The 60,948-nt window shown below is 34.7% G+C and overlaps 3 protein-coding genes, 1 long non-coding RNA gene and 1 pseudogene across 4 annotated transcripts; 2 read left to right on the top strand and 3 right to left on the bottom strand.

The window, feature by feature from the left end:
• The first annotated feature begins 1,006 nt into the window (after positions 1-1,006).
• Positions 1,007-7,759, top strand: LOC145072569 (beta-glucosidase 11-like). Its single transcript, XM_079019017.1, has 13 exons — positions 1,007-1,252; positions 1,356-1,419; positions 4,944-5,005; positions 5,212-5,287; positions 5,377-5,448; positions 5,558-5,645; positions 5,721-5,976; positions 6,095-6,210; positions 6,344-6,564; positions 6,722-6,750; positions 6,871-6,958; positions 7,052-7,142; positions 7,364-7,759. The coding sequence occupies exons 1-13, from the start codon at positions 1,088-1,090 to the stop codon at positions 7,578-7,580; spliced, it is 1,545 nt and encodes a 514-aa protein (XP_078875143.1). The 5' UTR covers positions 1,007-1,087; the 3' UTR covers positions 7,581-7,759.
• Positions 6,426-8,595, bottom strand: LOC145072571 (uncharacterized). Its single transcript, XR_013691072.1, has 2 exons — positions 7,983-8,595; positions 6,426-6,643 (listed from the first exon to the last, which is right to left on the bottom strand). It is a non-coding gene; the product is annotated as an uncharacterized LOC145072571 (long non-coding RNA).
• A 12,518-nt stretch (positions 8,596-21,113) lies between these two features.
• Positions 21,114-22,860, top strand: LOC145076781 (scarecrow-like transcription factor 11 (SCL11)). Its single transcript, XM_079022571.1, has 5 exons — positions 21,114-21,260; positions 21,454-21,548; positions 22,149-22,230; positions 22,309-22,382; positions 22,475-22,860. Exons 1-5 carry the CDS (start codon positions 21,219-21,221, stop codon positions 22,707-22,709), a joined length of 528 nt encoding a protein of 175 aa, XP_078878697.1. The 5' UTR covers positions 21,114-21,218; the 3' UTR covers positions 22,710-22,860.
• A 534-nt stretch (positions 22,861-23,394) lies between these two features.
• LOC145072727 (scarecrow-like protein 14 pseudogene) lies at positions 23,395-25,526 on the bottom strand (annotated as a pseudogene).
• A 7,319-nt stretch (positions 25,527-32,845) lies between these two features.
• On the bottom strand, positions 32,846-34,312 carry LOC145075472 (scarecrow-like protein 14). The gene has a single exon (XM_079021710.1). The coding sequence runs from the start codon at positions 34,310-34,312 to the stop codon at positions 32,846-32,848; it is 1,467 nt and encodes a 488-aa protein (XP_078877836.1).
• Between the last annotated feature and the right edge of the window lie 26,636 nt (positions 34,313-60,948).

The following is a 60,948-nucleotide window of genomic DNA, read 5'->3' as shown; positions in this document are numbered from 1 at the left end:
AGGGTGTGTGTGTGTGTTTGTTTGTGTGTGTGTGTGTGTTTGTGGGGTGGGTGAGTTGGGGGTGTTAAGGTGGGAGTAGGTAGAGGTGGGAGTGGGTGTGTGTTTATATTTAAAAAAAATGAAAATAGGAAAATGTGGAAAACATTAATTATTGGTTTTCCAAAAATTTCTAACTTCTTTGTAATTTTAAAAAACGAAAAATTTTCATTTCCATGAAAAATTTAGAAAAAATACGAACTAAATGCGTTTTCAAAATTATCATTTTTCTTGAAATTTTTTTCCGAAAAAGATAAATTTTTCTACAACTAAACACAACCTAAAGTTTTTGTTGGGCAAGAAGATCATATCTAAAATTGCAAACATGATGGTTGGCAAAACGGATGGATGATGGTTTCTTGTGAAAAGGGGATGAGGGGCTCACATAGGGTGACTGAGATGAAAAGTAGTTGTTGATGACAAAGAAATAAAAAGTCGAAAATCTACCGACCGCGCATTGCATGTCAAAATGAATTTGTTATCATAACATGTCACTTTAATGTTAATTTATTTACAAAAAATGCCCAAATCATATAGTTTCTTACTTTATCAAGTAATTAACCAATCAAAGTTATTAACCAATCAAAGTTGTAGGAAATCAGATTTGCTATTGCCAGTAGAAATGTTGGTTTTGAACAATTATGATCACTTTAATCGTAAATTATGTAAAAATAAATAAATAAATAAATAATAATAATAATAACCAAATGTTTAGAGCGTGGTATCTTGCCGTATTAAGTAATTAACATATTATAAAATAGTAAGTTTTCATCACTTTTAACATTTACTTCTGAATGACCTTTAACTCGGTGACTAAAAGGGTAACAGTTGACTATACATCCAAAAAAAATGTAACGAATCTTTTGGACCATAACAAAAAAAAAGGTCGACATAGGACAAGGACAAAACTTATAATCAGTTTTCCATGATAGGGAAGATCTTTTGGAGGGAAAGATTCTTTTTCACTTTCCATTTCTAACCATATATAGCCTACCTCCACAATCAATTGCGTGGTTTGTCCTCATATGCGAAGATTGTCGATTAGACAACAATGTTGAATTCCGTCCGTCTTTTTGTTCTTTCTCTTCTTCTACTGGTGATCGAGAACTACGTATATGATGATGCAAGATTTTTTGTATATGGTGTGGTTGATGAATATGGAAGAGATGATTTTCCCGATGAATTTGTCTTTGGTTCCGGAACTTCAGCTTATCAGGTATTTGCTTTTGATTTCTTCGTTTCAAGTGTGTGTGTGTGTGTGTGTGTGTTTGCAGTCGATTTGGAGCTAAATGTATATATGTGTTGCATGTGATCATAAGTTTGAAGGAGCAGTACTAGAAGATGGAAGGAGTTTCAGCATTTGGGACACATTTGCTCATTCAGGTAACACAAGTAGGAATTTAGATCGGAATTATGCAAGATTTTCCGTTCAACTGTTCCATTGGATATTGTCTATGAAATTTAAAACTAGGAAAAAATAATCGTTAGATGGTTACTTGAAACACCCGTCGACATATATGGCCGAACTTTCTATAAAAGGTACATGATGGAGACCAGACAGTATAGGGCAATAATTGAGGACATGAGGTTAGGTCCATATGTAGGCAAGAATTGATGATCTGTCTCCCACAAATTGTGGTCGAAACTCTATTTTTTTTTTTTTTTTTTTTTTGATAATTTCGTTTATACCCCCTCTTGTTTTTTACATAGTTATTCATTCCTTTTGTTTTTCAAATTCTTTCTTCTTTTATATGTTTATGAGTTTATCATCTCAATTCATGGTTTAATTTATCATAAATATGAAGCAAATGTTAATTATATATTGTTTTTAAAGATTACATTATTAAAACAATTGTATCGATATTTTTTAAATGATAACACTACCAAATATGATTGGTTTATTACCTTTATAACAAACAATTAAAAACATTTTTGTTTTGGTTTTGTACAACTCCACTTTCCAAGTCCAATATAAATCAGGGTAAATGGCATAAAAAACATTTTTTTTACACAGAAATTTGATTTTGACACCGTGTTTTTTTTGTGTCAATTTTGACACTGTGTTTTCCAATTTGTTACAATTCTGACCACTTGACCGGTTAACCAGGTTGCATGATGACGTGTCAGTTTTGATGACGTGACATGCTGACATAATATGCTGACGTGTCAAAATTGAATTTTTTTCTCACAAAAAACACTAAGTTTTTATTTTTTATTTTCGATTTTGACACTAAGTTTAATTTTTTCTTTCAACTTTGACACTATGTTTTTTTGTTCCAAATCGAACATCATTTTTTCCAATTTCGTTCAATGTTGACAATTTTCTATTTGAAACCGTATAAATATTTTTTTTAATACATTTAAACCGTATAAATATGTTTTTTTTCATTTAAAAACCATAGTTTGTATAAATACATTTTTTTACACTCAAACCATATTTTTATGTATAAATATGTATTAGTTATTTAAAAATTGTATTTTATATTAAATATGCAACTTTAAAATGTGTTTGGAGATTTGGAGGCGTGTAGTTGATCAAAACTCGGATATCAAGTTTGCAACCCATCAAATTTTTACATCTTATTAGAAGCTTATGGTTAGTTTGATTCTCATGATATAACTAATGCTTTGAATGTAAGAAAAAAAAACACCTTGTATTTAAATAAAAATATGGTTTTTAAACGAAAAAAATATGTTTATACGATTTAAAATGTAATAAAAAAATATATTTATACGGTTTCAAATGGAAAATAGACAAAATTGAACAAAATTTGATAAATGATGTTCGATTGGAACAAAAAAACATAGTGTCAAAATTGAAATAAAAAATTAAACTTAGTGTCAAAATCGAAAAAAAGTGAAAACTTAGTGTTTTTTGTGGAAAAAAAATCAATTTTGACACGTCAGCATATCATGTCAGCATGCCACCTCATCAAAACTGACACGTCATCATGCCACGTCAGCATGTAACCTGGTTAACCAGTCAAGTGGTCATAATTGTAACAAATTGAAAAACACAGTGTCAAATTGACACAAAAAAAAAACACGGTGTCAAAATCAAATTTCTGTATAAAAAGAGTGTTTTTTGTGCTATTTACCCTATAAATCAAGTCCCATATAAATGAGGTAAATAAAATGAATATCTTAAAATTTATTTGTTTTGGTATGTAGTTTGACTTAAAAAAGATAGATGAATCAAATCAAAATATAATGAAATATATAAAGAAAACTGGATACATGATTATTAGACGTTTAAGTTAATAATGTAACTTTCAAAAGTTACCAAAATGATCAATGTCCTAAATATTGCATTTCGGATTTTCAGTAAGCAGGGACATAATTGTCAATCTATACAGATTTTCAGTGGAGGAATCAATAATTACCGTGACAATATCAGCTCCCTTTTTTTGTTTTAAATGTTAGTTAGACATGTGAGATGTGACATTTGGGAGTACCTTTTATAGGGATATGATATTTTGGACATTTTGCATATTTTAGACATTCCTCTGGTTCTTAATTCCACACATAGTACATTCGAACTCGACATGTCATACATTGTTTTCAACATTCCGGACCACAAACATTTCATAGTTTTAAATTACACCCATTTCATAGTTTTAAACTCGACATGTCACACCCATTTCATAGTTTTAAACTCGACATGTCACACCCATTTCATAGTTTTAAACTACACCCATTGGTTAAGGTTTTAACAAATTTAATTACTTGAAGGCTTTCAAGTTAAGATTAGAAACAAATCAGAACCTTTTTGTCTCTCTCTATTGTCTTGGAACTAGAGTTGTTATGTAGATAATCGACAATGATGCCAAGTATTTTGTAAGTGTTTTTGCTAGTTTGCCTTCAAATATAGTGATGTTGTTCGTTGTCAATCATGTTTTGCAAAATGAAAATAATCAAGCAATTACATATCGATTTCTGACTCCGAATGGAAATCGACTGGTTGTGTGGAAATCGGTCCGACAATAAATTGGTCCACTGCTGGAAGTTATCAAGTAGGTAAATTATTTCATGTTAGGCCTGAGACTTCAGACCAATGTTGTAAAAATCAGCCTAAGCCCCCAATAAATTGGCGCTGCTTGAGCGCATGACGACAATTTACCGACTACAATTATTAATCGGTCAAGGTCAAATCGGGTAAAATCAGTCTAGACGGTCACAAAGTGATGCAGTGAATATTGATCTTGTGTAAGTGGAGGTGTGACAAACGATGCGAGTATTGATCTTGTGTAAGCATTTATAGAGAAATGGATTGTGTGAGAAACATTCCGAAATGAATCGTGTGAGAAACTTTCCAAAAGTACTATTCAACAATTACGTTATTAGGTATCATGAAATTTACTTGAGCATAATGCAATCTAAATGACAAATTTGAATTTAGTCAATAACTATATGTCCTTGACTAAATTCATGTTTAGCTTGTTCAATCTCAAATATTGGAGAGAACAATAAAATCCAAAATACCTCTCTATGTTTATACAAGTAGTTCCATCATCGAGATGAACATTAATTACTAATGCGTGTTGTTGATGGTATTATGAAATTCTTGACATGGTTGTAACAACATGAGCCTAAAACTGTTTGCAGCCCAAGTTTTTAGTAGCAGGTTTTAACGCTACACTTCGGAACCTTTGAGGTTTCATGGCATTGCCCTAGACCCCTTAAGGGGTGCAACCCCCTTGATCCCTACCATTGGTTGTGTCCAAGATCAAACTAGCTCATATGAGTGAAGACTCACACCTCATGACTCGTATTCGAGCATAACTTTAAATCCTTTAAGTAGTAGTGGAAATCCTAATTACTTAAATTGCTTGATGACACTAAAATCACCGTTACTAAATGCTATAACTCTTAAGTTTCAATGTAATTTTTTGTGTGATACTATGAAGGGGTTCCCTGGAACAATGGAGAAAATGCAGACATAACATGTGATGGGTACCATAAATACAAGGTAAACACCATCTAGATTTGTCACAACAAACAACTCATTTTTTTCGATAACTAGCATATAAGAACTCCATTCTAATCGGTTTAATACATGTTTAAGGATATATGGCTTCATACAACATTACAAGTCAAAATAGTAGACTCCTAATTAATATAGAAATTAGTTTACTTTGAGCCACTACAACTCATTGTAGTTGAATATTAATGCAGGAAGACATTGAACTTATAGCAGACATGGGTTTGGAAGCATATAGATTTTCTATCTCTTGGTCGAGACTCATCCCTAGTATGTTCACTTAATAGTCTAATGAAAATTTTATGGATCTTCACTTGTCTTCCTTATAAACAATTTTACTTTATTTTTATTTTTTGAAGATGGAAGAGGATCGATCAATGTAAAGGGCTTACAATTCTACAACGATTTCATCAACAGGCTTATTGCTCATGGTAATTAGATATAAAAATGCCAATTTCTTGTCATCAAAATACAAGTTCAATTTTCTAACTAAACAAACAATGCCTAAAAAAGATTGAATTACTTGTTCCGAGTGTACAGGAATACAACCACATGTTACTTTAAATCATTTCGACATACCACAGATACTTGCAGATGAATATGGAGGATGGACTAGTAGAAAATCAGTGTACATTTCTAACATGGAACTAGTTGTGTTTGTCATATAATATTTGCATGAATGATATGTTTATAAATATTACAGGAAAGACTTTGTTGCATATGCTGATGTTTGCTTCAGAGAATTTGGTGATAGGGTTTTGCACTGGACAACTTTTAATGAAGCCAATATATTTACTTTAGGTGGTTATGATTATGGGTTCACACCTCCTGGACGTTGTTCTTCCCCATTTGGGTTTAACTGTAGCAAAGGTAACTCTACTTCTGAGCCATACCTTGTAGCTCACAATTTGTTGCTATCACATGCGTCAGCAGCAAGACTTTATCGCCAAAAATACAAGGTAATAAAGATTTGCAATATTGAAGCTCTCATGTCATCATAATGCTATCTTTTTATACTATTTTCTTCAAAAAACACTCACTACAATGACACTTGACGGATATTGGTGATATATGTAGGCCATGCAACATGGTTTTATTGGATTAAATCTGTTGGGCTTTTGGTTTGAACCTTATACAAACAAAACGGAAGATGTTAAAGCTACCCAAAGAGCCCGTGATTTCTATTTGGGTTGGTGAGTGAACACAAATGCTAACCTTTTTACCAATATTGATATTATTAGAAACACCAAGAGTCATATATTGCTTTTTGTAATTGCATTAAACTCAACTTTCATTTGATCTTTGTTTTTATGGTTCCTATTTCAGGTTTTTAAATCCCTTGGTGAATGGGGACTACCCAGAAATAATGAAGAAGAATGCAGGAAACCGAATTCCAACTTTTACAAGATTTGAATCACAGAGAATGAAGGGTTCATTTGACTTCTTAGGCATGAACCACTATACCACATTATATGTGAAGGACAACTCCATTAGTCTTGAAATGGATACCAGGGATTTCGATGCAGACATGGGAGTAACATATACATGTATGAATATTGACTTAACTCTAAATCTTGAATCTTCATGCTAGATAGAGTTGCCTTTAACTTCCTCACATGTTTTCCTCTTGAAAAAATTCGACACTTAAAACATCAATCACTATATAAACTAATACTGACATGATGTTAATTTACATTTCTGCAGTCGGCACTGGAAATGAATTTCCAGCTCAGGTTTAAACATTTTGATCATTTGTTGTTTCTCTTTTCTTATTATTATTATTAAACATTAATTATTCCTTTCCAATTGGACTGAGTTTCATGTTTTATTTTTTATATTTTTAATCTGATCAGTTCCCGGTGGTTCCATTGGGTCTCCAAAGTCTCCTTAACTATATGAAGGAAGAATATGGAAATCCTCCTATCTACATCCATGAAAATGGTAAATTACTTATGAAATTCCTATTGCATCTTACTTATATGTTTATCTTTGTGTCACCTACATCCTAAAATATGATTTTTTTTTTCTTTATAGGCCAAGCACAACCACGAAATGCAACATTGATGGACACCCCAAGGGTAGAGTACTTGCATGCCTATATTGGTGCTTTGTTGGATGCACTAAGGTATATATGATGCTAGTTTCTACTCCATTCTCATAAATCAAAATCTTTTTAGAGAGCTTTATAGATCATTAGTTAATCCTCATATATATATATATATATATATATATATATATATATATATATATATATATATATATATATATATATATATATATATATATATATATATATATATATATATATATCATTTTTCTTAATTTTTGTATGTGACATGGTAACAGGAATGGATCAAACACAAGAGGATATTTTGTTTGGTCTTTCCTCGATCTCTATGAGGTGATTGGAGGCTATGCTTCTGCTTATGGTCTGTACTATGTTGACATGGCTGACAAGGAGTTGACACGATATCCTAAGCTATCTGCACATTGGTATGCTAATTTTTTAAAAGGAAACAACTTGAGTGCCATAATTCCAAACATTATGGTAAAAGACTCTTAATTTCTATTCTTCACTTAGCTTTTTGCATTCCATAGCGATGTTATATATGGTCATTTGTCATTTTAATAACCACTTACTTATAATTGGTACCAAGTTGACAATACTTGGCTAGATTTCTGCCACTTAAATACCACATTCTTTTTTGTGTTCGAATATTTATCAAGCAAATTCTTGGTTGATTTCCTGTTTTTAAATACCACATTCTTTTTTATGTTTGAATATTTATCAAGCGAATTCTTGGTTGATTTCCTGTTTTGGTCTTTATAATTGGTAATTTAATTGGTACCTAGTTGACAATACTTAAAGAGGGAGAGTGTTTTAAGAGACGCCACTTTCGTTCGACACCCAAAAAAACATTAAAAGAATTCAAAGAAGCAAAGTGAGATGAGATTGGCTTTATACCTTTTTAAAGATCGAAAATGCACAGAGAAATCGCACACCCAAGATCTTTATATCGAAAACCGTTATTGAATTGTCACCCAAAAAATTCTTCACCCTATTCAATCGATCCATAAGAAAACGCAGCCAAAGATCCTTACAAAAAATCAATCGATCCAGATCTGATACCAATTTGTTGTAATAATGAAAGCTCACGAATGAAATGAAGATAAAATTTAGAAGAAACTTTAATATGATTGGCCAACGATTGATCTTTATTGCTTCTTTGTGTAAACGTACAGAGTTCTAATGTCTTAAACAGGAACATGGAGATATTAATGTGTTCTATATATTGGCGGTATCTTGCCGATCAGATCCCAAGTGAGCCTTCTAGGTTGCTCTTCTGCTGGTGACCTGAATATAGCAACAAAACAAAATCATATCAACGATTTCAAAGAACAGTGCCTTTTGTGATCGGTATCCATAATTTTCGTGATATCAGATGTAAATGTAAAGTAGCCTAATAGATAGAAATCGGCATCGTAGTATTCTAAAATTACGACCTTTAAGAGGACTAGAGGGGAGAATATTGAATAAAGAGTCTCCAAAAGTTTTTAATTCATATTTAATTTTAAGTTTGTTGATTTGGTTATTGATTGGTTTTTTGGATTCTTTTATTTTAATTTTGAAGAAATCAAATTTCATACAAGAAAAATGTTTATAAAATCAGTGGCGGACGCAGAACATTTTCACAGAGGTGACACTAAATTTTTTTTCCAAATAAATCTATATTAGTAGCGTCACTCATGTTTTAAGACAGTACACCCAATAAAAAAACATTAAAAAAAATTTACACTACGTGCCGGCGTCGGAACAGTGGCCCGGGACCCCTGGGGCACCACTAAGGTCCGACACTGTATAAACTCATGTGTGAGGGTTTTTGGGGCACCAACCCCCCCCCCCCCCCCCCTCAACACACACACAAACTTTCACTTTTGTGTTTAGATGATCACTCAAGTTAATTTTGGACATCATAGATCATCAAAGTCAAAAATAATCTGTTAAATAAGCCAATGTCTACTTTAGCTACCATTTATCATGACAACGGGTTGGAAATGAAGCGACATTGGAAAAAATAGTTGAGGTGGACTGCTTACTCATCTCTATAAAACCCGGGTAAAGATTTGAAGAGATCAAACCCAAAAAATTTGTTCCCCTTTTACGCTCCAAGCCTTTGAGTTCAAGTTATGTCGAGTTCAAGCTCGTCTCGTTATATCGATCTGGAGCTCTTACCTCCAATCGAAAAATGCAAATGCATTAACCTCGTTTAAGCGAAGTAGCACGAGTCATGGAGTAGCAATAGCCCTGCTCGAAAATTTGTGAACTGTGTTAAGTCCATGGTAAGGGTCGATTTCTTCCTGTTTCTTCCGATCATTCTTATATGTCAATTATAGTGTATGTTTTTTCCTTTTTATTTAGTAAGTGCATCAATACACCTGATTTAAACCCTTGTTATGTGAAACCCTAATTGGCTGAAAAAAGAAGTCGATGGGATTAAAGGCTTTTAGATGTGACGTATATTTATTTGATGTTGTTTAATGATATGATAATAACAAACAAATAAATAATTAAACTCGATGTAGCATATAGTGTTGATTTTGATTACTGTCTTTGGAATGATCAAGATTTCTTAGTAATGTTTAATGGCTGATTTGGTTTAATGTAGATGACAACGGATTCTTGAAAATACTTTAGGTGGATTAACCCTAAGTGAACAAGAATTATAGAGAAAATTTATTGAAACTGAAACAAATAAATAATGGTGTTGAGCTTGTCAAGCTAAGAAAGAAGTTGGCACAATCTTAGGTTTAATAATTATCTTGAATTAAACTATTAATTTAAATTATTAAATCATAAGGGATTAATTAAATCATGAAGGATAATTACCAATTAAACAATTAATTTATCCTAATCCTTTTAATCCTTCTAAATTTCGAAAATCATGGGATAGGATATTTCAAAAATCTTTAATTACCATATATAACCATTAAAGGATAATTACAAGATATGAGATAATCCAAATCTCTAAAATTTAGGATCTTATCTTGGGGAAGGAGGCTAATCTCGAAAATCCTAGGGTTTGCAAACCCTAGATTTCGAAATCTTGAACCAAAGGAAAGGATTTAAAAAATACCCTTTCATAATTTTCGCAAATTTAGGGTTTAGAAACCCTAATCTCGAAATTCTTGCCTCCTAGGGTTTATTGGTTATAAACCCTAATATGTCAAGTTCATACAATTGTATAATACTAATTGAAAACAAGTTAACCAAAGGCTCTGATACCACTGTTGGGATTAATTAAATCAATCATATGTGTGCATGCAACCCTAGAATTGGAACTATGTTTTCACTATTAGATACACAACATTATGAACACATAAAGAAACCCTAATATGCCCTAGTATTTTCGAAATACACATAGAAGATTAGATCACATACCTCTTGTTGTTATATTGCAATAACAACTCAAATCTTTAAACCTTAAGTCTTGAAAGCAAGTACCACAAGTGTAGTACCTCTAATGGCTCACAAACACCAAGAGCAAATGGAGAGGCAAGAGAGAGAGGGAGGAGGTATGAAATCGGCCCTAAGAACCTTTTAGGAATGCATGGACGAATTCATGTGCCAAAGGGGTGTTCATATAGGTGTATAGATTAGGGTTCCAGTCCTTATCCTTATCTAGTTGCTTGCCCATCAAGTAACAATAAGATAAGCCTTGAAAACCCTTTATCCTTTATCCTTTGGACGATTTCAAGAATATCTTATCCCTTGAATTCGTCCAACCTATATCTAGGATAGCCATTACCCTATTTTGTAACTATCACATAATTACAATTCAGCACCTCTAGTTTAATTAATTACACTTGATCACTAAATTAATTCTTAATTAATTATTGACCAATATTAATTAAACAAATATGATTTCTCCTTTAATATATTATTCTTATAACATATTAATAAATCATAATAACCTCTTTCTCTATTATTTCTCCAGTCAAGTTGCTCTGGTGAAGGCAACCCAAAAGGACCATACACAATCGGGTCAAGTACTTGACAAATATGGTTACGGGCTTAGACACTAATCCAATAGATCTAACCTTCAAGGGTCGAAATAACACGCAAAGCCTCTGCCTTTACATCCATGCATGACCCTTTTTGCTCAAAAGGCCATAACAACCTCTCAAACCTTGCATGGGGAGTTCCGATGGCATAAAGCTTGCACCTTTATGCCATAACAGCCCTTAATGGTGCTAGATCTGAAAACACAAGCCCTTGGGACGTCCATTCCTCTAATGCTAGGGTTCTTGGACCAAAAGCCCCCCAAAAGTGATAAAGAAGAGATCTATGAAACCACAAGGCAAGGTAGAAACTTGCTTACCAGAAAATGATGAAGATGAAACAAACGTCCTGGATCTACCACCTTCTCCTTGAACCTCTAACCTTCTTCTCCTTCCTCTAGTCTCCAAGAACACTCTAAATCCTTCAATAATGACTCACACACTCAAAGAGAACACTAGGGTTTCGTGGGTTAGGCTCTGGACAATGGAGGCTTTAATGAGGCTGATAAAATGAGAATGAGATGCTTAAATAGGGTACCAAGTCCTAGATTAGGGTTTCCCAACCCAGAGCAGACTCTCCGAGTCAGTCCCCCGACTCGTCGAGTCGGCCACTTAATCTGCGACACGGAAATCGCTCCTACTCATCGAGTTCCTCCCTAGACTCAACGAGTTGACTCCTTGACTTAGGGTTTTCCTTTCCTTTCTTGGTCTGTTGGATTAGGGGTGTTACATTATTTTGTTTAACATTCCAGATTTTATAAAGATTTCTTTTTGTTAAACTCACGGAGTCAAAACCTGTAGAACTCACCAACAATTTTTGTTGACGTATTTTAGAAATGTGTATTCTCAGGTAACTAAGAAGCCGAAGGTAGGACAACGGTTCTAAGGAAATTATAGTTCCTTTCTTTTGGGAATAGAATTAACTTGTTTACCGTTGTGTGTTTAAAATGATGATGTAATTTCAATTCCAAAACTTTAAGGTTTGTAAAATATTGATTCAAATATGTTAAGTATTGGATATATGTGGTTGACTGTGATCCAATTGTATAACGTCGCAACCCCCGACGATTTTCGCCGTTGGTCGGGGTGTGACACTTGACGTGGTGAAGGATTATGATTGTGAGATCCTTTATTATATGGGGAAAGCCAACATAGTGGCCCATGCTCTTAGCCTTAAGGTGGTCGATACTTCCATCAGGGATGTTTGTTTGACGATGTATGTGATTACCCCACTCTTGGAGCAAATTCGGGTGACACAGGTCGAGACTATGAAAGAGGAGCACCGAAAGAGTGAGCGTATAGTGGGTCAGTTGTCCTCTTTTGATTATGATAGTCGGGGATTATTGATCCTTCATCGGAGGGTTTGGGTTACATATTTCAGGGGTACGCGACAGATCTTGATGGAGGAAGCACATATGTCTAGGTTTTCTATTTATCCGGGAGCAACAAAGAGGTATAGAGACCTACGACTGATTATTGGTGGCCCTGCATGAAGTGGGACGTGGCCTGGTATGTGGAGAGGTGATTGACTTGCAGGAAAGTCAAGGTCGAGCATCAGCGACCTCATGACAAGATGGAGCCATTGGGTGCTCCTGTTTGGAAATGGAAATATATTACAATGGATTTTATCATGAAGCTACTGCAGACTGCATGAAGGGTAGATTTAATTTGGGTCACCGTGGATCGATTGACCAAGAGTGCACATTTCATTCATATTCAAGTGAGAATTTCCGCAGAGAAGTTAGCGGATGTCTAGTACATAAAGACACATGCAAGTATCTTCTGTGTGTTTTACCCAAATGCTTCAAGAGATGATCGGAAGGATCATTACAAGAAGATCAATTGGAGAGTGACAAGGTTAATCGTCCCAGAAAAAAGAGGGGATAATAATATGAAGTTCAGCAACCGTCGTTGTTGCAAAAATTTCGATTGCATTGGTAATATCCTCTTATACCATTTTGCATACATGTGCATTGTGGACGACTTCGTTCTTGTCATGATCTTGTTCAGACTGTAGCCGTGTTATGTGATAAGATCACTCGTTATAGACACAAGCAGGGATACTACATTAGGGATGTTAAAGTCATTAATATGACAACAAGGATGTAACGACGTAAATTTTCAAAACAATTTTTCATTTTTAAAACATAATTTCATTCAAGACAAAACCATAAAATCCAATGTAACATGGTCATTATACAAAACATATCAAATCCGAAGATCAAAACATATCCAAATCCGCCTCTATGTGTACGAGTCATGCCGGCGCCTTCCCACAGTCCTCACTAGTACCTGAAACACATTACACATATACATTGTAAGCAAAAGCTTAGTGAGTTCCCCAATATACCACTTACACACATACGCCTTTCCAGGCCATACTCCACACGACCTTCTAGACCATGTGTCTCAGGGGACTTCTGTCCCAACCCGGTAAACCTTCCGGTTCTACCTGTGTCGACCTTCCGGTCCATAACTCCCTGACCTTCCGGTCCACATCATAATGCCTTCCGGCCCATATCAAGCATATCATACATATCACATACATAACGCATACCATACATGCAACTCATAGCATACAATGCATATATCTCATAACATACAAGACCTTCAAGTCACACATAGGTACCCTGCCAGGTACAGTATAGTGAGAAGACTCACCTCAGGTAAATCTTGGAAATCTTGGACTCTGTGAGATAAGATCTAGCCTTCGCCTAATCATAACAAACACTTCTCATTAATACATTTCCCCAAGGTTAGAATCTTTCCTTTCCTATCATTATCAGAAGGGTAAAAGACCATTTTACCCCTCTCATGGCTCAAATACCCAAAAGTTGACCAAACCCTAAAAGTCAACAAAAGTCAACCTTCTGAGGTATGCGGCGCGTACCAGATCTGTACCCTGAGCGTACCCGGAGGCTTCACAGAATCGGGGTACGCGGCTACCTTACGCCGCGCGTACTAGGATTACGCCCAACGTAACTCCCAACTTTCTCCTTCTTTTCATTCAGGTCTTAATTGGTTAAGACTTGCGTCCAAAATCCAGATCTGACTTCTCTAATATGACTTAATCCATAAATTTGGTGACTTTAAGCCTTTGCATGGCTGTGGAAGTCATCAACACCCAAAACACTCCATTTCCAACCTTAAAAGGTCCATATCTCATGCATGAACAACCTTTAACAACCAAGACTGGATTTTTATCACATAACAACACTAAATGAGCTAGTATGGGACAGATCTCGGCTTCTATGAGGTCAACTACTCAAAAAGCTATGAACTTGGGGACCAAAAACCCTAAAACTTTTCTCTACAAAGCATGAACAGAAAAGATGCAAAGCTTGAAGCTTTTTACCTCAAAATGAAGCTTCTTTCACTGCTAAACTCGGATCCAAAAGCTTGAGCTCCAACCCTTCCTCTTCCAAGGCTATCACTTTGCTCCAAATGGCCAAGAACACAATACAAGGCCCTCCTAGACACTCCCTTGCTATAAGAATGAGATTTAGGGTTTTGAAATGTTAAAGCTCTGGAAAAGGTGGCCAACAAAAGGGCCTTAAGGTTGCTTAAATAGGGAGGCTCAACATATTAGGGTTTCTCTTCTGGGCCGGGTACGCCCCGCGTACCTGGCGACCCTTCCCGCTCAAGACGCGGACGAGTACGCTGAGCGTACACCCCAGTACGCCTCGCGTACTCGCCAAACATGCATTCCCTTAACAAGCGCCAAAAGTGCTAACTGCTAAAAGATGAAGGTTCATAAGGTAAACCTGATTTTTGGGATGTTACAAAGGAGTTTCTTCCGGTAAGAAAAAGAGTTATGAATCAAATAAGTTGAGCCATTTACGCTTTAATAAGTTGTGAGTAGCAGTAGGTAGGGGTTCAAACCAAGGTAGGGAAGAACAAACCATAAAGAAAAATGTGTGAAATGCAACTCGATTTTGGATTCAATGTCAAGATCTGCAAAATGTTATATTATACTGAAATTTTCTGATTGGTTTACACATTTGTCAAAAAAATTAATAAGTAAATGATGTAATATCACCAAAATACCTATTTATTGGTTTTTTTTACCTTACTATTATTTTTTATAAAATAATAATGTTTTCGTTTAGTTAAATTTTCATTTATTAAACTCTTTCCCGTTCAAACCTATGTTTTTTTTTCTTGAATTTGCATAAAATATATAAATTAAAAAGATAGCTTTATAAAACAAAATAAATAATTGGAGTTTCTAAAAGTCGTTAGGTAATATTAGGCCGATCGACTAAGGAGTAACGAGTACTCATCCTTGACAAGAATACTTAGATTGGGTAACGTTATTTAATATTAGAACAGTATCTTTTCTTTTTTGTTCTTGTCTATTAAATATATATATATATATATATATATATATATATATATATATATATATATATATATATATATATATATATATATATATATAATTTCTCTTGGCTTAGCTACCGTTATTATAACGGATCCTCTTTTCTCTTATTGTGCATTTATATTTTCCTGACTTTTCTCTTTGCTTGCTTCATTTAATATGTCGAATTTTCCCTTTTTATTTCCCTTTCCAATTCTGTCGCTTTTCTGTATTGGGTCTTTTTATGTCGTTATTTATATTGATGGTGGGTTTCTTTTGCTTCCTCACCGCTTGCTTGAGTACGTGTCCGCTTCTGATTCTCACTGCTTCTTTTAGTAGTGATACGTGTTCTGTACACGTCTCCAATGGTTCCTTCACCGGGTTAATCTATCAACAGATTCCACTGCCTCTCCCTTCTTCCGTTTGCCTCTAGCCCTACAACTCGCCTTCCCTACTGCTCACTTGAGCGCTGCTCACCGGCTTTCTTCTCTAACTACAATATTGATCCCCTCTTCATGTCGATCGTCTCCACCACCTCAATCCACAAGTTCTTCTGATCATTGTTCAGTTTTTCTCATCCACAAGGTCTAACCACTTCTACCGATTTCTCCCGATCCGCAGTTATGGCCAGGTAAATCTTAGCTATCAAACGCTTATAAAACCTTAGGGTTATTTTTTGTGCCAAATATTCCTCCACCTATTCTACTTCTCATCATCTTCCGTTTACCCGACATGGACCGATCGTCTATGACAGTGGTCATTGGCGCTGCCCTAGACGGAAACCACCTCATCACACGGAAGAATGAGGAAGCCCCCAAGCAGCAATGGAGAGCGAAGACCGTCACAAGTGCTTCATATAGGACGTCATCTTCCCATCGATCTGCAGCTATCGCCAGGTAAATCCCAGCTACGCTTATAAAACCTTAGGGTTATTTTTTGTGCCAAATATTCCTCCACCTATTCTACTTCTCATCATCTTCTATTTATCTGTATCTTTAGGTACCATCGTTCTCTCCATCGGTTTTGTTATTACAGGTTGATGAATTTAAATATTTTGAGCATCCCTACCTGTGAATCTTTTTTAGAAAAGTTTTTATTCCCCTTGGAGATCGGCGTGAAGGTAACAATCTTGACACTGTTCGTGGTTATCTGTTTCTGGAACTGTATAACACAATTTCGTGTCTGGTGAGCCTACAAAGATTGATTTGGGTAAAGGTACACAGATTATGTTCGTTGCCAGATTTCTTTCTATCCATTTCATTATTTGTTTATAATACATAGACAATGCATGCCAATTGTTTGTGAAAATGCCCAACTGAAACGCATAAGTCATGTTAATGGTTTTTATTCGAAATTGTTTCCAATTATACAATAGCACTTTTTTTTTCTTCTATCGTCCCAACAAAAAAATAAAATGATTTGTGTTTCTTCCTTCAATCTAATACATTAGTAGTAATGATGAATTTGACTACTTTCTTAACTTTGTGATGGGTGTGTAAAGTACAGGACCTGAGATGCGAAACATGGAAATGCAATTTGCATTATGTATTTCGTTTTGTTGGATTTTTGTGGTGTTTCCAAAATATCAACTCAGATTTTTGTTAAAAATATCATCTTCCAAATCTTATTCATCATTTCAACTGGAGAAAGTTCCTGACTTGGTAAGCATAAAGACTTTTGTATTCTTTCAAATGTTTTGCGTATTTTGTTTTGCCCTTTTTGTTGTTTGTTACTATTATTCGTATTGTTGTCTTTACGTTTTGTCTGCTTCTATTCTCTTCTATTGTCTGCTGTTTCCTAAGAAATTCTTTCAATCGTTAGCATCATCTTCAGTCTGCAAACCCACCCGCGACCCGACATGACACAAACTTTATATCTCATGTTAAGCACAAACTTTTCTACAGATTGATAACTTTTGGAGTGTTTCTGAATTTAGGATGTCGGAAATGCCCTTTTCTGGGAACCTTCTCTTAACATATTGTTTGAATCAAGAATTAGTGCAGGTATGTCCAAAATATTAGATTCTGTATAATAAGTAATCTTACTTAATATTGACTTGCTAACGTAGGGCTAAAAGTTTGCGAAATCTCCATTCCTTCACAATTGACTACATGCACAACAACACCCCTGGAATTTAAACCGGATGAACTTTTTGGATCGTCATCAATCGACATCACTGATTCCATTCCGACGAGGTCATTTCCATGTAAATGATGAACCAACAACTTTCTAGAAATGTCTCAAGTGGATTCTATGATTATATCGGAGCATCTGGATGCCGTTCCTGAGAATAAATCTCCTACATCTTCAGAGAGATTAAGAAAACAATAAAGAAATTCCCTCATAGCACACGAAAAAGAAATAAAAGACAAAGTAACTTAGCTTAAGTTGTAAATGCTACAAGTGTACATCTTTGACTAACTTTGACGTTGATCATTTTGTTCTCTCACAGTGTACCCATAATTGCTTATAATTTCCGAAGTAGACCTTGAGATGCGTATGAATGAAATCCCCATCAAAGATTTAATTAGGCTTGCAGAACATAAGGAACGAATAGCTGCATGTTCTTATTATTTTATTGAATGTTAATTCACTCTCATTGGTCTTTATTTATTTTTATTTTATTATTTACATAGAAAAAGGAAGCATCTACATGAGGACAAGGGTATTCAATTCAATCACAAATATTTCATATGCTTGTGTTTCTTGACTATATGTTGCTCAAATGTTTGTTTTAAATTTCATGTTTTTGGGAATTGTCTAACATTATATGAGATAGTTCCAAGTCTAATGAAACATGTCACGGAACACGAAGGAATAAAAAGATTCACAAAAACCCTCCCGAATCAAAAGCTTCTGACCCCGCGTAGCGGGGGATACCTATCCAGTTTGAATTAAAGCGAACAAGGTAAAATTAAACAAAGGTTTAATAAATAATTAAATATATGATGTATGTTTTATTAATTACTTAATATTAGTTATTATTTTTTATAGAAAATATCAAAATTATTGAAAATTGAGTGAGTAGGACCAATTTGCTCTAAACTTGACCGATTCCATTTTTTTTTTTTGACCGATTTCCATAAAATCGCTATGTTTCAAGGTTGAGTTTCAAGTACTCTACGAGCGACTTGATCGGGGTTTACAACATTGGGTATGTGAGTGTGGGTATAGGTCAGGGATGCACTTACAAATGTATGATATAGTTGCGAGTGTCTTTCGTTGGGGTGGGGTGAAGGCATATGTAAGGGTAGATGTAAGGAGTGATGTGGGGTAAGGGTACGGATGACTAGATGTTAGTTGTATATGTGTTAGATAATAATAATAATCTATTTTGATTTTATGAAACATGACTAAATTAAAGAGGATGTGCGATGAAATTTTTGTTCTTTTTAATAAAGCAACTAAATCTAAAATCTTTTTTCCTTAGCCAAAGAACGATCGGTTAATTTAAATGCAAATTTAATGGAATTTAAATAAGTCTAATTAAATCCTTTGAATTTGTTAATGAAACACAAAGTTCCTCTAAATTCTTTTGAAATCCGTAAACCAGACTCTCTTAGTGTATAGCCTTTAGAAAAATCATTATTTTTGCTAAAAATCGCATGCATAGCCTAAAAAAAGTTATCCATTTACCTTGATGTTGATCTTTGAAGATTGGTTAGTTCAACTCAAAAGTCGAGCCTTGTAGATTGCAGGATGTCTAATTAAATATCACAACTTCATTTATTCATCTTAAATTAGACATATCATCACAACCTGCATTTTAGTCAATTTGTGATCTCGTGTGTTTAATGTTACATGGTCGTGACTATTTTATTATCTTTTTATTACCCTTTTCAGTATAATATGTTTTCTTTCTATTTGAAATTACTTATTAAGACGTTAAAATTGATTCACCAATTGACGTTTTAATCAAGACCAAGTTATAGTGGGTACTCCATAAACAAGAGCTTGCAAACAAATTATTTACTATATCTAATTACAAACTAGAAATGAATAATATACTTAAGTTTCATACTTTGGCAACAATAAGTTTTGTATTCCATACTTTGGCCACAACGTTGATAGGTTTGGTCCCTAGATTTGTTGGGTTTCGGACATTGGCTATAAAACTTGTATATTGACAAGTTTGGTACTTATATTTTTGTATATTGACAAATTTGATCCTTAGAATTTTGTTTTTATGTAAGTTTTGGTCCCACGCAAAGTGGGAGGTAGTATCAACTATCACCCTAGTTTGAAGATTAATTCATTTTGATAGGATCTTTCATGTGATGCAATCTTAGCAACTTTGCATTGAATTATTATTTAATTTTTAATTAGATAAAAGGGAAAGACCCCACCATAATTCTATTCAACAGTTGAATGTCATATTTTTGGTTATTCAATTTGAGTTTAGTTCACCTTCTAATCATTTTCCACTCTAACCCTTGTCATTTTATCATCAAGTATAATTATCCCCTAGTGAATTAATCATCGTTTTTATAGAATATCATATACTCATACCGAGTTCATGATTGTTAAAAGTCATCTGCCTTAAACCGGGAGTGGTTATGATTTATGAACACTACAATTTCATAAGACCGCCCATGGGGATGTACGATCGACTTTTTCGTTCTAATATCACCCCTCATCGTCAAAAGATGTCTGCAACTTTTTCCCAAACTATGAACCATATATGTTAATTTGTTTAAAGATTCAATCGATCACACTCTAAGTTACCATGTTTTGAATTTGTTGCTCTGTTTTTGTCTTCCTGAACAGCATCAAATTTTTAATACATTCAGAGGCTTGATATAATTTATTTTTCTAGCTTGAATGACTCGCTCGCAATTTTCAATTGGAAGTGTGATATAATGATCCTTTTCATTCCTTGAAGACTATTTTGTTACTCTGAAGATTGAAGGATGTTGTTCATTATGCATTACTCTTTGAGTTGATTTTTATGCATCAGTCCATGACTCGCTGTTTGTGCATACAAAATATGCAGATAGATACGCTCAAGATTGCATATCAAAGGCAATAAGAAGAAGAGAATAAAGAGGCTGAAGAAGGAAAAGAAGAGCAAGAACACTGAGTTTTAAATTTGGACATTTCGATAGTAATATAATAAGGTATTCATAAAAAGCTTACATGATACAGAAATCATCTTTAATACAACCGATATTTTGTTATCTTTTGTGAGTATTCCAAATGTCTATGCAGTTTCATGAAGAATGATCCCACCACTCCAGTGAAGCCAGCCATTTTGCATTCTGCAACTGTAAGACATTGACCCATTTGACTGTTCCTGTAAGACAATTTTCCATTGGAAGTGTGATAATGAAACTTTACCATGCCAATTTTGCTGAATCACACCATCACCGAAAAGCCCTAAAACTCATTGAAGAAAACGCAATTAACCCCTTTTTTCTTGAAAAACAACTAATATGATAATGGATTACGAAACAGGGTCTCAAAGCAAAATCGATGGGTTGAAGGTTAAGTATCATCTCTGCAGTTCAACGTAATATAGCATGGAGCCGGCGAGAGGAGTGGTAGCAGCCAGCAGCCGGAAGCCGGAGGCGTCAAGTAGACGGCGAGGGGGGAAGGGGCGAGTGAGATAACGCGCGAGGAGGAAATAAAAAGTAAAAATACTTTTTAAGGGTATATTAGTCATTTTGAATGAAATTTTGGGTTTCCTAATTACCAAACCCTCGCTAGCAAAAAGGGCACAGCGTTATTCGGGGAGCCGGATTGAGAGGGCTCTGCCGAAACCCTAATTTCAAATTATCAACGATGGCTAAGCGCGAATTGTCAAGCACATTGAAGAACTTGAAGGTAATTATAAGCCGATTCTTGATTTTTTCAGATACTTTTCAGTCTTTACTATGCATAACTTTGTTCTCAATCCCCGAATTTTGAGTTAAGGCTCAATTACGTTGCTCGTTGTTCAAAATTTTTAAAAATTACTTTCTTCTTTTGATTTTCTCTGTGAAATTTGAGGTGGTGTTCTTATTTATCTGTATGATAGTTCATGCAAAGGGGAGCTAATAAAGAGGAGAAAACCAAAAAGGAAGAAGAAGTAACTCCTAATGGAAATTTCCCATCTATTACCACCAAAAAATGGTATAACTCTTCGTTGTAATACTTTATTTTTTGACTTATTTTTCGCTCTAGTTGATGGGATCTTTTTGGAGCCAATCGTCTCTGCATACCAAAAGAAACCACACTTTGCATTCGGGATCCATGAGGCCATGTTTCAGTAACTTATGCTAATATTTTGAGCTAGTTGCACAAAACGTAAAAAATGTATGGCTGTATCGAACATCATAACATGTTCTTGGTGTATTTGCTTTAGATTTTTCATATTTTGCTATTCTTTGATGAAAATGGATTCCCAAAACTTTGTTAATTTCATATCTAGTGCAAGCTGAACTTGAGTGAAACAGTTGAAGTATTAGCATGTTCTTGGTGTTTTTACTTTAGACTTTTGAAACCATGGAGTTGTATAGAATTTGATTTGCTTTATTCATAAAAATGTGTATCTCTGTAGCTGTATGTGTCATGGTTAATTGAAAAGTTTTTCATGTAACTCACCATTCATTATTGCATAAGTGTTCTACTTTTGTCTTAGTTTATAAGAACAAAACAAAAAGTATAGATTCGGCTTTTATGTTTCTATTTATACGGACATCATTAACTGGTGTATCTATATTCTATATGCAGTATGGTCATTATGGAAGGTGATCCTAGTCCAGGTGCCATTAGAGGCCGGATGTCATTCCAGAGTTTTAATCCTTCTATTGATGTAAGTACAAAATAAAAATATTCTTTTGACTTTACAGTCATTGACTTTTTGGTCAAATGTGAAATCATGTTATTTTAGAAATTAAACGAAGAGGCTTCAAACCCAAGACAATCAGAAAGTGATGCTACTTCCTCTGGGCATCAACCTAATAGGTTTGTTTTTGTTATCCTTGAATTTTTTAATATAAAATCAAATCTGTTTCATTTTTAAATTTTTTTTAAGTAATCATGTATTTCTATCACAGAGAAAATGTATCACCAGAAGATGAATTAATGAGCATGAGAGAAGAAACTTCAAGTGGAAAGAAAGCCAAAAGGAAACAAGCTGAAGTTATTTCAGACACCAAATCACCAAATATCAATGAAGTCAATACTTCTTCATCAAACAATGGTAAAAAGAGTTCTCATAAGCCACCTAAGCGAGGAAAGCTGGACTTTAATGTTTTAAGATCTCCTAAGAATCAAAATAAAAGGTCATGATCTTGATCTTTTTCATGTTAAACAATTAAGAATATGTTTTTATTTTATATTTTTTGCCCTCAAACTTCTTAGTTTAGTTGCAATGTATAACTTTCCCAACAAGCTTATCATGTAACTAACTTCTTAGTTTAGTTGATTGTAGAATGTTCAATGCTTGTGATTTGCTTTATTTTGAATGTATGGTTGAATACAGATATTATTTGATGACCTACTCAACAAAACTAATCTGTTGAATAATGAGAATTATTATTATAAAGATAAAGTTAGTTTCTTAGGCTGAAAGATAAGCTAGAAAATTCTTAATGGTGTTGGTGGTTGTTTTTATCCATTGAACTAACATATATTTTATATAAAGTTTGAATGTAATAGTTTATAATGTTGGCCTCTCGACTCTTCATAATCGTTCATAACTATAAAGAATATTCAAAATAGGAAGATTCCCAGGAAACTGAGGCTTACTTTGAGAATGACCAGGTTCAGCGAATTGTCAAAGGCACAGTGAAAATTGCATCATGATGTTGATGTTTTGGAAATATACAATTTAGGGTTTGAAAACCACAGGAGATTCACGTGTGAAATGTGTTTATACAGTAACATTTATTCAACTCTGTTTACTTAAATCCCAAGTGATCACCATGATCACCAGTAAGCCATCTAGACGAATTTCTTGTTGTTTTAGACAAAATTTTGAAAATTAAGCATCGATTTAAGTGGGAAATACTTGCAAAAGATGGTTACATTAGAAATCAAAAAATAAAGAAAGACATGAAAAAGAATAGTAAAAATGCATATGGGAATCTTCTAATCATCTATCTAGGGACTAGGATTCTATAACTTAAGCAGGTTTCCATAAAGAACAAGCGTAAAGAACTCTCCCTTTCCATCCTTGCAACATCCATTTCCCATCTTCATCAACAAGAAAATCCTTATGATACTCCAACCTCACTTTACTCTTCACCTCCTCCACCTTCTCCCTGAACAATCCCACCTGCCGGAATCCCGCCCTGACATTCCTCGACTGCCACTGCTTATAAGTCTCCGGCCTCTCCACCCTCGTTGTCCCCTCACACGCCACCACATTCATCACCTCCCGCCCATACACCTCCTGCTCATAACAAAGCCTATCCACACTCTCTCTATCCGACGTCTGGTCAAACATGTCAAACAAAGTCGAGAAATGAAACAAAGCCTCTCGAAACCGGTTCAACAAAAAAGGTGCATTGTGGGTCCCATTAAGAATCCCAAGAACAAACATGTCCGGATTGATCTCCCGTATCAACCGCAACACTGCGTCCCTCGGGCTACTCTCAACCACTGTCTCATCTAGAATGTTCCGTAACCTGTTAACCGAGTTAACAACTGTCAACACATTTCTATCGATCTTCAAATCCTCGATTCTAATCTCGTCCCATTTCTTTGCAATCCCGTGGAATTCAAACGGGACGTTGAACCTCTTGCAGAATTTCGCGAGACGGCGACCCGTTTCCGCAACCCGCTCCCCGGGTCGGAACCCGGGTTGCGGAAGGTCAATGCCCGTGATCTGGAGCACGGGCGGGCCACCGGGTCGCATAGACAGTTTTTTAATAAAACACGGCCATTGAAACCCATATAAGATTCCAAAATCTATAATGTGAAGCTTATCTTTCCCTCTTGATAGCTTCTCGATTGACCCGTTGGCGAAAATATTTGACATTCGGTGAAACGGGCATGCAACCATGTAAGAATGGTAAGCCCGTAAGATCTGAACCGCCGATATTTTTTTAAGGTTAGCCGCCCGGTAAACCTCGGCCCCGTTGCCAGCTAAGCGGGCCTCGATCGCGTTTACGAAATAATACGCGAGTCTCTCGGTGGCATCTCCGTTTGGATTACAATGCTGTTTGAGTTTTCTCAACACTCCATAAATAGAATTAGAATTGTTGTTTGTAATCGCTTGTGCACATTGAGTTAGCAAATCACGTAAATCGACCACGATTTCTTGATTGTTTGTGTTTTTCTTCCCTCGTGGTCTTCCTCGTTTTGAGGACTCATTCGTCTTTTTACCTAACTTGATCCGTTGAGGCTCGGGATCATATAACAGCAAATCTTCTTCGGGTTGATCGGATTCCAGCTCTGAAATGGTTGCAAGTTTAGCTTCTCGTTCTTCTTCTTGAACCGGGCTTCTCTTTCTGTTATGACGACTGAAGTTACTACTGCTGTCGTCACTGCTTGTGGTTCCGGTGGAATATTCCGGTGGGCTCTCCGGGCAATACTGGTACGTGTCAAACGGTGGTTGTTCTTCGGGGTTCTTGTTAACTAGGATGTCGTACAATGACTTTTCAGCTGCTTCGACTTGTAGGGCTAAACACTCGTTGTACATACATGGCTTTTCTTGTAAGTCGTCTTCTTCCATGAGCATTTGGTTCAGGTACTTGAGGACGGAGTCATAATGGTCCGGTTTGTCTGAACCGGTCCCCACTGTTGTGGGATCAACGTTGCGCCGGTTTTGGGGGGGTTGAACCGAATGGTGGTTGTAGGTGTTGATGTAGTTGTTGTTCATGGCATTTGAGTATAGAGTGTCCATGAAGGGAATTGAGTGAAAGTTTGAAGTGTGAGTTGAAATTAATACCGGTGAGGTGAGGGGTTCATATAGGGAATCAGGAGACGGTGGTTGCTTTATCCAGGTGAGATGTGTACAAGTTTTGATGCGTTGTGTACAAGTAGTTGGTGAGTGATTGGGCTTGGGAGAAAAGAAAGAGAAATCATTGGATATAAAATAAAGAGAAACTGAGAAAGGAAGCTTCGTAGAAACAGAGAAGTTGAGGGAGAAGTGAAGCTTAGCCACCTTGATATATATTACCGGCAACCGGAGGGTCCGGTGACGGTGAGGTTGAACCTGGTTCTATAAATGAAGGAAGATTCAAAGGAAAGGAAGTAGTGTTGAGCCAAGTTGGAATTGTCAATTGACTGGATATATGACGTTGACACCACGGAAAATGACTTTTTATTATTTGGTGTATATATATATATATATATATATATATATATATATATATATATATATATATATATATATATATATATATATATATATATATATATATATATATATATATATATATATATATATATATATATATATATATATATATACTCCTTATTATTCTAATAAAAGAATAGTTTTATTCTTCTTTTGACATGTGTCATTTTATTAGGCCTCCTAATTAATGCATATTTTATTCTCCTTTTGCCATATGTCACCTTATTATGTCTCCTAATTAATGTATGACACTTACCAATTCCCTTTCAAATTTCAAATTTTAAAATTTCCACTTTAATTACATTACATTAATAACATTAGAATAAAAATAAAAATAAAAATGATATAAGTTCACATATTTATTTCAATCAATGATTAAAATTTATATAACTAAAAAACTCTTAATTAATAATTTATTTAAAATAATTAATTAATAATTTGAGTTTTTACTATAAAATTTTTTATTAATTTTGTAATCATGGTTCTCACGGGTTATAAACTAGTATATATATATATATATATATATATATATATATATATATATATATATATATATATATATATATATAGAGAGAGAGAGAGAGAGAGAGTTAAGTTCAAATGTTTTCACTATCTATTGTGTGTATGTATGATTGATTCTGGACTAATCATTTTAGTTATTTTAAGAAAACAATTAATGCATATTAAATGTTGAACATGTAATTAATATCCATTATATCTTCAACATTTAATATGCATTAATTACTTTTACATGCTCACAATAGATAATGAAAACAAAATAAACTAACCCTATATATATATATATATATATATATATATATATATATATATATATATATATATCAAAGTTGCAGAAATCGCTCGACGGTAGTTCGCGGTGGACTGGGGTAAAGGGATTAATCGGTTAGATGAGGATTAATTGGAGACCATTAATTATTAAAAAAAATATTAAAAATTAAAATATAACATTTGTCCTAAGAATATAAATAAACAAGTAAACAAATAATAAATATGTAATACATAATTTATTTTGCTTTTCAATTTGTAATTCTTCTCTTGAGCATTTGATCAAACATTTGGCATGCCAGTTAAGTTATTTCATAACAAACCCAAAACATATGAATAAAATTGATTATTACTAAGATATCCCACTAATTAAACTAACACTATACATGTCTTGGGAAAACATAACTCAAAAACAAAGTTATTAATGAGTATTCCAGATCCCACGAAACACACTACACATCACAAAACCCATCACACAAGTATGGCATTTGTGAGGTAATTTCAAAGTTATTATATACCCACGCTTTTTATTGTTTGATCGGACTAGGAATCTTGCTTCCAGGAATTGCAAAGCAAGGAGTCAGAATTAACATTACATTGTCGCAGGGAGTCCGAACCAGGAGACATCATGTTGTAGGGTAACTAAAATGGATGTTTTGAAACTCGATTTCCCCTTTGATCATCAAGTAAATGAAACAAAAACAAGCTCCAACAATAGCGGTTTTCCTTTACAAGATCCGAAGTCTGAACTCTAAACTCTTCTACTAAATCAAGGAACGAATAGAAACAAATACGTGTAAATTGAATCTGGAATTTTTGAATAAAAGTTTTAATCGATGATTTTAATTCAGAAATAAAGAAAAACAAAAGTTAGTTACCCTGCAACCTTTATTAGCAGCTTCAGATGAATGAAACATATCCTAGAACACATATTGAGACGCGTTGGGACATGTCTCGATCGATTAAACATAAGAACATCGACACCTCCATACTTCCTGTTCCACAACATCCTCTCGACGCATCCACAAAGCCTAAAATTACTGATAAAAATAAACGAATAAGGTGAATTGAAGCATCTAATGGAACCGATGATCGATCAAAGAAAGAAAAGGGAAATTGAAGCAATTGATGGAACTGGTGATCAATCAAAGAAAGATAAGGGTGAATCGTTCGATCGATCAAAGAAATAAAAGGGTGAATCAAAGAAAGTTGGGGCTGGTGACCTAAATGTTGCGATTGGGAGAGAAAGGTGGGAAGAACGAGATACAAAGTGGGGAAGAAAGATGCAAAGAAGAAATATGAAACAATATGAAGTTCATCCCACATCGTTGGGGGATAATAGATATAGGTAAAACTTTTATCTATAAAAAGGGGAGTTAGCTCCTTTGAGAATCAAACCCAGCTAAGTTTTAGGCTATCTGACTCCTTTGAGTTTGTGAGTCTTTTAGTATTAGCTGAGCCAAGTTGGTCTTATTTTGAGGTCGAGTTGGTCCGATTTGGTCCGATTAGGACCGAATTGGACCGGCTTTGACCGATATTGACCAAAAGCGATTAGCTAACCTTCTAACAACTATTCGTAGGCAGTTGGAGACCGCCAAGCGTTTAGGTGTCGATTAATCGGCCGCCTAGATCGATTTTTGCAACACTGATATATATATATATATATATATATATATATATATATATATATATATATATATATATATATATATATATATATATACATATAGGGTTAGGTTCATGTGAAACGACCTAATTTTGTGAGACCGTGAGACGCATTTTTTTATTTTTTTTAGTTAATTCAAGTTCCGAAAATAATATTTAAAAAAAGAATTTTTGGATTTTTCCATTTATTTTGCATTTTAAAACTATTTTTTAAAATATGTACAGTGTAATATTCTATTAGAATATTTCACGTATTTTAAAAAAAAACGGGATTTTTTTTTATTTTTTTTAGTTAATTCAAGTTCCGAAAATAATATTTAAAATTTTTTTTTTTAGATTTTTCCATTTATTTTGCATTTTAAAATTATTTTTTAGAATATGTACAATGTAATATTGTATTAGAATATTTCACGTATTTTTCAAAGAAACGAGATTTTTTTAATTTTTTTTAGTTAATTCAAGTTCCAAAAATAATATTTAAAAAAAGAATTTTTGGTTTTTTCCATTTATTTTGCATTTTAAAATTATTTTTAGATTTGGTCTCACGGTCTCACAAAATTAGAATGGTCTCAAATGAACTTTATATATATATATATATATATATATATATATATATATATATATATATATATATATATATATATATATATATATATATATATATATAGGGTGAGGTTCAATAGAGAAACATAATTAACCAATGAACCAATGAACCAATCTTTTTTTTTCAACTTTTAGAACTTATTTTTTATAAAAAAAACTAAAAATACAGAAATTCATAACCTTTTATCCTTTTTCCAATGATATAAAATTTGATTTTTTTTTACGTCAAATTCACAATGTGAATTTTCGAAAATTCACAACGTGAATCCGGATTCATACGGTGAAACCGAAAAATACTTTTTACATTCATAATGTTAATATATGAATTTATATATTTTTAGATTTTTTTTCGATAAAGAATAAGCTCTAAAAATTAAAAAAAAAGATTTCGTTCCTTGAAAAACCCATAATTATGGTATTTATTGAACTTTTCCATATATATATATATATATATATATATATATATATATATATATATATATATATATATATATATATATATATATATATATATATATATATATATATATATATATATATATATATATATACACATCGCATTACCAGTTTTCCTTCGTCTATGAGGTTTATGAAAAAGTCATCGTATATAAATCAAATATATGTAGTTATATTTTTAATGGATATAAATGATTAAGCTTACTAATGAAAATTAAGGGTGATGTAGGATGTTTTCATTAGATTTCTATAATCCCAACGAGTGGAGAAACAAGCTCCAATCTAATCTGATCTATAAGACAGATCTTAAGTGAAAAGCTCCAATCAAAATTCACGTTAGTACGAAAATATAGTCTATAAGATAGATCTTAAGTGAAGAGCTCCAATCAAAATTCATGTTAGTATGGAAGAGCATCGACATTGAATGGTTAAAGAGAGTTGAACTATATGTTTAATTGATATTTAAGAGCATCTTCAACCCATTTTTATTATATATTTTTTTTGGTATTTTTTTCTTCTTTTTTTTCAATCCTTATCTATTTATTCCTTTATTTTGGGGATATGAATGATGTTATACTATTTATTTTATAAAAATAACGATGAATTTTGTGTTATCGGTTTTAGTCCCTTTATTTATATATTTATAGTTTACTTTTACCTATTAATTAAAATTTAAATGTAATTTTAATACTTATATTATTTTTTTATATATTAAATTATATTAATTAATTATAAATTAAAGTTTTTTTTTTATTGTTCATCAAATTCATATAAAAAGTTAAATACATATTGAAATTTTAAAAAACAGTTACGCATTTTACAAAAGCTTATAAGTGTTATAAATATAATATTATTGTAATGAAAAAATATAGATTATATATTTGTTAACACCAAATTAATAGAAGGGTTGTGTGACAATCTATATAAGTTGGAAGAATGAAATATACTAAGAATATTTTTTTTTGGGTAAAAATGGTATAGGATTGGAGATGAAATACTATTTACCCTATTTTTAAGGGAAAATACCGACAATAGTAAAAAAAAAGGGGGTATTTTCAAAATTTAGACATGAAAATGAACATTTCCAGGTATTGACATGGATTCCACGGAGGTAGCTCCACGGAATGGCAAAATTGTAAATAAATCAGGGTATTAAAAAAAAAAACTCAAGATTCATTCCGCGGAGCTACCTCCAAGGAATGGATCTTCATATTTTTTTTCACATCGGTTTTTCGGAGTTTATATTAATTCCCAAACTATTTATTTTCAAGAAAAGATTATGATAGTATAACAATTTTTTCTAGAAAAATAATTAGTTGGGGAATGAATATAAACTCCGAAGAATTGATGTGAAAAAAAATCTGAAAATCCATTCTTAGGAACTACCTCTGTAGAATGAGTTCATTCCTCGGAGGTAGCTCCGCGGAATATATCTTGAGTTTTATTCTATTTTATTTTATTTTTTTTATTTAATTAATTTTTTAATACACTGATTTATTTATGATTTTGCCATTCCGCAGAGCTACTTCCACGGAATCCATGTCTATATCCAGAAATCCAATTTTTTGTGACTATAGTTTGAAAATACCCCCCATTTTTTATTATTGCCGGTATTTTTCCTATTTTTTACTCTATTTTTGAGAGAAAAAATAAAAGTGGGTTGGAGATGGTCTAATAGACTAAATTATACCATTATGAAATGTTATTTTGAAAATTAATGAATAAGAAGTTCATTTCAATGGGAAAAATAAAATATTTTAATTATTAAATTATATTCAATTTAATTTTATTGAGACCAACGAATTGTAAGAAAATTAATGTAAGGTTTTATAAAATATAAAATGATAATGTGTCAATTCATTGAACTCTAATAAGTCAATGCATTATGAATGACTTAAATAAGTATACCGCTTAATGTAACTCTATTTCAAATAAAATAAATAGCTCTATTTATGTACGTTTGACAAAATATTTAAAATAGCTCTGTAGTTTTATCTATGGTAGTATATGATATAAGTATGTGGTAGTACATAATATAAATAATTATAAGATGTGAAATTACATAAAATAAAAAGCTTCTAAGAAGAATTTTAAAATCTATTTAAGTTAGCTTTTAGATTAATTATAAGTTTTTTTATTCAGTAAAAATTTAAAAAGATGTAACTCGTATTTCAAAATACATTTTTTAGTTCAATTTTTTATTTAATCTAAAAATCAAAGGTTCTAAAATCTTTCAAAAAAATGATTGTAAAATGATTTAATGAAGTTGAAACGACCTCATTATTTGATGATGAGTTGATATTCAATATATTTTGAGCTCATATATGGTCATTAGAGTGTTCAATGAAAAAAAAGGTTAAATTTTTTTAAATATATTTTGTTGAATTCTGTAAAGTTAAATATATTATATTAACTAAATAATATAATTATATAAATTAAAGAGTAAATTACAAGAATGGTTCCTATGGTTTGGGGTGATTTGCGCGCTTGGTCCCTAACTTATTTTTTTAACTCGCAAGGTCCCTACTATTTGTTTTTGTTACGTGCTTGGTCCTTACTGTTTGTTTTTGCTACGCGTGTGGTCCCTATCTTACCTAAAAATGCAATTATTTAAATACGGAAAAATGGTTGGGTAGGTAAGGTAAGGTGAATGAGTGGGGTTGGGGGTGTGTTTATTTAAATAAATTAAAAAATCAAGAGAAAAAATAGTCTTTTATATAAGACAGGGACCAAGTGTGTAACAAAAACAAATAGTATGAACCTTCCGAATTAAAAAAATATGTCAGGGACCAAACATACAAATTCTTTAAACCATAAGGACTATTCGTGTAATTTACTCTAAATTAAAACTTATATAGTTATATAAAATTTAAAATGCAAATTTGATTTTGAACACCCTACATTACATTGGAATATTGGATGGATGTTGGGTGTTTGTTATTTCCATTCTATCCAATGTAATATTTTTTTTTACGTTCAAAAAGAGATTTAATACTTGAAGTGTATTTTAATCAATAACATATGGATAAAAATAAAATACATCAAAATATCTTATCCATTTAAGTTTTGTATTTGACTATAAAAGATTTTGTTGAGTGGTTGCAAGTTGCAACCTTTTCCACAAAACTTGCATTTAATATCATCTCTCTAACCTTTTTGACTTGCTCCCCACGTACATGTCATTTGTCATTTTCTTACATAAAAAAGCATTCTTGAAAATTCTTGTTCACACTACATGGTCAAGATTCCAGTGTCGAAAACACCCGGTTCACACGGAGACCCAAAACAATATTCTTCACTTCAATAGTAAAAATGGGTGAAAAATATTTGAGCTTTTTAAAAACTGCTATATAAATGTGATCATAATAATTTTTAATTAAGAGGCTGTATATATAACTATAGATAAAGTTAGTGGTAATTAATGTTTTTCTTAATCTGTGTGTTTTTTGTCTGTGGACAATAATATTGGTGGACAATAATATTGGGACGGAGGGAGTAATTCTTTTACACATTATATATTTATATCTAAAGTTTTACTAATGCATTTCGTTAGAAATAAAATACAACTCATATTTACATTGTTTGGAATTTGATTTTTCTGATCAACAATCTAAAAGCAATTCCCGGGCTTCCATAAGGAGAGTGCATAAAGAACTCGGCCCTTCCAACCTTGCAACATCCAATTATTATCTTCATGGACAACAAAATCTTTATGATATTGTCTCTCTACTTTTGCCCTTACTTCATTCACGATATCCGAGTCCAATTCCATCTGCACAAACCCGGCTTTCAAGTTCCTCATTTCCCATTTCCGATACATTTCTGGCCTCTCCACCCGACTCCTTCCCTCACACGCCACCACATTCATTATATCCCTCCCAAAAACATCTTGCTCAAACAACTTTCGATCCTCATCATCATGCTCTGCAGTCGCCTCAAACATATCAAAAAGTGTCGTGAAGTGTAAAACCGCTTGTCGAAACCTCGTATGAAAGTACGTTGCATTATATGTCCCATTCAGGACGCCGTGTACAAACATATCCGGTTTTAACTTCCGGATAAAGTTAAGCACCGAGTCCCTCGGTCGATTCTCCACCACTGTCTCATCAAGCACATTTCTCATTCGGTACACGCTATTCACCACGAGCATCTCCTCAGGATCAATATCCAAATCCTCGATTTTAACATTTTCCCAAGTTTTAGCAATTGCACGGTACTCAAAAGGGACATTGAATCTCTTGGCGTATTTGATCAGCCGACAGCCTGTGTCTTCGACCCGCTGTGCGGGTCGAAGACCAGGCTGTGGCAGATCAATTCCCGTGATGCGTAACTTAGGAGGTCCACCGGGTCTCAGAGAGAGACCCTGTATAATACAAGGCCATTGGAACCCGTACAAGATACCGAAGTCGATGATGTGTAGCTTATTTGTAGTGTTGGCTAGCTTTGCGATCGACTTGTTTGCAAATATGTTCGACATCCTGTGGAACGGGCATGCCGTGATGTATGCCTTGTAAGATTTCAAGATTTGGGCTGCTGATGTGGACGAGAAAGCTCGGTATATTTCTGGTCCCGTGCCACATAAGCGTGCCTCGATGGCGTTTGCAAAGTAATGCGCCATTCTCTTTGAGGAATTCCCGAGAGGAGAGGAGTCTTTCCGTATCATCTTCAGGATTTGAACAGTTTCTGTTGTATCCCCATTAGCCATTGCTTCCCCACATTGCATTAATAGTTCTGTCGGATCCACCATTTCCACCACCTTTATTCTTCGTTTTTTCACCGGCTTACCATCGGTGATCAACCCACCCAAAGAACTCGAACGTGACTTGTACTGTATAGATAGACGGTTGAAATCGTCACAAAGAACTGCAGCATCATAAATCTCTAATGGCTCGGTTTCTGGAGGATTACACACAAGAACATCATAAAACGATCTTTCTGTAGCTTGGAGAGCCAAGCTGTCGATGAACATGCAAGGCTTATTCGTTAGATCATCTTCTTCCATGAGCATTTTGTTCAAGTAATTGAACACCCCATCAAAGTAATCGACTTTCTCTGAACCCGAAGACGATAAGACCATGGTTTCACTAGTTTGGGTTCGAGGGGGAGGATCAAGTTTGTGGTACATGTTAATAGATTTTGATTCTACACAAGGATGAGATTACTATATCGTTTTTTGACTTCGAATCGATGTGATCAAAATGCAACGAGCTACGTGCTTAAAAAGAACTCGAAACGTATTAATTATTTGAGTGATACATGATCTATCTGCTGGCTGATTAGGAAACATGCTACGTACGTCCATAGGAAGCGGTCGACACTCAAGAAGCCACAAAAGGACAAGCGTGGCTTTTTGGTGGTTTGGGCCAGGTGCACATGAGCCAGCCAGCATGCATGCATTACAAAGATTGTCGTAAGCACTTAGCTAACGTGGCAATCCGTCCATGGTTTTATCAGGACTGACTTACTTGTATACGTGTACGTGCTTTGGACATGGTTTCTGATATTCTGAACGGAAAACCGTGTGCACACCAATTTAGTAAACTTAGAAAAGATAACTTACATGCAAAGTATCGATCTCTTATGCTCAAAATAAACATTATATCGATCGTTACCCGATCCTCAGAAACACGTCTTCATGCATGTATACGTGGTGAACTTTAGTTTTTTTGGATAGATTGAACATGACCTACGAATCAAGAAAGTAATTGTCAACGTGTACATAAATACTTCATTGTTCATATAAAAGTGTGACGATTTCAAACTGAAGAAAAAAAAAACCCTCGAAATATCTTAACAATCACGGAAAAATTAATACAAATTCTAATAGAATTTTTAATGAAAACCGGGCTGCCCGTAGTGTTCCCAATCTCAAGGATCTATGTGTTTGAAATTCAAGTTTATAGTCACACTAACAATAATCTTTGCAATTTATAAAGAGCACAAAGCTATTGATACCGTGATAATTATTGAGGCTTGGTCATCCACGATATATATTAAATTTTATACAGAGGTTAATAGATTATTAAATATCATTATATTTCAAAAAACTCCAATTTAATTAAGAATTAAAAAACTTTTCCTATTCCATTGATGAGTTCATTAGTCATTGAAGTCCTAATTAATCCATTGAATGTTAATCTTATTGGATTAGGTGTCTAAACTCATAACTATTTTTGGTATATACTTGATTTGATTATAAGTATGATCTTTTTGAATTGCCTTCACTCATACAACTTGATAAGATAACAAGTGGAGAGAGAGAGAGAGTAGGATTTATTATATGAATAATGACTTAGTACTTAAAAATATTTTATTAATATATTACAAGATTAATATATTATTTGGAAATCATATTATTAATTAGTATTTAATCAGATCTTAATTTATTATTAATTTTGGGATTAAAGAAACTGATTAATAATGGAGGGACTGATTATGTAAATCAGTAATAGTTGTAGTTTGGGCTAATTGATCTTATTGATAAGGGGTGGACGAAAATCTATGGGAAGCCCATAGAGTTTTCGTCCAAGGCCTGTCATATGGGGGTCCATGGATTGCTTAAGGCCTAAGTAAGGAAATTAGGGTTTCCACCTAAAAACCCTAATAGCCTCAACTATATAAACCCTCCTAATATGAGGATATCGGCCTATGCAATAGATTAAGAAACCCTAGCCGAGGTAATGTTTTAACCCTAGTTTATATGTGATTTTCGAAAATTATATGCTAGTCCATAGGGTTGGTGCTTTGGAGTTTATATTTGCATGTTCAATAGAGAAAAACTTAGATCCAAAGAAATTAGGGTTGCATGTACACCATATGATTATTGTTATGCTAAAAACTCATCAGTGGTATCAGAGTCTAGGATGTTTTTCAATTGAATTGGTGCAAGAGCGGACTGCCAAAAGGATCAAGAAATCAAAATTTTGATGTCTGGCAGCAAGACTCAACGAGTTCCTTGCCCAACTCGACGAGTCAACTCATCTGGTACAGGGTTTTGGACTTTTTAATCATGTTTAGTCAAGGATATATATGAATTTTGTGTTGGAATGGCTCAACATAAGGAAATTCTATATATGAGTCTATTATTTGCGTTCTAAAATTCGATTATGATTACGACATCCTTTTTCATAATCTGAAATTATGAGAACTTGGCAAATAGAAATATTGTAGCAAAAGGACTGGTCTAGTATCATGTCTTTATGTGAGACATCATGAATTGTGTCCCATATGCTTCAGATATAAGATCGATTACATGTGCTATATTCATCCCTTCTAAAATTTTCCAAATGCATGGGGCATTAAGAAGGGAAAATATCTAAAATTGGATATGACTAAAATGATTAAGCAATTGTCGCGAACAATCTAAGGTTTATCAAATATTGATTGCTCAAGGACAGTTAGAAGTATAGTGTTAAATTTTGGAAGGACCTTATTGAGTTACTCTGAAAAAGAGGCAACTCTTGTTCAGAAGTGATAGTCAAAATGGGAATATGGAAATGTTTCCATAGGTGGAAGCTATTCAATTTGTGTAAGATTAGAAATATTTCCATAGGTGGAAGCTATTCAATTTGTGTAAGATTAGAAACAAATTTAATTCAAGAAGGATGTTTCCATGGAGTTGATCTCCATTGTAATACTATGTAATGTCTATTGACAAGTCTTTGTGACTTTGTGCATAATTATTACAAGAGGATCAATGCATATAAGTTTAAAATCTAACAGATTTCGGTAAATGATAGGAATTTGGAATTCTTACATTTTCGATAAGGTTTGGGAGTGTGAAAAGAGAATCATTGAAGTTATCTTCAATCGATCTAGTTCACAAAGTAAAGATCATAGACAAACATAGAGTGCATACTTGGTGTATGGCAAATCTATTGTTTAGGAAAACATAGTGTACATGCTTGAAGCATGGGACGACTATTGTTTTAATTCAAGTATAAAGTTGATAGTTTGAAACAGTATGCAATGAATGATGGGTAATCAATATGGTGATAAATAAAAGGTGTGTTTATTTATATTCATAAGTTCTGAGACCATATTGGATTCAATTATTCTTGTGTTTCATTTTGCATGTTTTGACTTCCAAAATAAACTAGGTCACTCTTCCCGAATGACTAAGTTATTCAAACCATCCATAGTCAGTCATATGTTGGAAGTAGATATGAATCAAGACTGTCATGAGTTGGCTTGTAGAGGTCTAAGATGTTGGAGAAAGCAGTGCTACAACACTCATGAGTGCTCATAAGTTCTGAGTATTGGATTCAACCCGCGCTCATTTAAATCACTTCATGGATTTTATCACGAGTGATCATGAGACGATAATATCTTATATTCTTCAAACCTAGAGATATGAGTTGTTACTATGAGTTGGTTGTACATTGATTGCACGAAACCGCATTGGTAACTCGATGTTATAAAACGTGCCTTTGTGTATGATTCAACAAAGTAGTAGAACAAGCCATACGAGTCAAAGTTTATCCATTCCTTTTACCTTCGGGATAAAAGCGATATCTGTGGGCCCCTCGATGATTTAGTGATGACAAATGTAAGTGCTCGGCCGGGCCTTGACTGATTTGATTTGTTCAATTAGTCAGTCTTCATAAATCATAAATCAGGAAACAACAATTGGACAGAGAGAATGATTATAATCCATGTATCAGTCCATATGATATCTAGAATGGAGGAATATATGATCCCTTATCTAATGGAAAAGTCATTGACAAAGGTCAGAGATCACCGACAAGGTCAAAGTTCGACAGAAGCTTTTGAGAGCTATGATTGACAGTCGGTTCTTGAAGTCATACTTGCAATAATAGTTTTAGACTTATCCAAGTGGGAGACTGTTGGATTAATGTCTAAGTCCATAACTATAATTGGTAATACTTGACCCGACCCGACATGGTCTATTTGGGTTGTATGGCATCATGCATTTGGATAGACTAAAATGAGAGAAATAACACTTAAGGTTTATTAATATATTATAAGTTCTAATATATTAATAAGATTATTTAATTAGTATTGATCAAGAATTAATCTAGAATTAATTAAGTGATTAAAAGAAGACTAATTAAATATATATGGGTTGATTGTGTAAATAATCCTTACTTTTATAGTGGGTTAAGACTCCTTGGATTTTCAAGTTGGGCTAAAACCCATAGGATGTTCCATGGTATATTTGAACCCATGGATCCAAGGAAATGGAAAGTCATGACAATTAGGGTTCACCCTAATTGTCACTAACTATATAAGCATCTTATTGTTGACAAAATCGACACTAGAGTATGTGAGAAAGGGCTAGCCGATTTTCATGAAGTGTGTATATTCTCTCAAGTTATGTAGCACCTGATTCCTAGTACGTACTCCTTGTGATTAATGTTTTAATTTTATGCATTTTTGCCTTGGACTCGGCGAGTTGAAGGACCAACTCGCCGAGTAGGAGCGAGATAAGGCGCGGGGTTTGAACTTTGTACTCGGCGAGTCGGTCCCCGGACTCGGCGAGTAGACCCTGTTTGGAAAAAAAACCCTAATCCGTGCATTTGCACCATATTTAAACGCTCTAACTTGGCCTCCTTAGTTCCTAACACTTCCAGAGAGCTTTAGAGAGAAACCCTAGCCCCCATATTGTTCTTGAGAGTGATTTTGGCCTTGTGGAGAAGGTTTGGAGCTTAGAGGAAGGAAGAGGAGGTTGAAGTGTGCAAGGAGGGGAGGTAGATCCGGAATCTACACTGTGAGAAGCTTCCATTCAGGTAGAAAAGTTCTTACCTTGATCATTAGTTCATTAGATCCCCTTTTTTGTCCCAAATTAGTGGTTTCAAGCCCTAAAACCTCAAATTCCATGTATTTACGCTTTAAGTTCAGAAAGGACTTCATATTGGGATCTTATGGACATCCTAGAAGTATAAAGTCTCTGTGGTTGGGGTTATTGAGGTCCCTATTGAGAGTATGACCTCTTTAAAGAGCTTGGATTTGCCTTCTTGAGCTTATAGGGCCATGCAGGCACGTAAAGTTTGCAACTTTACGTGATAAGCATGCCCTAGGAGCATCTATGGGTTAGAAGTGTTGCATGTCTCAGTTTTGGTCTGTATGGGAAGTGGGTCGAAGGGACTCGGCGAGTTCTATGAAGATGGTCTTAGACTCGGCGAGTTGTTCTTCAAACTCGGCGAGTCATATGAAATTTCACTGAGTAAGAGGGGTTAAGTGTCGAAGGTCCAACCCTTCATATCTGCACGCGGAATTAGCAGTGTAACGCAGTCCCAAAACCCCAAATCCTCTCACGGGATGCTCTGGTGAGGATTGGAAGCGAGTAGGAGATCTGCTCGTGGAACTCGGCGAGTTACTCTCAGACTCGGCGAGTCGGATCACGAGTTGGTTCTATAGTCCCGAGTAGTGAGTTAAGGGGGACTCAGTGAGTGGAAAGAGGGACTTGGTGAGTAGGACCGGGCTAGTAGGAGAAGGACTCGGCGAGTCCAGTCAACTGGAAGTTGACTTTGACCAAGGAGTTGACCTTGGACCAGGGATGCGTCAGTCATTTGACCTAAGGGTATTTATGAGTGGCTAATCTATGTTTATGGATTTGTAGCCGGAGGATTACCGATGCAGCAGCCAGACGTCCAGCAGTCAGACTTTCGGTAGCTACTTTTCGAGGTGAGTTTCCTTCCAGTAGTAATGGGTCTAAGGCACCAAGGCCGGCCCGTTTAGACAATATGTTAGTGTCGGAGTGTGGGCAGAGCCCGTATCTCATGGTTAAGTTTGATTATGACATATGCCAGTATGATAGAATTGTTTATACTCGTTGTCTGTGTGATACTTGTATGTTATGGTTTAGCAGCTGAGTGTGGGCGAGGCTCATATCTCTCTGATAGTGGAGTGTGGGCGAGGCCCATATCTCTAAGATAGCGGAGTGTGGGAGAGGCCCGTATCTCCTAGCTATTCTTTGTATGTTTGTATGGTATGAGGTATTATGGGGGAACTCACTAAGCTTCGTGCTTACGGTTTACAGTTTTGTTTTCAGGTACCTCTTCTTCAAGGGGGAAGGAGCTGGGGCAGTAGCGGCACATCATACATGCACCTTGTTTTCCGCACCATGAGTCATTCTAGGATTTTGTACTCTGATAGTTGATTGTTTCCATGTTTCGGCTTTAGACACGATGTATGTTATGAAATGGCTGACCAGACAGTGTTTTTAATAACAATCGTTTTCTAAAAGTTTTGATTTAAAAAGAAAATTTTTGGACGTGAAATTTGGGTCGTTACAAGTTATTCCAAGTGTATTTGGTGTTGTGTGAACCATTTGAGGTGTCACACTTGGGGCACTAGGCACTCAAGCTTCATGAAGACATTCTACATCAAAAAGGTATGTAATTCTAACTTGAGATATTCATATGAATCAATGTTATTATGCTAGTTAGAATGAATACCTTGGAAAGTTCATATTTGCATGTATAATAGAGAAAACATAGATCCAAGGTATTTAGGGTTGAATGTACACTTAGGAGTGTTAGAATGCTGAAAACCCAACAAAGAGGTCAGTGGGAGTCTTAAGGTCTTGGATAGTTTCAAGCACTAATCAGGAATAAGCCTTTTAGTTATCTGATGTGTGTGAAACCAACTAGTTTTTATCCTACTAACTTAGACACAAAATAAACACACGAAAGACAGTGTACCTATCGATTAATAATATAGTTCAAGCAAGTAGGGTATCGAACACAGGGAACGGTAAACAATTAAAATAAATGCTAATATTATCTAAATAAAACAAGTAATAGAAAATGGGTTTTCTCTAGTTTTGCAAGACTAGAAACTTAAACAATTAACTAAAATTTAAGCTAAGAAACTAAGAACTAGATAAACAAAGATTCAACAAAATTAATAACGAAGGGAACTTCTGTTTAGTTCAACTCAATTGATCCTATGGTTGATATTATGGTAATAGTGCAATGGATTAATTCTTTTATTGGCTACCGATTCAAGTGATTAGATTCACGTTCGCTGCACTAATCCTTAGAGAACAAACTAACTCAAACAGTGGCCAGTTGTCTAATTTAATTCAATTCACTAGGTTATTTATTCGGGTTAATTTAAACTTGTAATGGTTAACTAATTTGGTCCTTTAGTTAACCTCTTGTTGATGGTCATCACACAAGCTCACACATGAATTTACCTATTTTTCTTTTTAATTCTAGTTTCATGTTCATTAATCCTAGATATATGATAAAGTGGTCACATAAACATATGAGGTTAACAACTAAGAGATGTTCATGCAGCTCAATTATCTTCATATTAACAGAAAAATAGTTATCATTCACACATAAGGTTCTTTAACAAGCTAGAATCAACAAAATCACTAATATTAAATCAAGGGTAAATGTCACTGTAACCCAACCAACTATCAGGTTGTGTTTTAAAATGTCCCTCATCTTTTTTTCTTGCATTGTAGGTGTATAAACTTCACTTTTAAATTTTAAAAGGTCACTATTTTTGAAATCCTTGACTTACTACCGGCTAACAGCCTAGTCAGCACAAGTTAGAAGCATAGTCAACACAAATTAAAAGCCATGTCATCAAATCACTAATCCACCTCATCAAGTAAGATGTCGCATCCCCTTCATCAGTTAAGATGTCGCTCTTTTCCTCCGGTTAAATTGTCGCTCTAGAAGTGCAGTTACAAAAGTGCAAGAGCCAAAACCTCCTTCGTTGCCCTTTACTCCCTCGCAGGTACGTTGACCATCATCGATGGTCACCTAGTCAGCGCCGATGAAAAGCCCTAATTCACAACTATTTTCCGCCAATGACCGCCACCGAAGGCCTTACCATCATCATCCAATGTCATCACTCACTCTCGATCTCTCATCATCTCTACCACCTCCCTTTGTTAGTGAATGTGAACCGAACACAACGATCTATCATGGACAATCCCAAAATAAATCAAACTTTTCTCAACCACCTATGTAACCTATATGCAGGCCCCAAAATAAATTGGAAATCGAAATACATGGGTTTAGGTGGTCTCTTCCCCTTCGAGTCAAGAATAGGACTATTTCTTGCTGTTGTGTGTGTCTCTCACCCCATTCTTCAATTGATGATAAGGAAGTAAGAACACGGACATCTGGAACAAAAACAATTCTAGGTTTGGGCAAAACGATTCCAGATGGTTTCCAAGCAAGATTATCAACGAACAAAAACAAAAACAAGTGAAATATGCACTTGTATTAATCTTTGATGCAGGTTAACTATTTTGTCCCTTCCACGAACAAGCGCCAAGTCGATGCAGGTTTTGATTTTCGATTTTAGTTGGTGACACTACACTTTTGTTCATCTTCCTCCCAACTCCCACAACAATCACATGTAGCTCAAACTTATACCCTCCAACTTGTAGAACCATGGAACTCAAAATGAAGAAGAGATTCAAACCAATGAAATCAAAATGAAAAAGAAACTGAATGAACATCCTTGTTGGGCTGTTGTGTTGCTTCACCGACTTGTATATCCATGGAAATCAAAATGAAGAAGAAATTCTAACCAAAGATACCAAGCAGAGAGTGAAACTTGATTGTAAAGGTCTATGATTGAGAATAGGGAAGGTGGGTGTTCTTGAAGATGAACATAAGTTTGTGGTGGGTGAGGACGTGAGTGACATAATGAGGTGTATTTTTAATTTAATTTTTCTTTTTAGTGAAAAAAGTCAAAACATGAAGGAAACCGGCAATTACAAGTCAACGTTCCTTTTTAGTAGGTAAAAATTGACTTTATGCCTCTAAACTACAAAAAAATAATATTAAGGACCTTTTAAAACAAAACCCGATAGTTGGTTGGGTTACAATGACATTTACCCTTAAATCAATCCTACCATAAATCAAACCATAATCACAAAATTATCTATCCTAAACAGAAGTTATGAGTTCTTAGCTCATATCTATAGCAAATAACAAACTAAAAACATAATCTAATGATTCAAACATGGTTTACGCAAAAGATTAAGATAAAAGTAGTGTGTTATTGCCTTTAATCTTCTTCCAATTTGATATCTAGGTTGAAATCTCGAAAACCACAACTTCTAAGAACCCTTCTGGCCTCCAAAAATCGTCTTAAACTTCCCCCATTCGTTAGGGTTCGAATGAGAAGTGTTTCTATATATATATATATATATATATATATATATATATATATATATATATATATTATGAAAACTGGGGCTACTCGGCGAGTCCAGTGACTTACTCGCCGAGTCCATCACTTAAAATCCCGTGTACGGCAAGGCAAAGTCAAGAATCGCGAAACTTCTGACCAACTCGGCGAGTTGATGTCCTACTCGCCGAGTCCGTTTGGAATCAGCATTTTCTCAAAACACGAAATTTGTTCGATATTGTGTCTAGTTTTCAGAACATTTTGAATCTCGTCAATCGGAGTTACAGTTCGTGAGATATGGCCAAAACACTGACGATGGGTCAAGCTGTCCAGCAACATCCTTCTTTCTTCAAAATCCAAGATCCAAGCGTCCAATCGCCAATTCTGCTTCATTTTCCTTTCGAGCATGTCTTTGTTGCTGAAAATGAAATATTTAAGCTAATTAAGCACCTTTGGTTCATTAAATGAGACAAAAACAACATAAAGTATTAAGATAATGCATGAATTTTATAACTAACTATGCCCATATCAAAATACCCCACACTTGACCTTTGCTTGCCCCCAAGCAAAACTGAATTTTATCACACTAATATCACATAAGACAATCCCAATCAAACCCAACCATTATGCCAAGACCAAAATGCATGCATTTGTGTCTAAAATTTTTCCTAAGGAACCCCCCATACTCTAAATACTCACAATCCTCATAAACATTCGCCCACTTTTTCTAAACAATGCTCATTTTATGCATCCCCCCGAATCCATCCGCAGAAAACCTCCTAACCTTAAGGTATTTTTGGTTGAGCAACTCAAGCATACATAATCTAGACAATTACAGTTTATGATACCACATTGAAGCTCTTTGGAATTCTTCAGTTCTTTGACATTTGATCTTTAATTTCTTTGAATTCACCACCTTGTTGTTTGATTTTTGGTATCTTCAACTTTTTGAATCTTCGGAATTTTGATCTTTTGATCTTCACTTTGATTGCTCCAAAATTCTTACAACTTTTCTTGTAATTCTCTTTTTTTACATGTACCTCACTTTTTTTTCACTCAAAACCTACATGCTTAGGCAGGGGCGCTCAACTTCAACCTTTATTGGTTAACGATAATAATTTTCCTAGATACATTTCTGGTACATGATGCTAAACATATTGCATCCTTCAAACTAAGTGAGGTCGTGTTTTTGTCCCATGATTTCACTAGAATAAGGAAGCCACAAATGCACTAGAACGTGTATAGGTTCAACTAAACATTTGGGTTTTCATGCAATCATCAAATATAATACTAGCATGATCCCTAATTGCTTTTACCAAAATTTTCTAATTTAGCCCTACAATTTTAATGCAAAATTTTCAAAAATTAACTAAAATTTTAACTAATTTAACCAACCCCTACCCCACACTTAATTTATGCAATGTCCCCATTGCATATTATGCATGATAAAGAACAATAAAATAAAGAGAGAATTGGAACAAACTCCCCTGGGATAGTAGTCGCGAGGTTAATCTTCTTCATGTAAAGCTCCAACTTCAGCTGACTTTGGCATGGGAACAGCGCATCCATGCCTTGGGCGTCAAATCTCGTGTGGGTGACAACTCTCAATATGTGGGAAAAAACATCTTGGAAACGCTCGGAAAATGATCTTCAAAAATATAGACAATGCCAGCGTCGAATGGAATCAAATCGTCAACTCAAATATAAAAAGAATGAGTAACTCGCTGAGTTGAATCACTATACTCGCAGAAATCGTGATTTTTTGCTTGGACTCGTCGAGTTAGTATTATGCACTCGACAAGTTCTTGACTCTGATAAGGTCTTTTCTTCTTTCTGCTTCAGCTTTAATTTTGTGTTCAAGGAAAGTATCAAGGTAATACAACTCCTCATTTTCTTCAGGGACGAGACTCTTTTTAATCAAATATAAACATCGAACTCAACATATCGCTCGAAATCTTCTAATCTTCTCGTAAACGACTCGAACGCTCACTTTAATTCCCTCACGCTTTAAGAATTCGCTCTAATATCACCCTAGCTTCTAAAAAGATCAAAGACAAAACCACGTAATAAAAAAGAAAAAAAACATCAAAATAAAAATTCCTATATTATCCCTAAATACTAGAAGTTTAAAAGAAAAAGAAAAGCAAACTCTAATGACGGGTTGCCTCCCGCAAGCGCTTCTTTTTGTGCGAGTCTTGAGCTGGACTCCCAACTCAATAAACTTCCAATAAACTCAACGTCAATCCATCTGTTGCATTAAATGTTTTCTTTGGTGGACCAATTTGTAAAATTTGGCTATTTTCTTCTAAAATTGGCCAAACGAGCTTGAATACATAAAACCCAAGAATTCTGACAAGGGTTGGAACTGGTTGGATACTAATCAAAAATGGATCGTGCTTCAAAACATTCTCCAAAGTTGGATTCGTCACCCCATGCTTCGAAACACAAACCGGAAGAATAGGGGGGCCACGTCGTGGTAATGGTCAAACCCCGACTTGGTTCCTGCAACTCAGGTTTTTCTTGTTCTTCATCTGACCTCTCTGCTAGCAACCTTTCCAGCTCCTCCAAATCTCTTTCTGGATTAAAATCTTCATCTTTTAACTCTAGCTCTTGTGAATCAAATTGTTCTTGATCGTTAGACAAGATGTTATCTAACTATCTATCAAATTTCTTCAAATCTTCATCCGATCCACACTCCTCATCTTCTTGCTCAATTTCCTGTACTACTTCCTCAAGAAAAGCATCAAAAGCATCGAGATTTGGAAAATACATAATAAATAAAAATTAAACTACATAAAAAAATAAAAATATACGATAACAATTAGCAAATGAAATTAACTATTTAGAACCGTTCCCTGACAACGACGCCAAAAACTTGATGTGTGTGAAACAAACTAGTTTTAATCCTACTAACTTAGACACAAAATAAGCACACGAAAGGTAGTGTACCTATCGATTAGTAATATAGTTCAAGCAAGTAGGGTATCGACCACAGGGAACGGTAAACAATTAAAATAAATGCTAATATTATCTAAATAAAACAAGTAATAGAAAATGGGTTTTCTCTAGTTTTGCAAGACTAGAAACTTAAACAATTGACTAAAATTTAAACTAAGAAACTAAGAACTAGATAAACAAAGATTCAACTAAATTCAATAACGAAGGGAACTTCTGTTTAGTTCAACTCAATTGATCCTATGGTTGATATTATGGTAATAGTGCAATGGATTAATTCTTTTATTGGCTACCGATTCAAGTGATTAGATTCACGTTCGCTGCACTAATCCTTAGAGAACAAACTAACTCAAACAGTGGCCAGTTGTCTAATTTAATTCAATTCACTAGGTTATTTATTCGGGTTAATTTAGACTTGTAATGGTTAACTAATTTGGTCCTTTAGTTAACCTCTTGTTGATGGTCAACACACAAGCTCACACATGAATTTACCTATTTTTCTTATTAATTCTAGTTTCATTTTCATTAATCCTAGACATATGATAAAGTGGTCACATAAACATATGAGGTTAACAACTAAGAGATGTTCATGCAGCTCAATTATCTTCCTATTAACAGAAAAATAGTTATCATTCACACATAAGGTTCTTTAACAAGCTAGAATCAACAAAATCACCAATATTATATCAATCCTACCATAAATCAAACCATAATCACAAAACCATCTATCCTAAACAGAAGTTATGAGTTCTTAGCTCATATCTACAGCAAATAACAAATTAAAAACATAATCTAAGAATTGAAACATGGTTTATGCAAAAGATTAAGATAAAAGTGTTGGAATAGTGTCTAAGGCTGTAACTATATTAGGCAAGTATTTGATCCGGTTGTGCATGGTCCTTTTGGGTTGCCTTCACCATAGCAACTTGATAGGATGATTTAATAAGAGAGAGTAAATATTATTAATATATTATGGGAATAATATAATGAATAATATATTGTTATTTGATTAATATAAGTCATAGAATTGATTAGAATTAATTTAGTGACTTAAAGAGATTAATTAAATAAAGGGGTATAAACTGTCAATTGTTTGATAGTTAAGCTTTAGACTGTAAATCCATTTGGATATGCTATGGACGGATTCTAGAGGCTTTAGGATAGCTAAAATCGTCCATTAGAGTTATCTAGGAATGGATTTGGATAGCCTTAAGAGAAGATTATCTGATAGGGACTTATCTGTAATCCTTAAGGAGTCTACAAGTATAAATAGACCCCATGGCATAGGGAATTCATGACCTAACCTAAAGCAAGGAACCTCTGGTTGAATTCCTCCCCTCTCCTCTCTCCCAAATCATCCTCCTTGCTATTGGTGTTTGTAAGCCATCAGAGGAGTGACATTTGTGACTCTAGAAGCTCCAAGACCTCAATGTCAACAAGGAATTCAAAGGTATGATTCTAGATCTGTTTTCAATGTTGTTATTTAACCTAATTAGTTATTAGAAGACTTGGATTCAAAGCATGTTTATTAGAAAGCCTAGATCCGAGCATTAGGGTTTTGCATGCGCACATAGGAAAGTTCTTATGGCTAAAACCCATCAGTGGTATCAGAGCCTAGCTTGGTTTTCTTTAAATTGTTGCTTGATTAACTGAAACAAACCTGCAAAATTCGATTTTTAGGTTTCTGAGTCACTGACTCGGCGAGTCCCAAGGTGGACTCGGCGAGTAGGCCTGACTCGGCGAGTCCCCTTGTGCACTCGGCGAGTCCAGCGTCTGGAATGGCCAGATTCGAGATTTCTTTGTAATTATCTTATCTAAAATTTCCATAAACTAATTAGATCAATGTTAATTCGTTTTTCTGATAAATATAACTGCAATCTTGATCTAATTAAAGATATTTATCTTATAATAAAATATTTAATTTCCTTATATGATAATTAATTAATTATTTTGATTATTTTGGTAATTATCTTAAAAGAAATCTTGAATAAATCAAATATAGATAATTAGGATATTAATTGTTAATTGGAATTATTTGTTATTTGATCCTCCATGTTTTAAATGTTTAAAACTTGCCCTCAAGTTTTGAAATTTATATTTGTGATTAAAAGTTTTAATTTAGACAACTTAAATTTCAAAACCCTAGATTTTAAAAGGTTTAAAATACAACCCTATACTAATATGATATTACTAGAATAATATATATATATATATATATATATATATATATGTATAACTAAATGCTAGTCTTACCGTTAATAGGCCTCATTCACGAAGCCAATCTATAAGGTTGGTATAAGGTTGCGGCCTATAAAATGGCGCTTAATGGGTGTACACTCACACCCACCGCTTTCTTGATTGGTGGAGGGTCGTTAGCCGAACGGGTAGGATAGGGCAACCCCATCCTCTCATTAAAAGTATAATAAGAAATATAAAGTAACTACACATATTCTAAAATTCCCAATCCTAGTTACTTTAGGAAAAGTGAATTGATGCAATCCCATGAAATTACACTTTGCACCTTGCTAAGATGTTAGTGGAGCGTGTGTGGTTTACCGGCACACTAATTGGTTCTAAGCGAAGGTGGCAAAGGGTGATTCATTGTTTATCATAGTTCGATGGAGCGTGTGTGGTTTACCGGCACATCGAATAGGTGATCGTTACAATGAAGGCACCATGTGAATTTGCATGGTAATTCACACCCGCTTTGTGATCCTCGGCATCCCAGTCACAAACAAGAGGGGCATATCGAGATTTAAACATGCCATTGAATAGTTTCAATGAATCTCATCCGAACCTAGGAATTCTCAAAAACACTTAGGGCTAATAGTTTAGGTTTTTTTGTGATGGAGAATTAGTGAATCGTCATTCACTTACCTTCAATTTATTTGCATGTTAGATTACGGCATCCCTTTTCTAATATGTAAATGTTATTGTTGGATCCTAGCCCTAATTTTTCTTATTGGGTGATAATTAGGGATTCTTATTCTAATCTATCTTTGTCCTTTTCTAATTATAGATGTCAAACGCAAACAACGTTGCTGCTAGTTCTTTCACGTTGATGAGCCTTTGCCAAAAGGTCACCTTCGATGGAACGAACTTTAGCGAATGGATAAGATACATTTGCACCATTGCTCGCTATGAGGACAAGGAGTATGTCCTTGATGAGAAGCTCAAGAAAATCAACACCGAAATCGCTACTCCAGCCGAAATCACCGCCTTTGAAACTCATGAGCGAGATGCAACGAAGGTACATTGCATCATGATCGCCACCATGAACTCCGAATTCCAAAAGTCCTACGAGGACATGTACCCGTACGAGATGCACCAAGACTTATTGGAGAGGTACCACCAAAACGCGAGACAAGAGCGGTATGAGATTTTCACTAACATGATTTCCGCGAAGATGGGTCATGGAGAATCTCTTACCGTGCACTTGCAAAAGATGCAAAGGTATGTCGACCGCCTTCGCAAGTTGAATGTTGACTTTGGCGAGGACTTGGCGATCGACATGGTGCTTCACTCTTTGCCTCTGATGTACAACCAATTTAGGATGACCTACCACATGAACAAAGAAGAGGTCACCCTAAGCAAACTCCAAGGTCTCTTGAGAGTCGCTGAGAGCAACTTCAAGGACAAGTCTGTTGCACCTACTCCAAATCCGCCCGCTGCTCCTGTCTTGGCTATTGGTCAAGGGAAGGGAAAGAAGAGGAAAGCTTCATCGAAGAACTATCGCAAGGCGAAAGCCCGAGATGGTGCCTCTTCTAGTGGGACCAAAGTTGATCCCGCCAAGCCCTGTCCTAACCCGAAGGAGGCAGAGTGCCACCACTGCCACAAGATAGGACATTGGAAGAGAAGCTGCCCAGAGTACCTGCAAGCAATCAAAGAAGGAAAGATCAAGCCATCTTTCGCAGGTATATACACAATCAAATCTAACGATTCTAATCATGCTATTTCTTGGGTCCTTGATACCGGTTGTGATTACCACATTTGTTTGAATGTGCATGGACTAAGAAGAAGTAGGGATGTGGAGCAAGGAAGGATAAATCTAATCATGGGGAATAGAAGATCGTCGCCTGTAACCAAGATTGGAGTGTATTCTTTAGTGCTTAGGAATAGTTTGGTTTTAGATTTGAACAATTGTTGCTATTCGCCATAAATGGCTAGAAACATCATTTCATTTCATGGTTTATATAGACAAGGATTTAGATTTTCTTTTAATAATGAGAATGGTTCTATTTTAGCTTATCTAAATGGTGTCTTTTACTTTGAAGCTATACCATGTAATGGAATATATGAAACTGTTATGATTGTTGATAACTTAGGAAATGATGTTTTGAATATTGATTCTTCCACTAGTATGGATAAAGCATCCTTGTGGCATTGTCGTCTTGGACATGTCAACAAGAAACGCATAGCCCAACTCCAAAAGGATGGAGTGTTGGAGTCATTCGACCTTAGGGAAGATGACACATGCGAGTCTTGTTTACTTGGAAAGATGACTAAATCACCCTTCACAAGTACATGTGAAAGGGGTGAAGGTCTATTGGACCTAATACATACTGATGTATGTGGACCGTTTAGATCAACCACGAAGGATGGGAACCGCTTCTATGTGACTTTTACCAATGACTATAGTAGATATGGGTATGTCTACTTAATCAAGCAAAAGTCAGAAACTTTTGAAAAGTTCAAAGAGTTCAAGAATGAAGTGGAGAATCAATTGGGTAGGAAAATCAAGATGCTTCGATCCGATCGAGGAGGAGAGTACCTAAGTCTTGAATTCCACGATTATCTCAAGGAGTGTGGAATAGTTTCGCAATTGACGCCTCCTAGGACACCGCAGTTAAATGGTGTGGCAGAAAGGCGTAATCGAACTTTATTGGATATGGTTCGCTTTATGATGAGTCGTGCTTCACTACCTATCTCTTTTTGGGGGTATGCCTTAGAGACTGCCGCCCATATCCTTAACCGAGTCCCTACCAAGAAGGTTGCCAAAACACCTCACGAGATGTGGACAGGGAAAGCTCCCTCGTTGGCACATATCAAGGTTTGGGGTTGCAAGGCTTTCGTAAGACGAGATACTCACGACAAGCTTGAACCTCGAAGTGAGCGATGTATTTTCATCGGCTACCCGCAGACATCCTTTGGATATCTCTTCTATAGACCGAAGGACAATGTGGTCTTCGTTGCAAGGAGAGGAGTTTTCCGAGAGCGAGAACTCATAAGCCAAGGAGACAGTGGGAGGCAAATCGAGCTTGAAGAGATTCAAGAGTCGATAGATGAAGGAACCTCTACCGCTGGTACTCAACCCGAGGAGGAAACTCCGGTTGAACCGATTGACGAATCATTACCTCTTAGACGTTCCGATAGAGTTAGAGTTCATCCCCAGTTTTATGCTTTTCATATTACTACCGAAGGGGACACGTATATTAGTGATGGTACACTAATAAATCTTGATGAACCTAATAGCTATAAGGAAGCCATGGCAGGCCCAGAGTCTGCGAAATGGAAAGAGGCAATGGATAGCGAGATCCAATCCATGTATGTTAACCAAGTTTGGAATTTGGTTGACTATGTGCCCGGACGTAAGACCGTTGGGTGCAAATGGATCTTCAAGAAGAAGACCGACGTGGATGGAAACGTGCACACATATAAAGCGCGATTGGTTGCGAAGGGCTTTACTCAAACTCCTGGAGTTGACTATGATGAGACCTTCTCACCAGTTGCGAAGATTAAATCTATTAGAGTGATGCTAGCTATTGCCGCATTTCATGATTATGAGATTTGGCAAATGGATGTCAAAACCGCTTTCCTTAACGGGAAGTTGGCTGAGGATGTTTACATGGCTCAGCCCGAGGAGTTTTTGGATCCGAAGCATCCTAATAGAGTGTGTAAGCTTGAGAAGTCCATTTATGGACTTAAGCAAGCATCTCGCAGATGGAATCTTTGCTTCGATGAGAAAGTCAAAGAGTTTGGATTTGTACGAAGCGAAGACGAGTCTTGTGTATATGTCAAAGCCAGTGGGAGTATAGTAAGCTTTCTCGTTCTATATTTCGATGACATATTACTCATACGAAACGACATCCCGACTCTGCAGGAGGTTAAGTCCTGGCTCGGGAAGTGCTTCGCTATGAAGGACCTCGGAGAGGCTTCTTACATTTTGGGAATAAGGATAGTGAGAGAAAGAAGTAAGAGACTAATTGGACTTAGTCAGAACACTTACTTGGAGAAGGTACTAAAACGTTTTAGTATGGAAAACTCAAAGAAGGGAGAATTACCGATAAAAAGTAATGCCAAATTGAGTAAGACTCAAAGTCCGAGTACCGAAGCTGAGATAGCAGAAATGAGCCGAGTACCATACGCTTCCGCAGTTGGCTCAATCATGTATGCTATGACTTGTATTCGCCCTGATGTAGCCTTCGCTTTGAGCATGGTTAGCAGATATCAAGGGAATCCTGGCAAAGCACATTGGATTGCGGTGAAGAATATCCTTAAGTACCTCCGGAGGACGAAGGAATGGTTCTTAGTCCTCGGAGGGAGTGATGACTTGAAGGTGCGAGGGTATAGTGACGCCAGTTTTCAGACCGACAGGGACAACTACCGTTCGCAGTCGGGCTGGGTCTTTACCCTAAATGGAGGAGCGGTGACATGGAAGAGTTCCAAGAAGGAAACCGTAGCTGATTCAACGTGTGAATCAGAGTACATTGCAGCAAGCGAAGCGTCGAAGGAGGCAATATGGATAAAGAACTTCATCGGTGATCTTGGAGTTGTACCTGCCATAAAGGAGCCAGTAGAGATTTTCTGTGATAACGAAGGCGCGGTTGCCTTAACCAAGGAACCGAGGGATCATGGTAGATCAAGACATATCGACAGAAAATATCACTTCATTAGACATCGTGTAGAAGAAGGACAACTCGTAGTGAAGAGGATATCATCAGAAGATAACCCAGCAAATCCGCTTACGAAGGGACTGAGTAGGGTTAAGCACTTACAGCATGCTAGGAGCATTGGGCTGAAGGATGATATTAGCATAGATTAGATAGTATTAGAAACATGTAATAGATAAATGTAATTGACATTTGATGATTAAATAAAGGAGTTTTATTTATGAGTAATGTTACTATCTTATGTTAATTGTTTAACTATTGTTTCACTTTGCATGTTTTGACTTCCAGAATAATTGAAATTATTAGGAATAATAGAATTGTTCAAATTGTCCACAATCGTTCATATGTTGGAAGTAGATATGAATGAAGATTGTCATGAATTGGTGTGTAGATTGTCTAAATGGTGTTAGACATAGCAAAGGGTTGCTACAACGTTCATGAGTGCTTATGAACTAGTTTTGAGCATTGGAACAAACCCGCGCTTGCTGGAATCACCTTATGGAATAAGATATAAAAGGGTGATCGCAAGACGATAATATCATATAGTCTTAAAACCTAGATATATGGTTTGTTATTTGTTAATTGGTTGTACATTGATAATGCGAAAACGCATCAGTAACTCGGTGTTATAAAACGCATTGTTGTGTATAGCTGGTTAATAAATAAGTAAATGCATATAAGTCGAAGTTTATCTGTAACTTTTATCTAAGAAGGTAAAAGCGATATCTCGGCCGCTCGATGATTTGATTTGACTTATGTGTCGGGCCCGGTCAGAACTAAATTGATGTGTTCGATTAAGTTCTATGTCAAATAAATCAGAGATCGAGAAACCTAAATGCTTGACTAACCATTCCATAGGATTGTCAGCATGATATCTAATAGAGGACTGTACGTTCCCTTATCTAAAGGACAAGATTGATTAGATCAGAGTTGACAGCGTCTTTGAGAGCTACGATTGCAAACCGAATTGTACTTGTATAGTTACTAGACTTATCTAAGTGGGAGACTGTTGGAATAGTGTCTAAGGCTGTAACTATATTAGGCAAGTATTTGATCCGGTTGTGCATGGTCCTTTTGGGTTGCCTTCACCATAGCAACTTGATAGGATGATTTAATAAGAGAGAGTAAATATTATTAATATATTATGGGAATAATATAATGAATAATATATTGTTATTTGATTAATATAAGTCATATAATTAATTAGAATTAATTTGGTGACTTAAAGAGATTAATTAAATAAAGGGGTATAAACTGTCAATTGTTTAATAGTTAAGCTTTAGACTGTAAATCCATTTGGATATGCTATGGACGGATTCTAGAGGCTTTAGGATAGCTAAAATCGTCCATTAGAGTTATCTAGGAATGGATTTGGATAGCCTTAAGAGAAGATTATCTGATAGGGACTTATTTGTAATCCTTAAGGAGTCTACAAGTATAAATAGACCCCATGGCATAGGGAATTCGTGACCTAACCTAAAGCAAGGAACCTCTGGTCGAATTCCTCCCCTCTCCTCTCTCCCAAATCATCCTCCTTGCTATTGGTGTTTGTAAGCCATCAGAGGAGTGACATTTGTGACTCTAGAAGCTCCAAGACCTCAATGTCAACAAGGAATTCAAAGGTATGATTCTAGATCTGTTTTCAATGTTGTTATTTAACCTAATTAGTTATTAGAAGACTTGGATTCAAAGCATGTTTATTAGAAAGCCTAGATCCGAGCATTAGGGTTTTGCATGCGCACATAGGAAAGTTCTTATGGCTAAAACCCATCAAAAAGTAGTGTGTTATTGCCTTTGATCTTCTTCCAATTTGATATCTAGGTTGAAATCTCTAAAACCACAGCTTCTAAGAACCCTTCTGGCCCCCAAAAATCGTCCTAAACTTCCCCCATTCGTTAGGGTTTGAATGAGAAGCGTTTCTATATATATATATATATATATATATATATATATATATATATATATATATATATTATGAAAACAGGGGCTACTCGGCAAGTCCAGTGACCTACTCGCCGAGTCCATCACTTAAAATCCCGTGTACAGCAAGGCAAAGTCAAGAATCGCGAAACTTCTGACCAACTCGGCGAGTTGTTGGCCTACTCGCTGAGTCCATTTGGAATCAGCATTTTCTCAAAACACGAAAGTTGTCCGAAATTGTGTCTAGTTTTCAGAACATTTTGAATCTCGTCAATCAGAGTTACGGTTCTTTAGATATGTCCAAAACACTAACGATGGGTCAAGCTGTCCAGCAACATCCTTCTTTCTTCAAAATCCAAGATCCAAGCGTCCAATCGCCAATTCTGCTTCATTTTCCTTTCGAGCATGTGTTTGTTGCTGAAAATGAAATATTTAAGCTAATTAAGCACCTTTGGTTCATTAAATGAGTCAAAAACAACATAAAGTATTAAGATAATGCATGAATTTTATAACTAACTATGCCCATATCATTATCACTAGCACACGATTTAAGATTTGCGACCTATCGTGATTGACATATTCTTGTTTCTGTGCCATTCCAATGGGTTTGACTATGCGTCTGAGTTCTATGACTTCTCATTTGAATGCATGAGGCAAAGCACTTTAATTAATGAAAAATATATTGATTTGTATAGGTGAGCTGCTCAACAACCTGGAAGCAATGGAAGGACCCTGGTGCTACCATATGACAAGAAATTAAGATTGAACAAGTTCAGTCCATATGAGTTTGAATTTTTCATAGACCTTTTCATAAGATAGTGGTTGGAAATGAAAGATTTATATGGATAGGAACACATACACCATAAAATCTAAGTGGCAAAAGGTTTCTCTCCACTTCATTAAAATGATCGTGTGGAAATGCTTTTACTAAGTAGATTTTAAAGGATTAGAGTTAGCAGTTGTGACAATTATGTTCTAAAATTCGAGTATGATTATGGCATCCTTTTTCATAATTCGAACTGTGAGAAATTGGCAATTAGTTTGAACATTCGAGACTTATTTGTCACACCTCGTCCATCGGCGGAAACACCAGGCGGTGTAACGTCATTTCTTGTATCATAGTTATTAACACTCTGAAAACACATGCATTTTAAAATACGTCAACATAAAGTTGGTGAGTTCACAGGTTTTGACTCCATATATAGAATAACACTTATTCTCAAGTTCAAAATGTATAGGTTTGAAAGTATCATTTTTGATGAAACTAAAACTCTTTAAGATTGATTAGATTCTTAACAAGTAAATCAAGAAAGTAAATAAAACAAGAACACAAAATGAATCAAACTGATGTCGAATGATTAAAAAGCCACAACCTCAGAAGAAATCTATGAAGAATTGATACTGTAGAGGTGTGGTAGGGTTACAATGAATAATAAGAACAACAACTATTAAATGTGGTGCATGCATGCACTACTTATACTCTAACCCTAATAGAAGAAGGGATTGGACAGGCCCAATACCGCCTACAAAATGGACCAAGACTAACAGCCCAATGATGCAACTTTTAGACCCAACAATTTTGAGTCTCCAACATTTAGTGTGTGTGTGTGTGTGTGTATATATATATATATATATATATATATATCCTAGGTATAATTGTTTACTTACCAAATAAGTATATACCTATAAGTCTCATATATTATAAATATAAAGGTTTGTAATTCCATACTACATATAAATCTTATTTCAATTCTATACGAGTAAAACTGTTACGTATAAATCTATTTCAATTCTATATGAGTAAAGTCGCTACGTATAAATCTATTTCAATTCTATAAGAGTAAAACCGCTACGTATAAATCTATTTCGATTCTATACGAGTAAGTAGAATAGGTATAGTGGTCTACTTAATATACAAGTAATATACCTACCAGATTCTTATACTTAGAGTAGAAGTCTTTGGGAAACTTATACTTAACATTCATACTTGTATATCGACAAAGTATAATGCTTCTAAAGTTGTGCTACCATGAGTTCGTAACCGCTGCTAGACAACAAAACCTTTGACAACCACTCATGCTATTCATGAGAATTTCCACACACATATACATAATACCGCACGCTTCATCGACGCCGAAACAATAAGAAACAAAAGGATAGTTTGTCACCTGCAGACCGTTGGGTTGTAGCTAGTAACCACAGGTGGGGTCGTCAACCCGTATAGATCTATAGTCCACCGTAAAACTGTTTGGGTTGTAGCCAACAACCAAGGATGGGGCGTTACCCCACATAGATCCATACACAACTTCCTCGCTCACACGAGATTAACGACTACAGGTCAAAGGACTTCCACTAAGATTCCCGATCTTAGTTGATGAATAGAGTAGCTTATGTAGACTTTGTCAGCTTCCTATGGTTCTAACAACAAATATTTTTGTGTCTAAAACCCTAAGTTACTAGACTATGCTTTTAAACATTACTCCTAATTTCATAACATTTAGACAGTATAACAGCTATAACTTGAAATAAAACCAGGTTCTATCTTGACATAAAACCAACAATAATAACATACAACATAATTAACAAATGATATATATATATATATATATATATATATATATATATATATGGCTAGGTTAAAGTGTTTTTTACATTTATTGTGTGCTACAATGCACCAATAGGAATTTAGTAAAATTATATTATTATTTAATTAAATAATGATAGATATTAAATGGTTTCCATAATTGTATGTATATTAAATGATATCCATAATTATAATTTTCTCTTTATGGAAATTAATTAAATTCGTCATTAATGTCAATAATAACATTCTTTCAGAATGAATTCGTATCTAGGTTTTTATGTCAGCAATAACATTATTTTAGAACTCACTCACTTAAAATACAATAAAGTTGTATGAAATATGAAGAATGAGAGTGTATTCTAGTAGAATATACTCTCGTTCTCCTAGAATACACTCTTATTATTTTATATATGAATTAATTTCGAAAGAATATTATTATTGACATTAATGACGAATTAAATTAGTTTCCAAAAAAAAAAGAATGATAAATATTAAATACGGATATCTTTTAATATACATTTAATGTTTACTCAATTTTTATTGGTGCATTCTACACACAATAGATATGAGAAACATTTGAACCTACCTCTCTCTCTCTCTCTCTATCTCTCTCTCTCTCTCTCTCTATATATATATATATATATATATATATATATATATATATATATATATATATATAACTTTCGGGTATAACTCTGGGTCTATCACACCACATAGTATATATAGAACCCTGGAGTATAACTCATACGCTACATCACACACATACACACACATACATACATATATATATATATATATATATATATATATACATATAATTCCTTAGTATAATCCCGGGTATATATTAGTATACTTCCATAATAATAACATGCTAACAATTTGTATGATTTCAAAATATCAAAATATCTATGTTGATACGAACATACTATCATATGAACATAATATTAAATTTTATTCATTATTTAGCATGCGTTTTTCCCCAAAATATTAGAAAGTAGGGCCGTGAAACTCACCTTAATATCGTGCTTTGACGAAATCTAACTGAAAACGTTCAGTGGTTCGCGATCACTGGGCTCGGGAAGCGATATGCCTTCAGCGAGTTAGAGAAAGGAAATAAGTTTAGGTGTGAGAGAGCAAATGGCCGAACTTGATACTTATAGGAAGATTTTTGGCCCTCATGACGTGAGAATGATAGGTTCACATCGTGAGCTATGGCAAGAGTCATCACGTAGCCTTAACGTGTGTTTTCTAGCCTCGAATAGTGTCCTACAGCATCCTCACGTTGTGAGAAAACCTTGCTCACGTCGTGAGATTTTGGGTTATCGTTCCTTAGACTTCTAGCTTCGAAATGTGGTGTTTTGACTCCTAACATCGTGAGTTTTTATGTTCATGTCATGAGTCCAGTCAGATTAGGGTTTCTAACACGTGTCATGCTCTCAGACAGCTGTAACTTCGGAAGGTCATAACTTTTGCCTACGAACTTCATTTTTGACGCTCTTTATATCCACACGTAGGTAATTCCGAGTACTACAACTTTATTTTAGATTCCAATAGCTAATTCTAAGCCTATTTTAAATTCATCTTGTTGTAGAGATTTTATAGTGTTAGAGTTTATCATAACTTCTTCACGCGAAGTCAGATTTAGACGTTCTCTATATATTTGGAATTGTATTGACGTATACTTTGATTTATACTATAAAGTATGTATGAAAGACCATACTTGTATTATAATTACCATGAAATACATAGTGAGTTTACTACATTACTTGTTTGACAAAATCACATTACATGATTGGTATAATCACATGTGATTGTTATTGACCTAATTTTGACGGTTGTTACATTATTGCTATAAGTTTCTGAAAGGTTCAAACACACACTTGTGTTATTTAATCTGAAAGGTGTATGAGCTTAAGAAGCTTGGGCAAAGACTTATCAAAGCACCACGTATCAGAAATCTGAACTTTGGTATGAAAGTCAATAAGTATTGATTTCTAGAAGTCCAACTGATTTCTGGGTACATGTCAAGACTAGTGGGAGCATAAGGGTTGTGCTATAGTAAGCAAAATTGTTATGCTAGAAAGAGTATAATTGTTAATCTATTGGGAGCGCAACTATTATACTAAGTATTGCAAGGTTGTAATACTACTTGTAGGAATCAAAAGTTACAAATTGAAAAGTTGCAAGTTTAAATGTTGTTCCGCTATAGAAAGTTATAGGGAGAAGATACTCATACTTCATTTAGAATTTAAAAGCTTAGATTGAAATTTTAATTAAACCTAGTCATGAACATATATGAATGTTATGTTGAAATGATTCAACATAACGAAATTTTATATATGGAAATATTATAGCAAGACACTGATAAAGTATCATGTCTTTATGTAAGACATTATGTATCGAATCCCATATACTTGGTATATAGGATTGATTACATATGCTATAATATCAATATGTTCTAATTTTCCAAATGCCTAGGGCATTAAGAGGGAAAAAGGACTAGAACGAGATATGACTAAAATAGTTAAGCAATTGTCGAGGACAATCTGAGGTTTACTAAACATTGGTTGCTTATGGACAGTTGGAAGTATAGTATAAATTTGGAAGGACCATATTGACATGTTATAAGAAGAGGTAACTCTTGTTCAAAAGTGATAGTCAAAATGGGAATATGGAAATGTTTCCATAAGTGGAAGTTAATCATAAAATTTGTGTAGGATGAAACATTAATGTAAGAAGGATGTTCAAAGGAATGTACTTTGAATATGAGACTTCATTTCCATGTAATTTTTCTCCATTGGAATACTTTTTAATATCTTTTACCAAGTCTCTATGACTTTTGTGCATAGTCATTATAAAAGGATCATTTCATATAAGTTTAGAATCTAACAGATTATAGTAAATGGCAAAAATTTGATATTCTTACACTTACGATAAGGATTTGGAATTGTGAAATGAGCGTCATTGAAATTATGTTCAATTGATCTATTCACTAAGAAAGGACCATAGATAAACATAGTGTGCATGCTTGGAGCATGGGATAACTATTGTTATAATTCGAGTCTTGAGTTGGTTAGTCGAAACAGTATACAATGAATAAGTCAAATTAATATGGTGAATAAATAATAAGTTTTTTATTTGTATTCATAAGTTTTGAGACTATAGTTAATTAGATTATTCTTGTGTTTCACTTCGCATGTTTTACTTCCCGAATAACTAGGTTATTCAAACATCCAC

Source organism: Lactuca serriola, chromosome 9 (genome assembly GCF_051521515.1).
Source record: "Lactuca serriola cultivar US96UC23 chromosome 9, Lser_US96UC23_V15, whole genome shotgun sequence".
NCBI lineage: Eukaryota > Viridiplantae > Streptophyta > Magnoliopsida > Asterales > Asteraceae > Lactuca > Lactuca serriola.
Note: the sequence above shows the minus strand (reverse complement) of the source record. Positions and strands in the feature narration are given on the sequence as shown.

Excerpts from the sequence above, each read along its gene's own strand:
- LOC145072569 (XM_079019017.1), top strand. The coding sequence starts at position 1,088 with ATGTTGAATTCCGTCCGTCTTTTTGTTCTTTCTCTTCTTCTACTGGTG. Across the intron at positions 1,420-4,943 it reads GGACACATTTGCTCATTCAG|GGGTTCCCTGGAACAATGGA; the intron begins GTAACACAAGTA and ends GATACTATGAAG. Across the intron at positions 6,959-7,051 it reads TATCTACATCCATGAAAATG|GCCAAGCACAACCACGAAAT; the intron begins GTAAATTACTTA and ends TTTTCTTTATAG.
- LOC145076781 (XM_079022571.1), top strand. The coding sequence starts at position 21,219 with ATGGCTAAGCGCGAATTGTCAAGCACATTGAAGAACTTGAAG. Across the intron at positions 22,231-22,308 it reads GTTTTAATCCTTCTATTGAT|AAATTAAACGAAGAGGCTTC; the intron begins GTAAGTACAAAA and ends ATGTTATTTTAG. Across the intron at positions 22,383-22,474 it reads TCTGGGCATCAACCTAATAG|AGAAAATGTATCACCAGAAG; the intron begins GTTTGTTTTTGT and ends TTTCTATCACAG.
- LOC145075472 (XM_079021710.1), bottom strand. The coding sequence starts at position 34,312 with ATGGTCTTATCGTCTTCGGGTTCAGAGAAAGTCGATTACTTTGATGGG.